Source organism: Cnephaeus nilssonii (genome assembly GCF_951640355.1).
Source record: "Cnephaeus nilssonii genome assembly, chromosome: 14".
NCBI lineage: Eukaryota > Metazoa > Chordata > Mammalia > Chiroptera > Vespertilionidae > Cnephaeus > Cnephaeus nilssonii.
The window spans coordinates 64,027,310-64,099,398 of record NC_137085.1 but is presented as its reverse complement, the minus strand read 5'-3'; the positions used below and the strand labels follow the sequence as shown (position 1 = coordinate 64,099,398).

Genomic DNA, 72,089 nt, shown 5'->3' with positions numbered 1-72,089 from the left:
GGGTTCCCTTGGGGCATGGGGTGGCCTGGGTGAGTGGCCTGTGGTGGTTTGCAGGCCAGCCACGCCCCCCGGTGATGCAAGTGGAGGCCCTGGTATCTGGGATTTATTTATCTTCTACAATTGAAACTTTGTAGCCTTGAGCGGAGGCCAATGCAGGTCAGGGCAGCCAGAAAGCTTGGCTTCCTCCATCGCCGGGGGCAACTCAAGCCTCCTGCTTTCTTTGTGGCCGCAGCCATCTTGGTTGGGTTAATTTGCATACTTGCTCCTGATTAGCTGGTGGGTGTGGCTTGTGTGTAGCAGAGGTATGGTCAATTTGCATATTACGCTTTTATTAGATAGGATTCCTAGTTTTCTAGAAGGGCTAGTTTAAAATAGTCAAAGTGCATGAAAGAAAGTATTTATAAGTACACTGACATGGGAAATATATCCTATATAATAAAGGGCTAATATACTAATTAGACTGGACAGCAGAACGACCTTCCAGAATGACCTTCCAGATGACCTTCTGGAACGACCAGTGGGCAGGGCCACGAGGCAGTCGGTGCTGTGAGGGCTGAGCCCCTTGCACGAATTTTGTGCATCGGGCCTCTAATATATATATATCCATATATGTTTCAAGTCAATTTTGGGTGAAATCCACCCAGTAATATAGCTTCTTCAGACACTAATGATATGGGTCTAGATAAAGTGGTAGCTACTAGCTAAATGATTTAATATTCAAGGTGCTGGTTTGGCAACCAGTATTAAGAAAGACACTAGAAAAATCTGTCAAAGCAAATGAAAATTTTCTGGTTCTCTTTGAAGAAAATCTTTGCTCCAAAGCCCTGATTATTTAATAAAATGTTATTTCCCTTTTACACTATGAGTGAAAGATAATAAAATTCTTTACTATAAAGAAAATCATCATCATAACAGTTAATATTTAAATTGAGTTTTCACTATGTGCTTGGCAAGGTACAACGCATTTTGCCTGCATTATATAATGTAATGCCCACAGCAATTCTTTGAAGGTAAATATTATTATTACTTCCATTTTGTACACAAGAAAACTGAAGACCAGAGCAGTGAAGTAGCTTGGCCAAATCACTCTATATTCACGCTCCCACCCCCCACTCCCATATTTAGTTCTTTCATTTATTCAACAAATATTTATTGACTATCCAGTACATACAGGATGTGGCAAAAGTAGGCTTTCAGTTGTGAGTACATCAAACACAGACTTACTAAAGCCATTGTAATCATCCGAACCTGAGAACCTGCATTTCTTTCTCCATAGGAACAACTGTAAACCTACCTTTGCCCTACCCTGTAGAAGGCCTTGCAGTGCTGTGGGTGTCCCTCACAGTTTTGTTTGTTTGTGTTTGTTTTTAAATATATTTCATTGATTTCAAAGAGGAGAGATAGATAGAAACATCAATGATGAGAGAGAATCATTGATGAGCTGCCTCCTGCACATCCCGCAGCAGGGATCGAGCCCACAACCAGGAAATGTGCCCTGACCGGGAATCGAACCATGACCTCCTGATTCATAGGCCCACCTTCAACCACTGAGCCACACCAGCCGGGCTCTAACAGATTTTTTAAGGAAGATTCTGTCTGAGCTAGAGAATTTGTTCTTCTGCAGACCACCTGCCTCTACTCCCATTTATAGTGATGGAAGGATAGGAATTTTTAAATTTTCAAAGAAATGGCATTCTCCCTCGCTGGAATTTTGTTCCCAAGTCAAACTGCTCACCAGTAAAACCATACCGCAGGAATAAATCTTTGAGAGATTCTGGGAATCTCTGACTCATGAAACAAATCCTCCTGACCTTGACATTGAGAAGACTTGAATGCCACCAAGTAATGAAGCATTCATTCTGAGTGTAGTTTATTAAATCTGGCCCCTAATTTCTTTCATATGAACTTCAATGTTTAAAAAATGTTCAAAATATTTTTAGATACACATTTGTCATCTAACTCTATCAGATATATGTTTAAACCAACATGAATTTCAACTTATATTTATTATTATTGATACAGAAGTTAATCTTGCATTTTTCCATAAATTTATCTTGTGTATGAAATAAGACATCTTAAAATATTTTTAGTGAAATAAGAATAATTTGGCATTTGCAAATATGCCCAGCAAATAATAGGAGAAAATACGTGTATAAATTTATTTCTTTGTTGCTACTAACAACTGTTGCAATGACCTTTTTATAACTGCAAATAATCAGCCTTCATTTTAAGTGAGCAATTTTGACACATAAAATATGTTGCCATTGATTTGAAATAGTTCTTAAAGTTGCTTTACTGTAATATAGTAATAAAAGCAAAATATTAGCTTAATCTGACAATTAGTATAAAATCAGGTTTAAAATTTTATTCTTGATGAGGTTGTAGAAAAAGAAACAGTGTAATAACTGTTGGTGGAATTGTGAATTGGTGCAATATCAAAGGAAAATAAGTTGGCAGTATCTACCAATAATTTTTTTTTTAAATTGAGTCTTAGAAAGAGAAGAAGGTAGAGGGAGAGCGAGCGAGAGAGAAATATAGATGGGCTCCTGCACACACCCCACCAGGGATTGAGCCTGCAACCAGGGCATGTGCCCTGACCAAGAATTGAAGGGGCAACCTTTCAGTGTATGGAATGACACCCAACCAACTGAGCCACACCAGCCACGGGTCTATCAACAATATTTAAATACCCATATGCTCTTAGAGATAGCAAATACATTTCTAGGAGCTTATCATATGCCTATACTCACAAATTTGTGCAATGATAAATAATCACAGATCGTATTGTTAATAATGATTACCTTAAGGAAGAAAACTTAATAGTGGGAGGGCTGGGTGAATGTTACTGAAGTAACTTTCACAGTATCTTTCAGTACTTACTGAATTTACTTCATGTGCATATATTTCCTATTTTAAAATATATTAGTATAAATAGAAACATTCATAGATACAGAGAAGAGACTGATGGTTGACAGAAGAGAGGAAAGTTGGGGGGCTGGGTGACAAAGGCAAAGAATTAAGAAATACAAATTGGTAGTTACAAAATAGTCACAGAGATGTAAGTTATATCATAGAGAATATAGTCAATAGTATCATGATAGCTATGTACAGGGTCTCAAAGTGTCTAGGGACCCCTCTGTAAAGAACTTGATTGTCTAACCCCTATGCTGTATATCTGAGACTGATACAGAATAATATTAAATGTAAACTATATCAAAATATAAAGAAGGATAAATAACAAAAAGTATGTATCTGTTTCAATAAAATATAAATGATCAATAAAACAAAAAAAGAAGGAAAGCATCATTATACTAAAAATAATTTATAAATTTGCCATCAACCCTTATCCACCTCTGTAATACATTCTCATCTGTAACTAATTACAAAATGGAAGCATCTGGATATATTTTTACACCATTCCTCATGACCATTGCCAATACACACTATTTAGTAATGTTAATGGCATTAGTATTAGTTAGTTTTGTATTATTTTGAGACAGGTCAAAATTTGTGCAATTGCTTATTTTTATGTGCCTATCTGTTCTGAATAGTATGCTTAGATTCACATCTAGAACTTAATACTCATGTTAATCTTATAAGGAAGGTAATATGACCTATGATCTTTGAATGACAAAATTGAGGTTCATGATTCTAGTAAGTGGAAGACCTGGGATTGAATCAAGGTTCCTCTGTGCACTGAGCTACGTTGTCTCTTCTGTGCACATTTTGTTTAGAATATATCCATGTGATTGTGCTCCCTGATTTCTATTGTAAACATCAACAATGGCCCACCAGTTTTTCAATGTCATGTAGCTCTCAGTTCTCTAGTATGATGTGGAAAGCAGCACATAAATGAGTAAAGTCCCCAAAGGTACTCACTAGAGCACTATTCTGCACTTCCAGAGTATAAAATGATTCTAAGTTTAACAATAATTTAGAATAGAGAAATTTTATATCCAGCCCAAACCTCACCCCTCAGCTCAAAATTGGTATATTCAACTACCTACTCTACATCTCAGCTTGGATGTAGAATACACATCTCAAATGAAACATGTCCAAAATTCATCATTTCTGCTCATGCCCACTCAAACCTGTTCCACTCACAGACACAAACTTCCTCACTTCCATTAAGGGCAGCTCAGGCATATATCTCTCTCCTCTCCTCTCCTCTCCTCTCCTCTCTTCTCCTCTCCTCTCCTGACCTCTCCTCTCCTCTCCTCTCCTCTCCTCTCCTGACCTCTCCTCTCCTGACCTCTCCTCTCCTCTCCTAACCTCTCTCCTCTCCTCTCCTGACCTCTCCTCTCCTCTCCTCTCCTCTCCTCTCCTCTCCTCTCCTGACCTCTCCTCTCCTCTCCTAACCTCTCTCCTCTCTTGACCTCTCCTCTCCTCTCCTCTCCTCTCCTCTCCTCTCCTCTCCTCTCCTCTCCTCTCTCCTCTCCTAACCTCTCTCCTCTCCTGACCTCTCTCCTCTCCTGACCTCTCCTCTCCGCCCCTCCCCTCCCCTCCTCTCCCCTCCCCTCCCCTCCTCTCCCCTCCCCTCCCCTCTTCTCCCCTCCCCTCCTCTCCTCTCCTCTCCTCTCCTCTCCTCTCTTCTCTCCTTTCTTCTCCTCTCCTCGCCCCTCTCCCTCCTTTCCTCTCCTCTCTTCTCACTATCCTACATCCAACCCATTGGCAAATGCTGTTTTCTCAGTTATCAAAATATACACCGAATCTGACCTTTTCTCGACAGTTCATTACTAGTTACTCCACTGATGCCAGTCACACCACTCTTACCTAAGTTTTAAAAATTCTTTAAAGGCTCCTCACTTATACTCATACCCCTACTGGTCTTTACTCAAGAGCCAGAATTATGCATCTTAAATATGTCAGATAATGCGTTACTCCCATATCCCCAAATCTTGACTAGCTCAGGAAAAAAAGCCAAAAGCTTTATAATAATCTACATAATTTGACTCCATTATCTCTTCATCTTCAGCTCTACAATTTTCCCTTCTCCTAACAGGATCCAGCTGTCCTAGCCTCCTTGCCAGTCTTAGAAACTCTCCAACCTCAGGGCCTCTGTACTTGCTCTTTCCTCTGCTGGAAACACTTCCCTGCACCCAAATATCTGCATGATTTTCTTCATTATATTATTTAAATCTCTGTTCAAGCATCACTCTTCTCATGAAATGTTCTAAGATCACCTATTTCAAACTATAGCCCTATTCTTGGCACTCCATCTTTTCCCCCTGGCTTGTTTCACATGTGGGAACAGAATTATTTTTTTGATCTTCAAAAATAGGATTATAGAAATAATCTCTCTCTTGCCACCATGGGTGGCCTTAAGTGTGTGCTACTGGGCTAGGGCTCATTTAACCAGGGTTTCAGGTGGCAGAGGGGAGCATTACTGTGCACATCCATATACCCCTTGTGAAGCAGTGGCAAGTAGCTACAGTGCTTGCAACCAGAGAGGCAATTGGTTGCCGAATGGAGATTTCTCAAGTTGCTCTCAGCTCTCAAGATAAAATTATGGGAGGGCTTTCTCCATTGTACCTTCTCAAGGAGGTGAAGTTGAGAGATTTAACCTAAATAATTGACATGAAAATAAAAAACATGTGGGGCTTGTCATTGTTTAATGTAGAAAGCCATCATTATTTTAAACAATTGGATATAGTTAGTACTTCACTTCTACCACAGAAACTCAAGAGGCATGTAGTTATATATTTATTCTCAGGAAAACTCTTGACTGCCAAGATGAAGTACAAAAGCTGAGAGGTCAGGAAAAGAGTTTTGGTTTTGAGGTGACTTCATTGGATTTCGGAATACTTAACCCCGATAGCACCTGCCCTCCTGCACAACAGTGCAGAGCAATGCTTGCGATACATTGGAATGATTTCCCAGAAGTCTTCCACAGTCCTCTGAGATTTGAAAGAAACCCAACTCTTGAATAAAATGAAACATCCTTTGCCAGAAAATTAGCATTTTCATCAGGGGTGGCATTATAGGAATGCAGTTCAGCACTAAGCTAAATTACCCACACAGTCCAACTGGAGATGAAGCTATATGCAGTTTCTCTACAATGAAAAACTTCCCTACAATATCCAGGACCCCTAGAAAATGCTACTACTAACCAGCTTTTTCTTTGGTCACAAGACAGTCTCCTAATCCACAATAATTGAAAGCTGATCTATATTATTAAAATAAAATTTAATTAGAATAAAATTCTTTGAATTTAGGTGCAAATTCTATGTCTGATTCATAAGAGGATTATATTTTTAACGAGATAGTAGAGTAGTCAGCAAACTCATTAGTCAACAAAGCCAAATATCAACAGTACAACGATTGAAATTTCTTTTGAGAGCCGAAAACCGACTTCTGCACATGGGCTACAAAGTTTCAATCGCACTGTACATGCGCGCCTGCATGTGGTATTTTGTTGAAGAGCCACACTCAAGGGGCCAAAGAGCCGCCTGTGGCTCACGAGCCGCGATTTGCCGACCACTGAGATAGTATAAGAGGATGCCTGAATTACTTACATGTATGTTAGCCCATCTCTGAAATCCCTCTCTGCTCCCGTAAGAGCCACAATTACTAGTATAGTCAGTGTCAGGAGGATTCTGTGGACCTCTCCTTGGAGCATGATGTGTTTCTGTCATGTCTATTACTGGACAATCCTGATGACCAGAAGACCATCAGGTGTTCTACGTGCTGAAAGAAAATCTGTCCCTGCCCCGCCTGAACATTCCATCCAACATCATGTACCTGCCTGGAGTGGTAGGAAACTCTACCCATCCTTCCTCCCCTCGGAGTGGAGGAAGATGGGGAGGTGGGAGCTGCCTGTTTTCTGTTTTGCTCTTATTGTGTGAATCTCTGTTCTTTCTCTCTTTGATTGGAGAAAAACACTTGTTCTTAGTTTTATCTTCAGACTTAATAAATTCTTCTTCGACCATGCCACAAGGATAGTTCCATAACAGAAGCAAGTACAAGGCAGGTACCTCTCTGCATCTGAGAAGCGGAAAACACTTCATGGAGTAGGCGACTCTTGGATTTCTTATCAAAGAATAACTAGATGTTCCTACAAGGGCAAAATAGCAACAGGACATTTGGCAAAGGAAACAGCATGTGTAAAGGCATAAGTGAAATGGCAAGATTTTCTTGGGTAACTACAAAAAATATTCATGAAGAATAATGTGAAAAATCAGGATGTGCCTAGTAGATAAGAACTCCTATTGTGAGCTGTGTGCAGTGCAAATAATACTGGATTTTATTCTCCAAAGCTGATGACTTTCAATGAAAGGTCCTAAGCAGGAAAAAGGCATGATCAGATTAGCATAATAGACTGACCATGAAGATTCTCTCAATCAGAAGGCTCAGGGAACAGCTTCTCAGAACCTGGGCCAAGTGTGTTAGACAACTCTTTGCCTTGCCTTGTACACCTATAAGTACAATAATTGTGTATCACTTATAATATCAAAAATAGTCTAGACTTACATATACATGCTCTTTGCTCTAACTTCAGCTGCTGGAGAAAGAAGCAATTTACATGAAATGCCAGCAAGCATATTTTCTTGGATGGAGAGGAGTGACATTTGTGTACAAGAAAATGCCAGGGTAAATAAATTAGCACCCTCTCAGCAGAAAATCACAGAATATATATTCTCTCTAAAGGGACTGAGAGTCGAGAGGTTTTAATTTAACACCAGTCATCATTCTCTTCTTAGTTAATAACTAATAATAGTACAGGCTTCTTAGATCTTTATAAATTACTTTCAAATTTAATATCTCACATAATCAATACAACATCTCTACTAGTATGAGGACCTAGGCTAGGCACAGCCCACTTTTGTATCATCCTAATATATAAAAAACCTGGATCCGTCAGGACCGGAGGCTCGACCAACCGGAAGTCAGTCCTGCAGTCAGTGCTGGGTTGCCATGGCGACCCAGCACTGACTGCTATGGCAGCAGGCATGGTGACCCAGCACTGACTGCTGAGGGGGCTGCGAATCAGGCCCGGAGAGAGGCCTGAAGAGAGAAGCAGGGTCTGATTCATAGCCTCTGTGGCAGCTGTTGATCAGCACTTGCCTCTTTCCTTCTCTCTGGGCCTGGCCAGCAGCTGTGCCTCCATTTCTCTCCAGGCCTCCACCAGGGCCCTGCCTTTCTGATCAGGCCCCATTGATAGGCCCAGAGATGCTGACTGGCATAGAAACCATCCAATCAGAACCAAGTCTGGATGAATTGCAAGGAGCCAATGGCTGCCTAGGAGGCAAAGCTTTTGATGCTGACTGGCATAAAAACCGACCAATCAGAACCAAATTGACTGACAGAAGAGGGTAGTTGGGGGCGAGATCAGGCCTGCAGGGGAGGGCAGTTGGGGGCCATCAGGCTGGCAGGGGAGGGCAGTTGGGGGGGACCAGGCTTGCAGGGGATGGCAGTTGGGGGAGACCAGGCCGGCAGGGGAGGGCAGTTGGGGGTGACCAGGCTGGCAGGGAAGGGTAGTTGGGGTCGAGATCAGGCCAGCAGGGGAGGGCAGTTGGGGGCAATCAGGCTGGCAGGGGAGCAGTTAGGGGCTGATCAGGTTGGCAGGCAGAAGAGGTTAGGGGCAATCAGGCAGGCAGGCAGGCAAGTGGTTTTAGGAGCCAGCAGTCCCAGATTGTGAGAGGGATATCTGACTCCCGGTTTAGGCCTGATCCTACAGGGGATCGGGCCTAAACCGGCAGTCAGACATCCCCTGAGGGGTCCAAGATTGGAGAGGGTGCAGGCTGGGTTGACGGACAACCCCCAGTGCACAAATTTTGTGCACTGGGCCTCTAGTCTATAATAATAAAAGCATAATATGCAAATTGACCAAACGGCTGAACAGCGGAACGACCGTCAGGACAACCGTCTGGACAACCTTCCGGATGAAGCTGGAGCTGCGAGGGCCAAGGCAGCTACTGAGGCTACTGCCTCAGCCCAAGGCAGCCAGGGCTGTGAGGACCAAGGCAGCCAGGGCTGCGAGGGCCTACTCTTGCATGAATATCGTGCATCAGGTCTCTAGTTATATATATCAAAGTCTGGGTCATGCAACTAGGAAAGAGCAGACTCCCAGTAGTAGCTCTAGAATCCAAATACTCCAACATCATGTTTATTGCTTGTTTCCTGCTGCTCAAGATCACATATGTTGAAAATACACTTGTGCACATCCTTTGCTATAATGACTAAGAGTTCCAGGAAGCCAAGCAAACTAATTTTCAATCGCTTGAGAAAACACATCTTAAGTTTTCCAATCTGTTCTTGCCCTCAACAACCGAGGAAGGTCAGGTAAAGTAGGAAATCTCAAAGACATCTGTGACCCTTCCTGTGATCTCAGTAGCACTTTTTCCCCAACCTGCCCCTTTCTAGCCCATCATCTCCTCCCATGAAGTCACCACCCTTTCAATAGGCTAATCATGTACTTCAGAATACCAGCATGGTAATAACAACAACCTTGGATTTACATAGTATTTTCTTTTCAGAAACTCAAAATAATTTTGTAATTGCTTAAGGAGGATGGTAGGGAGTTTTTGTAGTGAGCTCATATTTCCCTCTACACCAAGTTGTTTGACTCGATAGTATGTTCCCTTTCTGATTTCCTGCCTCTACCAAAGGTAGACAATGAAATTCAAGAAAAAAAAGATGGCATGCAATCAGCACATAATACAAATCCCCACTCTTTTCTTCTATCATAAGGGGTATATAAGGGAGGAAGGCCTTAAGAGCTGGATACTAATTCAAAAATTGAGTAAAAGAAAAACATTGGGTAGTTCAGTCCTCTGAGTTTGCCTATGGAGTGGTAACCATCAGTCTTCTGTCTGCCACTAACACCATTGTGTAGTATAAAAGAGTCATAATAAGCTAGCATTTGAATTACACAGTAGTCAAGCCAGGTAATTAAATGTCCTTTCCAGAAGGAGTATGTCCTTGCTGAGGAAACCTTATCGCATACTGCTGCTCATGGTTACCATTATTAAATTTGTAGGGCATGTCTTTGTATTACAACGACTCATTTAAAAGTTATCATTATACAGCCCAACAAGGTTAGAAAAGAAAGTAAAAAACCCAGCATACTTTGAAAATGGATCTGAAAATCCCCCACGGTTTACTTAACAAAGTGCATCCTAGATCTGCATCAATAGCAAAGAGAACAACTGCCCGAAGAGTTCTTGCTTTTGAGGAATAGTAAATGGAAACCTTTTACCACTTACCAACAGGAAAATTGCACCCAATCCCCTAGAAGCTTCTTCTCAGCAGCTCTTTGGGGATATTTCAGTGTATTGACTTGGCCTGGCATAGAAGGAAGATGTAATGGCAAACTACCAACATGGAAATCCATTTGTTTGTTTTTGTTTACTTTTATAGTTTATGGCATCATTTAACAAAGCCATATAGGTTTCAAGTGTACAAATCAACAGAACATCATCTGTGCCCATCACCCAAAGTGAAGTCTCCTTCCATCCCCATTTATCCTCCCTTTTCCCTCTTCCACCTTCTCCCCACCTCCACCCCCACCCCCTTTCCCTCTGGCTATCACCATACTGTTGTGTGTGTGTGTGTATGTGTGTGTGTGTGTTTATGTGTGTGTGTGTGTGTATATATATATATGTGTGTGTGTGTGTGTGTGTGTGTGTGTGTGTGTGTGTGTGTGTGTATATATATATATATATATATATATATATATATATAATTTTTTTGCTTACTGCCTTCACCTTCTCTTTTCACCCATCCCCCCAAATCTCATCCCCTATGACTGCTATCAGTCTGTATCTATATGTATGCTTCTATTTGGTTAGTTTGTTTTATTATTTAAATTCCACATATAAATGAAATTATATTGTATTTGTCTTTCTCTGACTGACTTCACTTAGCATAATATTTTCTAGGTTCATCCATGCTCTTGCAAAAGGTAAGATGTCCTTTTTTACAGCTGAGTAGTATTTCATTGTGTAAATGTACCACAGCTTTTTTATCCACTCATCTACTGATGGGCACTTGGGCTATTTCCACATCTTGGCTATTGTACATAATGCTGCAATGAAATAGGGGTGCGTATGTTCTTTCAAATTGGTGTTTCAGGTTTCTTCGGATATATTCTCAGAAGTGAAATTGCTGGGTCATAATGCAGTTCTATTTTTAATTTTCTGAGGAAACTTCATAATGTTTTTCACAGTGGCTGCATTTCTACCAACAGTGCACAGGATTCCCTTTTCTTTGCATCCTCACCAACACGTGTTGTTTGTTGATTTGTTGATGGTAACCATTCTGACAAGTGAGGTGATAGCTCATTATAGCTTTAATTTGCATCTATCTGATGGTTAGTGACACTGAGCACCCATTCATATGTATTTTGGCCATCTGTATGTCCTCTTTGGAAAAGTGTCTATTCAGATCCTTTTTCCATTTTTTAATTGGATTGTTTGTTTTATTGGTGTTCGGTTGTATAAGTTCTTTATATATTTTGGATATAACCCCTTATCAGAAGTATCATTTGCAAATATGTTCTCCCATTCAATGGGTTGATTTTTCATTTTGTTGATGGTTTCTTTTGCTGTGCAAAAGCTTTTTTATTTGATGTAGTCACATTTGTTTATTTTTTCCTTTGTTTTCCTTGCCCAAGGACATGCATTGGCAAAAGATATATGGGAAAAGTCTTAGATTTTACTGCTTATCTTTTCACTAGTATTTTTATTGTCCCGTGACTTAACATTTAAGTCTCTAATCCATTTTGAGTTTATTCTTGTGTATGGTGTAAGTTGTTATTCTAGTTTCTTTCTCTCTTTTTTTTGCATGCATCTGTCCAATTTTTCCAACACCATTTACTGAAGGGACTGTCTTTACCCATTGTATGTTCTTGCCTCCTTTGTCAAATATTAGTTGACCATCCGGGGATGGAATGGCTGGGGAGTCAGTCAATCGGGGAAAAAGGAGACATATACTGTATAAAACTATAGACAAAACAAACAAAAACAAAAATATTAGTTGACCATATAGGTGTGGGTTTATTTCTGGGCTCTCTATTCTGTTCCATTTATCTGTATGCCTGTTCTTATGTCAGTACCATGCGGTTTTGATTACTATGGCCTTATAGTATAGTTTGATATCAGATAGTCTGATACCTCCTACTTTGTTTTTCTTTCTCAAGATTGCTGAGGTTATTTGGGGCCTTTTGTGGTTCCATATAATTTTTTTGGAAAATTTATTTTAGATCTTTGAGATAGGCCATTGGTATTTTACTAGGAATTGCATTTAATCTATTGATTGCTTTGGGTAGTAGAGTTTTATTTATTTTCAAAGTAGTCCAATTCTTACACCAATTCTAATTTTGTGAATATTTTTGTGCATATATTATTGGGCATGTTTTTCTCAAATATTAAGTGAATGTGATGATATATTTAATGAAATTTAATAATACACTGCATAAGACACTAATACAATTTCCCTCATATTTTCCTTAGAGACAGAAAAAGAGAGACAGATGGTATATTATGCTATGTAAACTTCAAGTGCATATTGTCTCTCAGTTCTATTTGGTTTGAGTCACTGTAATACTTATGGAACAATGGCTATGTCTTATGCCCTTTTCAATTCCCCGTAGCACCTTCTTCAGAGTTAGTGCTCAAAAAATTGCAACCCCTGTCCAGGTAGGACAGTTGATTAGAGGTATCATCCAATACAATAAGGTTGCAGATTTGATCCCTGGTCAGGGCACATACAAGAGGCAACCAATGAATGTGTAAATAAGTGGAACAATAAGTCGATGTCTCTCTCTCTCTCTCTCTCTCTCTCTCTCTCTCTCTCTCTCTCTCCCTCCCTCCCTCCCTGCCTCCCTCCCTCCCTTCCTCTCCCTCCCTCCTTTCCTCTCTCTCTAAAATCAGTAAATTTTTAAAAATTGCAAAGAAAGTATTTGTCAATCACCAAGGAATTACTGAATAGCTTCTGTGTAATATGCATGATTCTTATCACTATGAAGGATTAACAAAACTATAAGAGCCTTGCCTTTAAGAATCTTATAACTTTCTTGGAAAGGTAACAATATCAATGCTCAGGTATTTTAATTGTATCATAAGATTTAATTCTAAACTATAAACTATAAATAGAATATAGTTTTTTAAGAGTCTTTACTTCTTCCTTTGAGCTTATCATATAAAACTTTTATTTCTCATTCATCCTTTCTCTATCCCTTCATGTCTTCTGAAAAGCAGATGTTTTCTTCATCAGTGAGATTAACTTTAAATAGATGTGGAATAAAGTGGAAGACAGAAAAGGTACTATTTGTTTAATTAATATATCTTCAAAATGTTGTTTTCTCAAATACTTATCCTAGTCTGTATTTAAAAATCCTTGGTAGAAGAAAGGATATCATATGATTAAGATGTTAATATATTTCACTAACAAATTTGGGGATGGGGTTTCAGATATTGGACTTCTAATCACTGAGGAAGCCTTAGAAGGCTACTTGAAACAGCTGCTTTCTGGTGGTATCATTATAATGTTTTAATCCAACCAGAAATGTATCATATCAGTCCCTCCTTAAAAACCTCACCTGCCTCACTGTCACATAGGACAGGATCCAAGCAATCTATCTTTGCAAAATAAGGCTTTTATAAATGAGCTCTTATCTAAATTTCCAGTCCCATTTTGGGCGGAGGTAGATGGCAATTTTTTAGGTTGACTTTGAGGAAGCAGCCAAAGATGGTCACTCCTATTTTGGCAGAAAATAGAATCCTAACATTTTCATTTTTAAAAAGCTTTTATTAGTACTTGATACAAAAGAGAGCATTTTAACAGCACAATAATAAGCAAGGAAGCTTAGATGTTATCAGGAAATCAAGAGCACAGAATTGAGCAAATTCTGCAGCTGATCGCTTTTCATTAGAATACAACATATATCAAAGGAGTCGAAATCCCAGACAGGTTATTATTAAACAGAAAGATGATTAAAAGCATACTGCATTTTATCTAAGTTATCCAGCTGATGGTCAATCAATTCAAATGAGACTTTCTATTAGAGGGGTGTCAGCCTAACTGGCATTCCAATTGCTGGTTGATAGTGGAGAGGAGAATTAATTTGGGGTCATAAGAAAAGAATAAAACCATTCCCATTTTTATTTATAAATCTCTTAAAGACAGATAGGTTCTTAGACAGTAAGATAAATAAGAAACATGTCTAGGACATTCTTTGCAAATATTCCAGACCAATGTTTGTGCTATTCAGGTAGTAACAAGCTATCATATAATTCTATTTCAATAAACTAAAAACAAATTAGATACTTACAATTCAACCCCAATCCTATGATTTATAATCCATGCTAGAAAAAAGTTTGAGTATCTGATACTCTCTACTTTTCCCCATCACAGATGATACTCACAAACCATGTTATGGTCTTTGGGTTCCCCATGGGTTTGGCTAGCTTTGTATTTCCTTATAAGTTCTCCTGCCCCTTTGACTAACTTGAAGGTCCCATGGATGTTATGTTACTCTTAAATGGGCAGTCTGAACTGTGCTGCAAGTGACAGATTATGGTCAGGGGCCAGCTGTTCACATATCTGATCAGCCAGCAGGAAATCTTTCAGCAGCTCTTAAATAAAAAATACAGGATGGTGTCAGTGTTTGGTGAAACTGTTTTTAATCTTCACATTTCTCACTGACAGGAGGTAACGGTTATCCGTGGGAGACCTGTCATATGACAACAGCTTCTTTACCACCAAGAGAGTCACAATATGCCTCCTAAACTACCTTAACAGACACAGCATTTGGGTCTATTCTTTCTGAAAAGGCTATTTCAGACCAGAGAGGTAAAAAGGAAATTTTTATATTAGTCCTAGAATTTGTTTTATATTTCTAAATAATCACAAAATACGTTACCTAATATTAACATCACTATAATCACACAAAAATAAAGTAGCATATAATGTTGCATTTCTATTCTAATATCCTTAAAATGACATCATAAAGCGAGCTGATTTATTGATGGGCCAAATTCATCAAAGAATTAGTAGCCTAAGACTGACATCCACCATACCAGTCACCACCCCTGGAAAGTAAACTTGTACTTTTGCTGCTGGATCAGCATGGAAGAATGGGTTTCATTAGAAGGCCTATTCCAGGCAATGTTTTATTTCCAACTTGGGAACTGTTCCAGAAATATTTATCACCAGTTTATACAAGGTTCAGAGATGGTGTCATTGTATTCTCTAGTCAATCACTAAAAATCAACATGTGTAATAATAACAAAAAGTCTGGAGGTACAATGCATATGCAAAGCCAAAACTTGATCAATACTTTAAAACAAAACAAAACACTTCACTTTGTTTATGTGATGTATCACATTTTTGATTTGCAGATATTGTACCAGCCTTGCATTCCTGGAATAAATCCCACTTGGTCATTGTGTATGATCTTTCTAATGTAATGCTGGATCTGGTTTGCTAGAATTTTGTTGAGGATTTTAGCATCTATGTTCATCAGGGATATTGGCCTGTAATTCTCTTTCTTTGTGGTGTCCTTGTCTGGTTTTGGGATTAGGGTAATGCTGGCTTCATAGAAAGAGTTTGGAAGTGTGCCTTCTTCTTGAATATTTTGGAATAGTCTGAGAAGGATAGGTTTTAGTTCTTCTTTGAATGTTCGGTAAAACTCCCCTATGAAGCCAAGTGGTCCAGGGCTTTCGTTTGCTAAAAGCTTTTTGATTACTGTTTTAATTTCAGTAGTTATCTGCCTATTCAGGTTTTTTGAATCTTCCTGATTGAGTTTTGGAAGCTTGTATTTTTCTAGGAATGTGTCCATTTCGTCCAGGTTGTCCAGTTTGTTGGAATAGAATTGCCCATAGTATTTTTTTACAATCCTTTGTATATCTGTGGGGTCAGTTGTTACTTCACCTCTTTCATTTCTGATTTTGTTTATTTGGGCCCTCTCTCTTTGTTTCTGGTGAGCCTGGCTAGAGGTTCATCAATCTTGTTTATCCTTTCAAAGAACCAGCTCTTGGTTTCCTTGATCTTATGTTTTTTTGTGTGTTTGTTTTTTGGTCTCTATGTCATTTATTTCTGCTCTGATCTTTACTATCTCCTTCCTTCTGGTTACTTTGGGCTTTTTGTGTTGCTCTCTTTCCAATTTTTTAAGATGCAAGGTTAGATAATTTATTACCATTTTTTCTTGTTTTTTGAGGAAGGCCTGTAGAGCTATGAACTTCCCTCTCAGGATTGCTTTCATTGTGTCCCATAGATTTTTGGATTGTTGTATTTTCATTGTCATTTGTTTCCAGGATGCTTTTAATTTCTTCTTTGGTCTCTTTGGTAATGCAATCATTATTTAATAGCATGTTATTTAGCAAATCAATAAATGTGATACATCACATAAACGAAGTGAGAGACAAAAATCACATAATCATATCAATTTATGCAGAAAAGGCATTTAACAAAATCCAACACCGTTTTCTGATAAAAACGCTCAGCACAGTGGGAATAGAGGGATCATAGCTCAACATAATAAAAGCCTTATATGACAAACCCACAGCCAACATCATACTCAATGAGCAAAAACTAAAACCATTTCCACTAAGAACAGGAACAAGACAGGGATGCCCGCTTTCACCACTCCTATTCAACATAGTACTGGAAGTGCTAGCCACAGCAACCAGACAAGAAGAAGAAATAAAATGCATCCAAATTGGAAAAGAAGAAGTAAAATTGTCATTATTCCAAGATGACATGATACTGTACATAGAAAACCCTAAAGACTCCATCAAAAAATTATTAGACTTAATAAATGAATTTGGCAATGTAGCAGGATACAAAATTAATGCCAAGAAATCTATGGCATTTCTATACACCAACAGTGAACTTACAGAAAGAAAGACTAAGAAAACAATCCCATTTACCATCACACCCAAAAAATTAAGATACCTAGGAATAAACTAAACTAAGGAGGTAAAAGACCTCTACTCAGAAAACTACAGGACGCTGAAAAAAGAGATAGATAGAGGAAGATCATACCGTGTTCATGGATTGGTAGAATCAACATCATTAAAATGTCCATACTACCTCAAGCAATCTATAGATTCAATGCACTCCCCATTAAAATACCAACGGCATATTTCACAGACCTAGAACGAACACTCCAAAAATTCATCTGGAATAAAAAAAGTCCTCAAATAGCTGCAGCAATCCTGAGAAAGAAGAGCAATGTAGGAGGGATCTCAATACCAGATATCAAGCTGTATTACAAAGCCACTGTTCTCAAAACTGCCTGGTACTGGCACAAGAACAGACATATAGACCCATGGATAGAACAGAGAACCCAGAAATCAACCCAAACCATTATGCTCAATTAATATTAGACAAAGGAGGCATGAATATACAATGGAGTCAAGACAGTCTCTTCAATAAATGGTGTTGGGAAAATTGGATAGATACATGCAAAAAAATGAAACTAGAACACCAACTTACACCAAACACAAAAATAAACTCAAAATGGATAAAGCACTTAAATGTAAGACAGGAAACTATAAAAATATTAGAGGAATCCACAGGCAGCAAAATCTCAGAAATATGCCAAAGCAAGATCTTCACCGATACAGCTCCTAGGGCAATAGAAACTAAAGAGAAAATAAATAAATGGGACTACATCAAAATAAAAAGCTTCTGCACAGCAAAAGAAACCATCAATAAAACAAAAAGAAAGCCCACTACATGGGAGAACATATTTGCCAATGTTATCTCTGATAAGGGTTTAATCTCCAACATTTACAGGGAACTCATACAACTTAATAAAAGGAAGATAAACAACCCAATCAAAAAAATGGGCAACGAACCTAAATAGATACTTTTTGAAAGAGGACATAAGGAAGGCCAAGAGACATATGAAAACATGCTCAAAGTCACTAATCATCCGAGAGATGCAAATCAAAATGACAATGAGGTACCATCTCACACCTGTCAGAATGGTTATCATAAACAAATCAACAAAGGACAAGTGCTGGTGAGGATGAGAAGAAAAAGGAACCCTCGTGCACTGCTGGTGGGAATGCAGACTGGTGCAGCCACTGTGGAGAACAGTATGGAGTTTCCTCAAAAAACTAAAAATGGAATTCCCATTTGACCCAGTGATCCCACTTCCAGGAATATATCCCAAGAAACTAGAAACACCAATCAGAAAGGATATATGCACCCCTATGTTCACAGCAGCACAATTCACCATAGCTAAGATTTGGAAACAGCCTAAATGCCCATCAACAGATGAGTGAATTAGAAAACTGTGGTACATCTACACAATGCAATACGACGCTGCTGTAAAAAGGAAGGAACTCCTACCATTTGCAACAGCATGGATGGAACTGGAGAGCATTATGCTAAGTGAAATAAGATATCAGTCAGAGAAAGATAAATATCACATGATCTCACTCATTTGTGGATTATAATGAACAACATAAACTGATGAACAAAAACAGATCCAGAGACAGAGAAGCATCGATCAGATGCTCAAACCTCAGAGGGAAGGTAGGGGAGGGTGGGGGTAAGGGGGGAGATCAACCAAAAGACTTGTATGCATTCATATAAGCATAACCAATGGACAGAGACAGCAGGGGGGTGAGGGCATGTACGGGAGTGGGGTGGGTGGGCAAGGAGGGGATATGGACACATATGTAATACCTTAATCAATAAAAAATGTGAAAAGAAAAAAAATTACATATAAAATGTATATATGCATACATATGCTATAAAAGTACCTGGTAAACTGTAAAATACTAAAAACAAACAAACAAACAAACAAAAAAACTTCAAAGCAAAGTAAAGCATTAACTTCCGACAAGAGCATAAGGAAAGATAGTCCTGCTCTTTGTGACCACAAGCTTAACTTAAGCGTTGCTGATTTCTTTCCATGTAGTGATGAAGGACTATGACATATGGCACAATATATGCAGCTCGTTGCCATTCTGATGACAGAGGAGATAACACAGGAAAGCTTATTTCTGGGACGTGTGTGCCGCGCGCATGCCGACATATTCAGGTGCTTTACTTTGTGATTGGAACATGCAGAGTAAAATATATTTCTTTTATATTTTGACTTCAGGCTTTCCCATGTCCAACATAGTAATCTCCTCAAAATACCTAAAATTCAGGATTTCTCAACCTCAGCGCTACTGACATTTTGGATCAGATTAGCTTTAGCTGTGAAGGACTACACTGTGCATTGTAGACTGTTTAGCAACATCCCTAGTCTCTACCCACTAGACACCAGTGACCCTCCTTTCTCTCATCGTAAGTTGTGACACCCAAAAATGTCTCGAGTTTTTGCCAAATGGCCTCTGGATGACAAAATCACTCCCAGTCAAGAATCACTGGTCTAAAGGGTTAAAAATTGGTTCCTTCCATTCTTTTACTAGGTGCAGGACAAGCATTTTCCTTAATTCTCCACAAAAACAACTAAAACTAAGATATAATTTTAAAGAAACATCATTGAAAGTTTACATTTTAAAAAAAGGAAGTTTAAAGGTATTTTTTAAATGTTTCTCAAGAATAACTTAGGACTGTTATGTGTAGCAGTTCGCGGTCCTCTGATTCCTTCACTGATCATCATTCTGCCAAAATCCTGTGTTTCTCACATAGCAATTACCTAATTCCCACCACTGACAACGTACTAAATGCATTTGCCCTCACAAACCAGTCTTTCAAATGCTCAAAGACCCACCCTTCCCTCCCACAGCATCCAGAGCTGCCCTTTTTCTTCGGGGCAACCAACTGCCATGAGGGAGTAACAGGAATGGCTGCTGAAGGCAGGAGTCCTGGCTGGCAAACCCCAAGCTCACTAACTATGAATTGAGTCCTGAGTTTGGACACTAGGATATGAGTTGTCTGACTTCCTATAAGCACATGATTTAAGAGAAATATACTATACACTATTTTTTTCACCTTCTACCCACTCAGTTATGGCCTAACTCCATGGACAATAATATCCAAACCAATAGTCCATCATCCCTCTGTTCTGGATCATCAATTCTTTAGTAATACAATGTGTAGGGTATTAATATACCAGTTCCTTTTTTAAAATAATTTTTAATTCATCTTGAGTGAGTTCAATGTATACTCATCATTTTACATTAAATTGGGGCAAATGTAAAACATCCAAAACTTTGTTTGGTTTGCATATAACATAGTAAATTCTAAATACATAGAAGGCCAACAAACTATTTTTCTCTCCACAAAAAGCAAAAGAAATTCTGAGATATTTGAGTCACAAAGAGCACATGAAACGCTTAGTCTGAAATGGAGGTATTAGCAGTGAGACTTTTTATTCAGAATAAATTTAAGGTTTCAGTCTGAAAGATCAAAACTTCTTGCAGTTTGAATAGGTGTCTTTTAGACCTCTAACTTCTTAAGATTTCAAAAATCTTAGAGGCCAATCTTAGCAAATGTGCCCATTCCATGTGTGTTTCAGAAGGATACCAGTTAAGCTTCACTCAAAGTACTTATCAACTATTTGTGCATACTCTGTAGTCAGCAAACAAAACTTTTAGCGTTTCCATTATTGCACAAATACTAGTGTTTTGGAGCAATATAAAACATAAAAAAATAAATGCAACCAAGAAAAGAAAGGCACTGAAAGTTTCAGAATATTGTAATAAAATTGGTTAATCTATTTTTAAAACATAAAATATGAACATCTGCCCATATAAGTGGTTGATCAACAGCTCTAAGTGCAGCTCTATTTGGGCTATTTTTGCCCATATATTTCTAATTATTTACATCTATTGGAATTCTGAATTCTATGCTTTTAATATACTTAGAGTACTTAGAAATAGAACAATATAATTGAAGCTGAAATTACTGGAAAAGTAGGACAAATATATCTAATGAATAAACATCTTTTATGTCTTTTAAACAGCATTATTTTGTTCGTGGCTAAACTTTTTCATTTATAGTGATCCAGAAGTCCCATGTAAATGAGATAAATAAGTAAGTAGGTATGTAGGTAGATAGATGATAGATAGATTTCAAAACTTGATGTTCGCCTTTTGAATTACCAGGACACATTTTCCCTTTTGAATTACCAGATACTACTTGCCCTAGGAAAAGGATATTAAAATACGGAAATGGATCTGACCAATAGCCCCCCCAAAAAATCACAGACAACAATTTCAGCAGATGATTTTTTTTTTAAAAAAGATGACCCATTACCAGTATTAAATTCCATGTAAAGAATTTGGAAGTTGTGACTTTCATCTTTTTAATAAGTAAAAGTTGAACAAACTGAAAATAAGTGAATGATAGCAATATCATAATGAATAGGAGAGAGGATACCAAAGCCGTAATATTCCTAAAAGAAAACATAGGGAGAAAACCCCTTGACATCCCTCTCAGTGATATCTTTAAAAAGATGTCTCCTTGGACAAGGGACACAAAAGAAAAACTAAACAAATGAGATTACATCAAACTAAAGAGTTTTTTAACAGAAAAGGAAACCATCAACAAAACAAACAGATAACGTATTGAATGGGGAAAATATCCACAATGATATATTTAATAAGGAGTTAATATCCAAAATTTATAAAGAACTCATCCAACCTAACATTAAAAAAATATGATTAAAAAGTGGGCAGAGGACCTGAATAGACTTTTTGCCAAAGAGGACATACAAATGGCAAGGGATATACTAAAAGATGCTCAACATCACTAATCATCAGGGGAATGCAAATTAAAACCACAATGAGATATCACCTCACACCTGTCAGAAATGGCTATCATCAATAAATCAACAAATGACAAGTGTTGGTGAGGATGTGGAGAAAAGAGAATCCTCATGCACTGTTGGTAGGATGTAAACTAGTGCAGTCGCCATGGAAAACAGTGTGGAACTTCCTTGATAAATTAAAAATATAACTACCATCTGACCCAGCATCTGAAGATATCCAAACCATTTATTCAAAAAGATATATGCAACCCTATGTTCATTACATCATTATTAATAATAGCCAAGATATCGAAGCAACCTAAGTGTCCACTGATAGATGAATTGATAAATAAAAGGCAGTACATATATGTCATGGAATATTACCAATCCATAAAAAAGAAGGGAATCTTATCATTTGCAAAAGCATGGATGGTCTTAGAAGGTATCATATCATGTTAAGTGAAATAAGTCAGACAGTGAAAGACAAATGCCCTATGATTTTACTTACATGTGGAATCTAAAAAACAAAATAAATGAACAAATGAAACAGATTCAGAGAAACAGAGAACATTTTGATTGTTGCCAGATGGGAGGGAGGTTGGGTGAAAAAGGGGAAGGGATTAAAATGGACAGATAGCCAGTTATAGAAATAGTCATGGGGATGTAAATTACTGCATAGGGAATATATTCAATAATATTGTAATAACTGTGTATGGTGTCAGGTGGGTATTAGAATCATTAGGGTGATCATTTCATAAGCTATGTAAATGTCTAATCACTAAGTTGTACACCTGAAACTAATATAATATTGTATGTCAACTGTAATTGAAAAACAGCCCTAGCCGGTTTGGCTTAGTGGATAGAGTGTCAGCCTGCAGACTGAAGGATCCCAGGTTTGATTCCAGTCAAGGGCACATGCCCAGGTTGTAGGCTCGATCCCCAGTAGGGGCCATACAGGAGGCAGCCAATCAATGATTCTCTCTCATCATTGATGTTTCTCTCTCTCTCCTTCTCCCTTCCTCTCTCTGAAATAAATAAAAATATATTTTAAAATATACATACATACATATATATACACATATATGTATATGTATATATATATACATATATATATATTCAGAGGAAATAAAATAAGAATAATACAAAATATAGTACTCAATTAAAATGAGTGAATGCATAAAAAAGGAAAATTAAAGAAACAAAAAACAAATACAATAAATGGATGCAGTTTCAAATGTAAGGTATATTATCTAACTATTATCAATAATCACTTTAAATGTGAATGATCTAAATACACCAATTAAAAGACAGAGATTGTCAAAGTGCTTAAAAATAAAAAATTTCTTAAAAAGCTTCCAATTATATGCTATGTACAAGAAACCTAGTTTAAATATAAAGATGCAGATAGGTTAAAAGTAATGGGATAGAGAAAGTATAGCATGGTAACATTAAATAAAAAGGAAAGCTGGAGTAATGATAATTATAGACAAAGCATAGTTCAAAAAATGTTATCAGGGATAAAGAGTGGAAATGCATATGATAAAGGGGTCAATTGTCTACAAAAAGATAACAATCCTTAATGTGTATGCACCTAACAGTACAACATCAAAATATCTCAGGCAAAAACTGATAGAACTGCAATGAGAAATAGATAAATCCACTATTACTGTTTATGACTTCAACTCCTTTTTTATTTCAAGATATTGATATATTGAGCAGGCATTAAATCAGTAAGGACATAATTGACTTGAACAGCACTATCAATTAATTTTATCTAATTGACATTCATAGGATAGTCAATCCAACAATAGCAGAATACACATTTATCTCACATTGAACATTCACCAACATTTTGGAGCATAAAGCACACCTTAACAAATTTAAAATAATAGAAATTATACAAAATATATTCATAGATCACCATGGAATTTTACTAAAATTAGGAAAGATTGCTGGAAAATTCAAAACATTTGTAGATTAAAAAGAATATTTCTAAAAATGCATAGTCAAAGAAGAAGAGTCAAGAGAAAAATTTTAAAAATTGAACTAAATACAACATCAAAATTTATGGGATACAAAAGTAGTGCTTAGAGGGAAATTTATAGCATCAAGTGCATATGTTAGAGAAGAAGAATGATCTAAAATTGATAATCTAAATTTCCATCTGGTAAAATTAGAGAAAGAAGAGTAATTAAACCTAAAGCTAGCAGAATAAAAGAAATATTAAAAATTTAGAACACAAATAAATAAAATAAAAACAGAAAATAATAAAGAATATCAACAAAATCAAAAGAGTATTATTTCAAATTATCAATAAAAATGCTCAACCTCTATTCAGGCTAACCAAGAGAAAAAAAGAGAAGACACAAAGTTATCAATATCAGAAACAAAAAAGGGTTCATCACCTCTCATCACATTAACACTAAAAGAATAATAAAGAAAAACAGTAAACAATACTATAGCCACAGATTTTATAACATAGATGCTTTTTTTATGAACCAATTCCTTGAAGGATACAGTCTACCAAAACTCATACAAAGAAAAATAGATAACATGGATGAACCTATATCAGTTTTAAAAATTGAACCAATAATTAATAGTCTTCCAAGAAAGGGTAAAGTCTAGTTTCCCTTGTAAGTTCTATCAAATATTTGAAGAAGAAATGATGCCAATTCTCCACAATCTCTTCCAGGAAACAGAAGCAGAAGATATGCTTTCTATCTCTTTCTATGAGTTACTTTACTACAGCCACGTTGGCCTATGGTATTACTTAAATAAACAGGGTACATTTAAACCTCAGGACCTTCACACTTTCTGTCCCTTCTACCTGGACACTCTTCCTCAAAATGCCCCTATGGTCTATATTTGTACCCCTTTCAAATTTGTGTTCCATGGGATCTGACTTCTATTTAAAATAGTAACACCCTTGTACCTTCTACATCACTAATTACTCCCTTTCTCTGCTTATTTCTTTTCCTAAGCACTTAGCTCTATCTGACATATTATATATTTGATTAGTCATTTTCTGTCTCCTCTCATGGCTAACTCTGTAAGAATGTAATTTCTTACATATTTTTACACTGTTCCATCTTCATAAGAATAGCACCTAATCATAGTGGTTGCTCATTATATTACCATAATTGCTGCGTAAATAAATAGATAAATGGAGCAAAAGAACATCTGACTTTTTCCTAAATCTGGCTTATGTTAAAAAGAGATATAAATGACTCCTTTTCTCTAAAAGGGAAGACAACAAATCCTATAATAGAATTGATTCCAAATTTTCACCTGGATGAATTGGTGATATGGGTATACATATATCTTTGGGGTGAAAAGGGAGCAGTTCATCATACTACTAAGATCTTTCTTATTTTATAAAAATCTTAATACTTTTTAAATTTAAATCATCCATGTGCTATTTTATTGTATTTTTTATATCACATATTATCATCTTGTGATTATATTGTCATTTAAATTCCAGTGAGTTGTAGTGTGTTAATAAATGTGATATTATATATAAATGCTTAGCACAGGTGCCAGGCACATAATAATTTCTCAATAAATGTTAGCTCTTACAAGTTTGTCCTCAAGGAACATGTGCCTGCTATTTGTGTAAATAGTCACCAAGTGACACTCTGGTTCCCTTGGGGTGAACACCGCTCCTGAATTCTGGTTCTAGAAAATTAAGAAATTCTGGTTATCATCTTTTGCTAACCAAGCTCTTTACTATCAAACACTAAACATCAAAATGGACATAACTAATTGTTTATATATACTTAAACAGAAATCCATGGCCATCATAACCATATCAAATGGGTACACAAAAATCCTACACTGTTCAATAATAAAATACTGTTCAATATTTTAAATGTTATTTAAAATTTTAACTCAGTGAACTTTTCTAATTCTGCAAGCCAAATATCTAGAAATCATACTTGACACCTGTACCTCTCTTATTCACTAGAGAGATTTTGTCACCAAATTCCACTTACTGTTTCCTAAATAGTTCTCAACCCCATCCATTTCTCTCCCCACTGTATTGTTCTCACCATAACAAATTAACATCATCTCTTCCCTAGACTAAACCTGACCATAAATCTGATGAAAAGCCTTCAGCTAAATGTCACTGTCCTTACAATAAAGACAAAAATCTCTAACGGAGCAATCAAGTCCTTCCCCAGTTCTCAGTGCCCAGGCCGGTGGCATGCTGTGCCCTGCTCCCTTCTTGTACCCTAATTCTCTGACAGACTGTTTTCTCTCCTTAAAACAGTGGTTCTCAGCCTTTCTAATGCCGCGACCCTTTAATACAGTTCCTCATGTTGTGGTGACCCCAACCATAAAATTATTTTCGTTGCTACTTCATAACTGTAATTTTGCTACTGTTATGAATCATAATGTAAATATCTGTGTTTTCCGACGGTCTTAGGCGACCCTGCTAGCGGTTCTCAACCTGTGCGTCACATTCAGAGATCATAATAATCTAGCCACTCAGTGTATATGCTGAGTGAATGAATGAAGGAAACTTCTGTTGGTTGCCATTAATAGGACTCAACTGCAACAATTCCCAGTCTCTCTCTGCCGCACATTTCCAGCTCCTGGAAGATAAAGTCTGACGACTGCTGCTTGAATTATATTCAAACCCTAGATCACCAACTATGGTCAGAGGTTCAGGGCCAAGAATGGATATGTGATCACTGATGGCTCATATATTTTTCCCAGGAGAGTACTTTGAGCCAGCAGCTTACCTAAGAAGTATCTATTACACACTCCAGTCACTAGATTGTTACAGGAGTATATTAGCTGTCATAGCATGGTGTTCTTCACGGTGTGGAGTGTATGTCATGGCATGGTGCTCTGTATGGTGTGGAGTGTGGCATGGCATGGTGCTCTGTATGGTGTGGAGTGTATATCATGGCATGGTACTCTGTATGGTGTGGAGTGTGTCATGGCATGGTGCTCTGTATGGTGTGGAGTGTATGTCATGGCATGGTGCTCTGTATGGTGTGGAGTGTATGTCATGGCATGGTGTTCTGCACGGTTTGAAGTGTGTGTCATAGCATGGTGTTGTGCACGGTTTGAAGTGTGTGTCATAGCATGGTGTTGTGCCCAGTGTGGAGTGTATGTTTGACATTTCAAAGATCTGCTTTTATTTTCAGTCACCTTTTCAAGTGTTTTACACACAGAGATTATAAGCCTGCCCTCAGATATTTCAAAATAGATTTTGTCACTTATAACTTATTTTAAGATTATAAAATCTAGCAGGCAAATGACTTACAGAATGTATTCATAATAATTATCTGGCATAGATTACAAAATGCTGACCATTAATTAAGTATCATATATTGAAAACTAATCACCCACAAAGCACTGACTTAATAATAAATAGTAGATAAGTAAGGTCCAACCTTAGCCAGGGTGGTAGACTGTATGCAATGTGGCGCAATGACAAGTTTTATGAGAGCCATACAGCAAATACCCAGGTACATGATGGAGAAAATGCCACCAAGCATGGGCAAGCAGATTTTGCAAGGACATCTGTGTACATGTGAAACATTCTCCCACATATGTTGCTATTGGGTGTTTTCTTACTTCACAGAATAAGTGTGGAGATATTTCTCCTTTTCTTTTTTTTATTATTTTTTTAAATTTTATTTTATTGCTTAAAGTATTACATAGAGTAGTACATATGTCTCCTTTTTTTCCCCATTGACCTTCCCCCGGCCTCCCCTACCCCCCAGTATCTTGCGTCCATTGGTTATGCCTATATGCATGCATACAAGTCCTTCGATTGATCTCTTACCTCCCCCACCCCAATCCTCCCCAGCCTTCCCACTGTAGTTTGACAGTCTGTTCGATGCTGCTCTGCCTCTTTATCTATTTTTGTTCATCAGTTTATAATGTTCTTTATTATCCATAAATGACTGTCCTCCTTTTCACTTAAAGAGCCTTCTGTAGGGCCATCAAATCCATACGTGCTGGGTGTCTTTTGGTCATGGGATACCGAGACTCCCATGAACATCTCTCTCTCCCTTACAAAAACCCATTTTCCTACTGTTTAAAGGTGAAAGAGTTTTCCTGCTGGTTTAAATCGTGTAATCTAGAATTAGGAGGCAAATCCTGACAAGTGGGGAATACACTATCTATGTTTCATGACCTTCAAGTAACTCCTCTCTTTCAAACTCCTTGATTCCCAAGACGCCACACTGAAATGGAATTTTTCCTCTAAGTGACTAATATTCTAATTTTCTCATTTTGGAAGAATCAAGCTAACAAAACAGTTCAAATACCAACTTAAAAGCAATCGAAAATCATGGAATTGAGGAAGAATGTGAATTTCATCATGGACTCATTCCAAATTAGTTAATTGGGCATAATTTATTTTATACATTTATCGAATTTCAAGAGTTAGATTGTGTATACATTCTCTTTTCTTTTAAAATGGATGGGTCAGATGCAAACCTTGGAAACTCTGTAGCTAACGCGACTGAAGGAGTACCCACAACTTCTGAACAAAGGGCTTTCCTCCTATCTCTTAGTTTCCTAAGTTCCCCCACATGCTCTGAGTTATTTTAAATCCTTTGCGAATCAATTATAAACATAGCTACTTCTGAGAAGCTAATAATATTTGTACCCATCCTCAAGAAAATTCTAATTTTTATTATCTGCACGTCTCCATTATTATGATTATTAAAATTATTATTATTAGGTTAAACACTGTTTAGTAAGCTTTCTTTTTCAGACAAGCAATTAATTTTATAATAAATTTGTTTTGCTTTGCTTTGTTAATCCATCACCCAAGAGTAGGAAAGATAAAGTATATTTTCCTTCAAAATTTTGTTAACCATAGAAATACACTAACTTTGAACTGTAAAAAGAGAACTCCCATCTTGAAGAATATGATATTAAAATGGATGTGAAGAGCATGTAGTAAAAATCAGGCTCTAATAAATGAACATGCCATCCTCACATGATAAAAGCACATGCCAGCCATAGCTCAGGTCTCTGACTGATGCACACACATGTTCAGGTCAAACACTCAAATTTGCATTCACTTCTGCTGCACCATCGATCTGGCTTCTGCAAATGCTTGCCTTACAAAGCAACTTAACCGTAATCAGAATCAGCAAAAAAGAACTAAATGAACCACAGTTATGTATCCTTGGAAGAAAAAGGATATAATTAAAACAATGAAGTGGACAAACACGTATACATAGAAAGACCCAGAATAACACATAAGACAAACTCCAAATATACAAGTGACACCACTAATGGGAGCAAAGGAGATGTTCTGACAACTACAACTGTTACTAAAATAGATACCGTGACAAATAAAAATAGCAAGAACAAGCCCTAAAAAGGAATTAAGACACGGCGTAGGAAACTAATGACTGAGGATGAAGACAAACGTGGTGACAATGGCAGGTAGTGTGACAAATGAAATGCTTGGATAAGCAAAATTCCGGAAAGCAGACAGCTGAAAGGTCCAAGACCAAGACTGAGACGAATCTGTCAGCAATACGGATAGCATCACACTGTGCCAGAAGACAGTGCTAAATTATAAATGTTAATGATAGATGGACTCAGGAAAGCCACCAGCAGAACAAAAGAAACCGGAAACACCCTTTCTGCAGTGTTTGATGTAGGTCCTCATGTTAAGGAAGATAAACACTGGTCCCCTTTTTTCTGAGGGGGATTTATTCCAAGACCCCGAATGGATGTCTGAAACCACAGATAGTAGCAAACCCTATAGACAGGGTGTCCCATAAATGTGTATACATACTTTAAGAGCTGAAAGCTCAATTTTGAAAATAAAATGTATTTTAATACACACTGCCTTTATAATTATTCAAAGTGTGTGTATACATTTTTGGGACACCTATGTATTATGCTTTTTTTCCTACACATACCTACCTATGATAAAATTTAATTTATAGCCTAGGCACAGTAAGATATTAATAACAATAATTAATAATAGAAAAATTATAACAATACAAGGGGCCCAGTGTACAAATTCATGCACCTTGAAAGGAACTGTGGGCCGCAAGGCTGTGGTGGGCACAGGGGCGGGTCTCGGCCCATTCTCTGCACCCCCGCCTGGCCCCTCCCGCTATGGCCCCCCCCCCCCCGGTCCCCTGTGCCAGCAGCCCCACTCCCTCCACCGCCGCTCCCTCCACTGCCACTCCCACACACTGATGGCACCGGCCCTGCTCATGCTGACCCTGCTTGCACTTGCTGACGGCACACAGAGCAATTGGGGCCGGTGCCAGCAGCAGGTGCGAGTGGAAGCTGCTGCCCCAATTGCCCCTCATGAGCAGGGGGAGGTGGAGAAGCCCTCAGGGTTGATCGGAGCCGGCAGCCACCGCTCGCACCTGCTGACAGCGCCGAGTGACTGGGGCCAGTGCTGGGCACCAGCAGTGGGTGCAAGCGGCGGCTCCAGCACTGGCAGCAGGTGTGCGCGCTGGCTGGGACCGCGGTGCATAGGAGCAAAGAATTTTCAGTAACCATCAGAGGCTCGACCCAATGACAGCGACTAGCGCCCCGCTTTGGTCTGGTGCCCCCGCTCACCTGCTCCACCATCCCGCTGTGACCAACACCCACCATGCTCCGCGCACGCCCCCTGGTGGTCAGCACACATCATAGCAACTGGTTGTTCAGTTGTTCGGTTGTTCGGCCGTTTTGTCTATTTGCATATTAAGATTTTATCTATATAGAATATTGTAATAAAAGCTGAAATGTGGTCTCTCAAAATATCTTATTGTACTCACCTTTTCACTTAAAGAAAGCATTTTATGGCATATGCTCTTTGGCATATCTGAATTACCAGCATCACTACTCTTGTGATTTGGGGTCATTAGTAAGGAACATAAGGGTGACTTGAACACCAGCACTGAGATACCAGGCCAGTGGGCCTGATAACCAAGATGGTGACGAAGTGATTGACAGGTGAGGTGCATGTACAGTGTGGAGACACTGGACAAAGGGACAGAGCACAACAGCATGAGCTTTCATTACACTACTCAGAATGGTGTGCAAATCAAAACATGAATTTTTTATTTCTGGAATTTTCATTTTAATATTTTCAGACTTCAGTTGACTGCAAGTAACCAAAACTGTGGAAAGAGTCCTGGCCAGTGTTGCTCAGTAGTTAAAGCATTGGCTCACGCACAGAAGGGTCACTGGTTTGATTCCTGGTCAAGGGCACCTACATGGGTTGCAGGTTTGATCTCCAGGCCCCGTCGGGCGCATGCAGGAGACAACCAATCAATATGTCTCTCTCACATCATCAGTCAATGTTTCTCTGATTCTTTCTCTTTCTCTGTCTCTCTCTCCCCTTCCCTTCCTCCCTTCCACTCACTCAAAAAAAAAAAAAAAATCAATGGGGAAAATAGCCTCTGGTGAAGATGAACAAACACTGCAGGAAGAGAAACTGCGGATAAGGGGGACTGCTGCAGTGGTCATGTCCTCTCTGAAGGGGCGTCTCTGACTTCAGCTGGAACGGCAGCATGCTATTAATGCCGCCCGCCTTTTCTACCAATGCCCTTCAGTTATTAGGAAATGTTCATTTGCATACAGAATCTTGAACTCAGAAGTAAAAGAGTCTTCAGAAAGTAAAATGACAGAAGGAAAAAATGGAGAATAAAGAAAGAGCGCAAAGGTAAAAAGAAAGAAAGGGGACTGAAAAAAGAGAAGAAAAACAAAAGATGAAAGAAAAAATGGTGGGGGGGAAATAACTGTTCAAATACTTGCTGAGCAACTACTGTGCAACAGATGCTGCGCCAGGCAAGAGAGATAACGTAGTGGGGACAACAGTCATGGTTTCTGGCCTCATGGAGTATAATTTAGTAGCAGAAAAAAGACATTAATTAAACAACCACACAAAGAAATGCAAAGCTGAAATTCTGATAAGTGTTTTGAAGAAGGGGTACATGATACTCTGAGTGCATATAACAGAAATGATACTGGGAAGTCTTCTGTAAGGAATTGATAATGAAGCTGAATTTCAAGGATCAAAGGTTTGAGGATGGAGACACCTCCAGGCAGTGGGACTGGCATATACAAAGGCCCTGTGGCAAGAAGAATGGTGAGAGAGTAGGAGCAAAAGAAGGTGGGAGGTATCTGGAACAGAGAGAATTTGGGAGAGTACAGCATGCCTAATGAGCCTAGAGGAGTAAGCTTTCATTCAAGCATTTGCATCTTCTTCCTAAGAGCAATACAACCCATCAAAAGTTTTAACCATAGGAGTAACATGATCTCCATTTACTGAGCAGCTAACACACACACCATTATGGGCCATCCCCTCTGTCCACACTCCTCCACACTTGCCTCACTCACTCCATCTGCCATGTAAGCTTTACCTTTCATCCAGCCTGCAAGACTGACTCTCAATTTAGCGTTTTGCATTTGGGGCTCCCCCTGCCTAGAACCCTCTTTCCCACATGTCTGACCCCTCACTTCACTTTAGGTCTCTATTCAAATGTCTTCTCAGACAAACCTTTTCTAAAAATGCAAACTTAGGCCTATACGATCCCACTGCTCTTTATTCTCTTAACTTGCTTGATCTAGTTTCACTATTCTCATCACTCGTAGAAACTATGTTCTACATTTATTTGTTAGCTTTATAAAACATACATGTGCATAGGCCCACACAAACCGAAGTTGGCTGCAGGAAGGCAGAGCCTGGACTGCGCACACTGCCTGTTACATGGCAGTGCTCCCTAAGCGCTCAGTGAATGTTTCCAAAGAATGAGTGCTGATTGTCCCTTAGATTACAATCACGCAAAAGACCTGTCCTCTGGCCTGGTAATTTTATTATCTGCATTCTCTCCATGGCTTCACCAAACAAGAGAACCTCGAATTTTAGAAAGAATTATCAATCAGAAATCTCTCCTTACCTTTCCTAGTTGCATCAGAATTCAACGAAACACGGAGAAAAGCATGAATATAAGATTATTCTACATCAGGCACATGAAAGAGGAGATATTTGCAAGTATGCAGGTAGGACTGGTAGGATTAGAGATACTATTTGCAAAAACAGTGTGGCTGTCCTAATTGAAAAATACACAATGAAAAAAATAATTAACTCTATCACCAGAGTCTAGAAAAGGGAAAAAGTCGACAAATATTGTCCTTATGTCACTGAAAAGCAGCATGGAGAAGAGTTATCTCAAAGAACTAAGGCCATTAAATACAGTGAACATTTATGAAGTGTGTATGTATTCCTTCAGACTTTATTGCACATATTAATATACAAAGCACCATAATAGATGTTGGGGCAAATGTAAGCCATACTAACAGACACATTCTATAATATTGAGAAATGGAGAAAATTTTAAACTCTGGTTTTGAAAAGGCAATTAAGGGGAAAAGGGGAAGAGCATAAGATAGCCTTAGAGAAATAGATTGCCACGGGGACAGGAGAGAGAAGGAGAAATAAAAGTAATCTTCTCCCAGGTTAACATTCGGACCCAATACTCCTATAAACTAAGAAATAACATTTAATAAACATATCTGTTTGTTAGTTTTTTAAGGCAGATAAAACAAAACCAGCATCTTGTTCATAGGAATCTCTTAAATTGTCTTCGTGAGGGTGGGAGGAAGAGGGGAAGGAATGCAAGAGGAAGAAGTCTTCTGCTTATGGTTGAAATTTGTGAGCAGTAAATACTTTGCTAGATCTTCTAATCTTTCTTTGCATACAATGAGCTCAAAAGGGCTTACCAGAATGGACCTGATACAGAGTCAGTGACCACCAGACTCTATGTTCTGACAGAAGAATTGTAAAACTCAGACCCTGAAATTCCCATGTTGAGTCACTTTTTTAAAAAGTATTTTTTTATTGGTGTGTGTGTATGTGTGTGTGTGTGTGTGAGAGAGAGAGAGAGAGAGAGAGAGAGAGAGAGAGAGAGAGAGAAGCATTGATAGATTGCCTTCCACACACCCCTACTGGGGATTGAGCCAGCAAACCAGGCATGTGCCCTGACTGGGAATTAAACCTATGAACCCCTGGTGCATGGGTCAATGCTCAACCACTGAGCCACACTGACTGGACGAATCATGATTTAGGTGAAAATATTGAGGTCTTCTATTAAAATGCAAACACTTTAGCTATTATAACAATTGCTTTGTTAAGAGTGTGGCCAATGGTCCAGAAGCATCAGCTTCATCTCCAAGTCAACTTACAGATACAGAAAACCAGGCCTCATCCAGACCTGCTACATCAAATTCTGCATTTACTAAGGTCTCTGGGTAAACTTACATGAACAATAAAACACCTGCCTGTGTGTGTATATATAATATATACATATATAAATATATTTTCCAAGAAATTAATACAGTGAAATACTGTCTTTAATACCTAGAACATTTTCACACTATCCTAAGAAGAGCACAGAATTCTGGAATAAGTTAGAACAAACAAATACAGTATTTGTGAATTAAGAGTGACAGAAAAGTGATGCATCTTGGGACACACCCAAAACAGTACACCTGAGTCTCAGACAAGAGTCAGATTTATTTACAGAACCAGGGTCTGAGAGTGAGCAGGAGCTCCCGCACATGGGATTGGGATGAACTAGGAAAGGAGTGAAGGAGGAGGAATGAAAGAATATTACTTTCTAATTTTCTTTATGGATTGCCCTGGGTTTTATGCAATTTACCAACAGATTTGCTTCGGGGGATCATTTTACAATAAATGAACTTCTCCCTAATATGCCCACACATTTTAGAGAGGGTAGGCAAGGCATAAATTGCCATAGCTTATGGGTTATCTGGCTTCTACTTCTCTCTGGGCTACTAACTAGCTCAGTTCTCCAAAAGAGGGCATTTTGCCTTGAGGTTTGTACTATAAGCACTATACCATGGTTTCCAGCTTCACATGATTCCAAGTGGCAGCTTACCAATACATGCCAAATGAAAAAAAAATGGCATGAAGGGCTTGAACTGAAGTAGTGGAGGAGATATTAAGCATGGATGTATACATCAACAAACTCCACATATATTCATACATGTGTAAACACATGTATTAGCTGTACACACTTTTCTAAAGTCACCTCTAAAATTTCATTAACTTTTCACTTACATTTTAACCTATTGCCACTATCTGTGAAAGAAATCAATGTAAACTGTCTATGCCTCTACGTGTGGAAAACATACTAGTGCAAAAGAAACCTTTCCTCCAGAAATTACACGAGGAGGCTTGGAGAAGAGAATTGGCTCATGAGTGGAGTGAAGCATCATCCCAACAACAAACTTGTAGACAAGCATAAGCATCCTCCAACAAGTCCCCCAAATCCTGGGAAGTTATCCCATAAAAACTATACCTCATCTAACAGCACATGGTGGAGACTTGGATCCGTTGAACTGATAGGGTGAATTATACAATGCTTTGGGGATTTGTCATTTTCAAATACTCTGATGAAAATTTTTTTGTTAACTTCATGTTTTTATGAGAGTAGGATTGGCAACAATCATCTAAATTGTTGTCAACACTGATACAATGCAATGACATAGGATTAGGCATGAAGGAACAGAGCCCCCATTATACTTGGATTGGCTGAACGGCGACGCATGTTTCAGGAATGATGTCCCTGGTTATGCTTGGCAGTGGATACAGAGATTGAACCCAAAGCCTCCGCTCTCTCTGCAAGTAGCCATCGTGCTGGAAAGAGTGAATGGACCAAAGTTGTTTCCACAAGACAACCAACCACAGGAATTCTCTCTTGAGAAATGGTCTTAGTTTCTGACCATTGCAAGATCTAACGTTCCCAGCTACGGCTTCCGAAAAACCTCTCTCGCCCTGTCACTTGACCATCTGGAGAAAACCTGACCGAGTAAATATTCCACCGCATTTTTTCTACACTTCCATTCTTTCATTGGTGAATCTATTAAAATGACCACCGATCTTCGCCTTTTATTCATGAGGGCAGAAGCACCAAGCTCCTGATCCATATATTTGCAGCTGCTGAACCATGCCATTTGGTAAGCTATGCTCGTTTTCCTTTGCCGCTCAGCCCAGTTCTACAATAGCGAAAACTTGAGCAGCAGCATGACCTGCTGGTCTAAACTCAAGCCTGGGCATCGGCAGCTCGGAGTTTAAATTCTGTCTCTGAGACACGCTTGTTCTGAAGATGTGAGCTGCCTGCCCTACGGAGGCACTCACCGTGGCCATCAAACAAGCCAGCCCGGAACTACAGTGGCTGTGCTAACACGAGCAAAACTTCCCCGCGGCTGAGCTCATGGCCCTGTTCAATGATCTTCTAGTGCAGGTCTGGGCTGACAAGAAAAGCGCAGCGAAAGGCCAAGAGCAATTGGCCCAGCTTGCCCTTGCGTCAGAATGACTTTGCTCCGAGTTCAGTAGGCGCAGGCGGCGAAAGGAAGAGGTCAAGGTCAATTTCCTCACCTTCCACACCTGTGACTTTTTATTAGAAGATCAGGTTGTCAGTCTTCCTGTGTCGACCAATTCTCTCTGGGGAGGTCAATGTCACCTCTGAGCGTAATAAAGGCCCCAAAGTTAGGAAAGCACTGTGAACATCCTGAGTGCGAAGAGGAAGTCAAAACAAACAAGGGTGATAAAAGCAAACGGTGCCTGAAATTCTTCACAGCGCGTACAGGCCGCGAAAGAAGGGAGGACTCATGTTCCAGTGGAGAGAGAGGGGGGAGCAGGGAGCGGGGCGGTTGGGGGGACCCGCGGGGCTGTCGTCACCGCTGCCCGCAGCTACCCCCACTCTGTGCCCGTGGCGTGGGAAAGGGGTGTGAGTCCCAGGCGCGAGCCACTTCCGGAGGGAGGGCGGGCGGTGGAAGGCGATGGCGGATATAGATAACATCAACGTGGACAGCATCATCCAACGGCTGCTGGAAGTGAGAGGTAAGAATGTCCAGCTCCAGGAGAATGAAATCCGAGGACTGTGCTTAAAATCTCAACAGATCTTTCTGCGCCAGCCCATCCTACTGGAGCTTGAAGCACCACTCAAAATATGTGGCGATATCAATGGGCAATACTATGATTTGCTTCGACTCTTTGATTTCGGTGGTTTCCCGCCAGAAAGCAACTACCTGTTTCTTGGGGACTATGTGGACAGGGGGAAGCAGTCGCTGGAGACTATCTGCCTCTTACTGGCCTACAAAGTCAAATATCCTGAGAATTTCTTCCTTCTCAGAGGAAACCACGAATGTGCCAGCATCAATAGAACTTACGGATTTTACGATGAATGTAAAAGAAGATACAACATTAAACTATGGAAAACTTTCACAGACTGCTTTAACTGTTTACCGATAGCAGCCATCGTGGATGAGAAAATATTTTGCTGTCATGGAGGTTTATCACCAGATCTTCAATCTATGGAGCAGATTCGACGAATTATGCGACCAACTGATGTACCAGATCAAGGTCTTCTGTGTGATCTTTTGTGGTCTGACCCCAATAAAGATGTTTTAGGCTGGGGTAAAAATGACAGAGGGGTGTCCTTCACATTTGGTACCGAAGTGGTTGCAAAATTTCTGCAGAAACATGATTTGGGTCTTATATGTAGAGCTCATCAGGTGGTGGAAGATGGATATGAATTTTTTGCAAAGAGGCAGTTGGTCACTCTGTTTTCTGCACCCAATTACTGTAGAGAGTTTGACAATGCAGGTGCCATGATGAGTGTGGACAAAACATTAATGTGCTCTTTTCAGATTTTAAAGTCGGCAGAGAAAAAGAAGTGGAGTGCCAGGAGACCTGTAACACCTCCAAGGGGTATGATCACAAAGCAAGCAAAGAAATAGATATAATTTTGACACTGCCTAGTTGGGACTTGTAACATATAGTATATAACCTTCATTTTTAAAACTGTAATGTGTATTGGTCAGCTGGCTCAAAGAGTGTGTTTGTGGGGCCCTTCCTTCCATTTTTCAGTTAATGAATGGCATTTGCTGGTTATAACAGCAAATGAAAGACTTCACTCCCAAGAAAAAAAGTTTTGTTTTTTAATTCTCTCTTCCTTTTGCAAACAAGTTTAATGGTGCCGTTAAAGCTGTGCACCCCCAGGTAGTTTATCCTGTCTAAGGGTAAGTGCAACTGACCTTCTTTTTTCAATTCAGTACAACCCATGAATGATGTAAATGCTCATTTTTAAAGAGAGCCCTAGGGTGCTCAGTCTGTACATGTTGTTGTCATAAAATGCATATTGTTGATACAAATCACTGTGAATATTTTTTAAAGAATTTGTTTCAAAGGAATTGCTTATTTCTCTCATTGTCTTGTCAGGTACAAACTAGTTTTATAGCTATCAACAATAGGAGTAACTTTCATCCTTCCCAGCATCACTGGTATAATGTATGTTTAATTAAACACACTTTCCGCTGCCGTATACTTAAAATGGCAATTAAAGTCACTTTTTAAATGTTTGTGACTCTTTCCTAAAGCCAAAGTGTCTGTTGAAATATGTATTGACACACCCCCAAGTACAAGGAGGTATGGTTGTGTACCCATGCCACCTTCTTGAGGATTCAAAACTAGGTTTTTTAGTTTGAATAGCAATTAGTATCATAGTGCTGTTTAAGCTATTAATGATTACAGTTAATAACATTTTGCACATTTTCCATATAGTCTATTCATTAAGTAATCTTTTTACAGCTTCATCAGGCCTGAACTGAACTCGTCCATTCAGAAAGCTCCAAATTATAGAAACAATACTGTTCTATACGACTGAGCGATTATGTTTTCTTTGGCCTACAGTCTTTATTCTGCTGTGAAGTCAAAACAAAAGAACTAACTTACCTATGCACCAGTTTATACAGAACTTATATTATCTATGACTTTTTTAAACCAAGATTTGTTCAAAAGAAATCTGTTCCAACAGATGACCGTGTACAACACCATGTGATGAAAGTGAATTCAGACTTATTAAATGACAAACTTGTTAAATCTTCTTGGTGTCACTTTATCAGCACAATACACAGGAGTACTATTGATGGCATATTGACTAGATGTTAATGAATAAATTGCTCTGGAAACAAACAAAACAAAACAAGAAAAGAAGGCATGAAAGCTGAGCTAGGGTCAAATTTGTGTATGAAAGGAAAAGAACTGAATTAAAAATGCAGATGTATCATGCTCATGCTACAAAATCCAATACACCATGTCCATGCTAGGAAACGAACAATTTCCTGTCCAGTGTTCAACAACATATAACCCAACACAAATCTTCTGAAAATGACTTAAGTAGCAAATGAAATTTACAGAATTAATATAAAGTCCCAGCATTTTCTTCCATAAAATTAGTATACCATCATCTCCCTCACAAGATGTTAAAGAACTGGAGTAAACTGTAAATCACTCTAATCATCAGATTTGGCCCCTGATCTTGAAAACTTGTCAAGAGTTATTTGTTCAGTTATTCTAAGTTATCATGATTTTTTGCTTTTCTCTAGTGCAATGGCCCTCAACCTGGCTGCACATTAAAATCACCTAAGGAGCTTTTAAAAAATTTTCCAATTCTTAATCCCATCCTAGACCAATTAAACTAGAAGATCTAGGGGTGAAACTGAGAGATTACTATTCTCAAAGGTGCCTCGGTGTGTGGTTAGGGTAGAGAACAACTAATGGAGTACAATCTACTTATATGATGATAAACTAGAAAGCCGGGAGCTAACAAATGAAAGCTAGGCATGCTCCAGGGTGTGGGCAAACATCTTCTGAACCTTTACTCCTCTTCCTGTGCACAGTTTCCCACTAAACTTCTAATTATTATCTCACCTACTACAGCTTGGAAGACCAAAGGATTAGTGAAGAGAGAAAAACTTCCACAACTTGGGTTAATTGGTAAAGCCTGTCTAAATTAATGGAAATTACGCATATTAGAATATTTCAAAAGAAATGTAGTTTTCTGTCTCAGAATAACATTTTTATCCAAACAAAGGCTTTCAAGTTCAACCAAAGCCTCTTTCCTTCATTGAGTGAGACTTGCAGAGGTCCTTACAAGATTTCTTTTGATGAATAGATTTTTCAAATATGTATAATTAGCAAGTTGTATCCGTATATTATATGCATAGAAGATGTGAACACGTTGTTATTAATGATTAGATGATAGTGACCTTATAATAGAGGACAAATATTACATTTGCAGTAGCCCCTATTTTCTAATTCTTACCAAGTACAATGTACAGTTTATGATATTTTCTTCTATCTGTGCCATACTCCCATATTTCTTTTCTCATCCCAGCTTCCTCTCTCAATCTCTCTCTCTCTCTCTCTCTCTCTCTCTCTCTCTCTCTCTCTCTCTCTCTCTCCCTCTCTCTCTCTCTCTCTCCCTCTCTCTCTCTCTCTCTCATGCACACACGTGCATGCACACACACAATCTTGAAGAGGCAGATGTGTCATCAGCTCAACTCCCTAATTAGCAGAGCCCAGAATTAGGCTTATTCCCAAATACCTGGTACCCACCAGGCTAGGAACGAGAGCTGGCATCTTAAATCATCACTGAGACTGTACTGCCTCATCATCACGGATTAAACTCTGAGCGAGACTGAGGGAGACAAAACTCTGAGCAGTCAAAGACAATAAAATACTATAAGAATCATAATTATTACTGAAAATGTAATGAGAAAACTGATTCATCAGAACTCTCGAGAATTATATTCCATTGGTAGGACTAAGCCACCTTAGAACAAAGGAGGAACGAAACCATCAAGAAAGTTAAACTGCCTTCCAAAGAGTAAGGGTCTAGCTAACTGCAGGGCTTTTGAGGAGGATACCTTTGGGACTATGATTGACTGCTCAGCACCAGATTAGGGAGGCTGACATTACCATCACTTCTCAGTCTCCACCTTCCCAGCCTGGCCTTTGACTTCCCTTTCCATCAGTGGTTCTCAAAGTGGGATTTCTGGACCTGCAGTAGCAGTGTCTCCTGAAATCTTGTTAGACACACACATTTTCAGGTCTTTCCCCAGACCTACTAAGTAAAATGCTCCCTGAGGGACCCAGCAATCTCTTCTTTAACAAGTCCTCCGGCGATGCTGATGTGCTCTCCTACCTCAGAAGCATTGCTCTAAGGGTCGGATAAAAACTGAAGAGTGACAAACAAATCAATGGGTGTTAAAGTAGTAGTCTTCCCAAGACACCATGAGACAGGTAGTGCCCCATTCCTGATAAATCATCTGCACAATGTCCCTATCTAGACTTCCAGTTCTTTCTTAGGAATGGAACCCTGTTTTCATCTCTAACCCACTGTGGCTGAGATCCTGCCTGTCACTATTTAGCCCTTATCACTCTTCCATTTTCAAGGATGTAGATCTTACACCTTTATTCATTCAATCACCAGCTAGAACAAAGTCATGAATGTACTAACTGCCTCTGGTAACAACTACAAATCCTTCTGCTTCCCTTTCACAATACAGATTCTCCTGGTTTCTTACTCCTTACATAAGTGATCTCCTTAATCATAATGAACTAAATGAAATCTTTGAGTTTTATATAGCAAAGGATGGCTGAATGGGTAAGGAATCCCCTCACCCTTCCACACATTATCCAATAATGAGGGGTATGCTAAAATATTTTAACAATCCAGTCTCTGAGGAAAAGAAGTTTTTGCCAACATCTGAGATGTAAATACTGTCCCACCATGGCCATCGACCTGAGGTCACCAAACGTGCAATGGCAAAGAGATATGTATAACAAATATATTTGTTAACCAATTACAATATACTGTAGACTAAAACCATATGTTACTTTACTTTTTGTTTATATTCTATGCAATATGTATGCAGAACAGTGCATAGAACATAGTTAGTATACAATCATCACACAGGTTAAGAATAGGGCATTGCCAGCACTCCAAAAAGTAGAGAACTGCTGAGTGATGGAGGAAGGAAGGAAGGAAGGAAGGAAGGAAGGAAGGAAGGAAGGAAGGAAGGAAGGAAGGAAGGAAGGAAGGAAGGAAGGAAGGAAGGAAAAGGAGGGAGGGAGGGAGGGAGGGAGGGAGGGAGGGAGGGGGGGAGGGAGGGAGGGAGGGGGGAGGGAGGGAGGTAATTAATGTAAGTAGTTAATTTAGTCCATCAAAATCAACTATGTTTTGGTACTAAAGTATAAGAGAAAAACATAAAATTAACCCATTTAAATAAAAACATAACTGAGCAAATGTTAACACAAAAATGAATTTTATATTTTATAGATCTAGAACCAATAATAATTCATGGATAACATAAGTATATTTCTTAAAAAGTATTATAATTCTGTATATCATCTAATAAAAGAATGTTGCTAGAGTGTCATGGAAGATGAGTTCAAGTTTCATATTGTGAAGGTATATTCAATGTACCAAGGTATGAGGAAAAATCTGAGACCATTCAAAAATTGCAATGTCAACAAATTAAAAAAACAATATTAAAGAGGATTCATCATGAGACACAATTTATCTTTGGCTCAGCATATAATCAGTCTGAAATTCCAAATTTTTGTGTGTGTAAGCATGCACAGTTATAATAGATCAAATGGAAAACATACAGGCACACTGTACTGGTTTAAGTGTGGGAGACAGGATTCAAGTCTTGGTCTGAACTTGTTATAGGACCTTTGGTAAATCACTTACCCTCAAATGACTCAAATGATATGTATTTATTTACTAACCCCCTTAGACATTCATTAAAAAATATTTATTGAAAACCTATTGTATGCCTAGCAATCTTTTAGACACTGAGAATGCAACAGTAAACATGTCTTAGCTTCCTGTGTATACCCAGAGTGGATGGGGAAAAAACATAAACAAGCAATCAAATAAGAAGAGAGAAAAAAAGTGAGTGGTACTCTGAACACAATCCACCAGGTAATTCAATTTCTGAGTAACTGGATTTTTTTTCCTTAAAGGTTTCAGAGTTTTATGCTAAGGAGGGAAGGTTCATACTTGTTTCTAACCATATTCACATTTGTCTAAGGCAGTGATGGCGAACCTATGACACGCGTGCAGCACCAAATATTTAGTTTTTGGTTTATTAAATACAATTATATATAACAATTATACATTTATGTTATTTAAACTATAAATATCGCGAAATAATGTTTTTTCCTCAAAGTGACACACTACCCGAGTTATGCTCAGGTTTTTGGCGAAGTTTGATATACCAGGCTCAAAAGGTTGCCCATCACTGGTCTAAGGTGATGTTCACACATTCCCGGGGAGATCTGATATCTCACACAAGACATTTCATTCACTCACCAAGATCCACATAACTACCAGAAATCAGCACAGGGGGACGGGGAAATACCTCCTCCCAGATATACAAGAGTAGGAAGTGAGGAGCTAACCTTTCCTTTGTGTAGAAGACAATATATAGCCAAGTTCTCCAGGGGGAAGAGCCCACCCTCCTGGAACATGAACAGAAAAGGTCAATAGCCCAGTTCGGGAGGGGTGCTTCCAGAGCTGTTGCATTCTTTTCTCTGAATTTAGAAAATTCAGCTCTCTCCTTTTCCCTTTTGTGCCCTCCTTAGCACTTGATATCAGGACATTTGTCAATAATTCTCAACGTACAATTTCCATATAAATTGGGTATGTATGATGTACACATGTTTTGGAAACCAGCCAGTTTTCAGACACATCAATCTGCATTCAGTAGCTTCACAGGCCTTGTCCACATGCAAAGAGACATCTAGATAAATTAAAACAGTAAAGGGAGGAAAGCATGTGAGTAAGATAATGGCACGACTTGGAAAAATAAGCAATCAAATAAATAAACAGACCTCTGCTACCAAGATCACAGTAAGTAAGGCCTTGGGCAAAGAAGAGACCTGTCAGCAAATTACTAGCTCTATACAAACGGGCAATGGCACTAGGTAATCCCATTGGTGTCCCGGAGGTGGATCACTGATGCACAAAGATAACTATATACAGGAGAATAAAAGCAGGAAACACATAGAAAGCGTATATAGAAGTGAGAGAGGCAGAGAGAAAAGAGCAGAGAGATCTCATCTGAGAACTAGTGCTATAACTATAGCTGTTTCCTCATCTTCAATTTCCCCTTTATGATGACGAACAGTCAGTCTCTCTACAGCTAGTCCTTCCTGACAAGCTTCACATTTACATTTGCAACTATATTTTAAATTAGTCTGCATCTCAAACCAAATATCCCTAAAACCCTTCAAAATGTATTCATTTTTAGCCTTCAACTTTTCATGAATATTCAATTAGGAAAATATACTCTTGCTTTTAAGTCTTCTTTATTTTATTCAAAACAGGAAATCAATTTTCCCTCCTTTTTCTGATATTAATTGCATGAGTCCTAGTATCCAATAAGTGGACCCTGTTTTAGAAATATATACAGGCTTTCATCAAAATCTTCAGGCCTTTTTCTTAAAATTCAAGTCAAACCCAGATTCCCATTCAGAAAAGAGGGGCTCAGTCCAAGCCAGACTCACTTATTAACCAAAAGCAGATCTTATTTTTCTTAAAACTGGAAAGCAACACTCAACAGAGTGAAGAAAAAAAGTATAAATTTCAAAACCAAACATACTAGCATATATATTGTGACCTTGAGTCTGCTCACCTTTCTTTTTTTTAAATATATTTTATTGATTTTTTTTACAGAGAAGAAGGGAAAGGGATAGAGAGTCAGAAACATCGATGAGAGAGCAACATCGATCAGCTGCCTCCTGCACACTCCCTACTGGGGATGTGCCCGCAACCAACCAAGGTACATGCCCTTGACCAGAATCGAACCTGGGACCCTTGAGTCCTCAGGCCAATGCTCTATACACTGAGCCAAACCAGTCAGGGCTGCTCACCTTTCTTTATCCCACTTTTCTCCTCTACCAAAGGTAATGATCCCAATCTCATAAAGTGGGGAAACTGAGTCAGTGATTTGATCCAGGAAAAGACAGAGGGCTAAACTAAACGTGACCAGTAGAGCTACGAGGACAGACAGCGGGAACCGCAAAGTGCCTACAGACGTGTTGGCTAGCCTCATAATAAGGTCAATAAGATCTTTGTCAAATTAAATGGCTAAAACATTGTTTCCCAAAGTCTGCCCCCTTGGGACCCAAGTCCCCAAAGAGACTGTCTCTTAGAAAAACAACTGTAGTCAAGTGAATGCTGAAAACACTGTGTAATAGATGCACATCAGAATGATTCACAATACACATTAGTATATTAAAGCCCCAGAAATCTTAGGAGTACAATCATCTCAGTTATTGATGCAATTTCTCTGAACTCCTTTGACCATAGAAGCCTTTTTGTCAGAAACGATCTAAAGCAGTTTCTGGCCTAATTTAAGTTAGTATTACAATATATCTTTTATTTCCACAAGGCTATGAAGTATTCTCTTTCTTATCTTTGCTTTTGCCCTATAGAATCCACAGTTCATTCAACTTAAAGTAACTCTAGAGTTTTGAGGTTTTCTCCTCATTATTAAATGAAGATTTACTTTGACATTTTATCACTCTCTATTTAAATCTTTTGAGAAGTGCTTTTTTACTTTATTTTCTTTTCAATCTCATATTTTCATCCCGACTTCATACCTGAAATACCTTCTCAAGGACTTCTATAGGATTCTATTTTATAACACTGGAGTATTTAGAAGAACTATTTCCTTCTCCCTATGAGCTTATTTCGCTTTGCTAACAGAACTTTGCCTTTGCTCTTTCAAGGTGTGTTGACATGTCAGTTGATGGTCGAGCAACTCTATTAAAGATCTGTAGCTGTTAAAGTGCTGCTTTTCTAAAATGTATACACCACTTGAAAAATCAATCCAGAGAGTTCTAATGTTCAACCCTCACACCTATGCTGTAATATCAGTTTCAATGTCAAAAATGAAGTAACTGGAAACATGTTTGACCAGAACATATCATTCCCTAACTAGTCTGGGATACCAAGGTGTCCAAAGCTGTCAGTTTTCTGTTCTACCCAGACCTTAAGCTCTCAGCTGTTTTATACTCTCTCACACCCTCATCTGATATTATTTGAAATATCAAAAAGAAGTAAATGATACAACTAAAAGCAAATTTAAATAATTGTAATGTTAGGTATGCCTTGAAATTTCAAACAACACTTTTTGTGCTTCTCCTGAAAATTCTGAAAAAAAAACCCTTTGGAACCAAGTAAGAGGGAAGAATAGAGGTAGGGAAGGGAATGCTGATTAATAATAGCAGGCCTAGATTATTTACAGCAGCTTTTAATTGGGGTTAGTGCCTTCCTTTCTGGTCCGACCTGCTACAACTTCTCTTCACATTTACCATTCACTTATTCTTTAGAGTTCTAAAGATCATTATTTGTGTTTTTGAATACTTCATAAATTGGAAGATTTTGTATAAAAATGAAAGGGAAAGCCCTGGCTGGTTTTGCTCAGTGGACAGAGCGTCCGCCTGCAGATTGAAGGGTCCCAGGTTCGATTCTGGTCAGGGGCACATGCCTAGGTTGTGGGCTCGGTCCCCGGTAGTGGGAGTGCGGAAGGCAGCCAGTCAATGCTTCTCTCTCATCGTTGATATTTCTGTCTCTCCCTCTCCTTTCTCTCTGAAATCAATACGAATATATTTTTTTTTAAATGAAGGGAAAAATATGAAGCAAGCTCTTTGAATATCTAATTACTACTCCATCTAGATCAATCCACACTTTTTAAAGCAGCAATGTAAAGCACTGAATATTAAAAGATGTGTTCCATATAGTGTCCTGAGACCAATGACCTGGGTTAAATAGAGTCAGAGATTTTCTTTTCTTATGACCTCTCTGATTATTCTGTATGCTAATGTTCACTATGACTCTAAGAAAAGTATATAGTGTACAATATTTCCCAATTTTTTGACCATATAAGATGTTTATTTTGTTATATATGTTGACGGGTGCCAGAAATGAATCCAGTGGAAAAGTGACCCAAGCTAGGAACAATAAAATCTGGTCTGAGGCCTTCAGAGTGGTTACTCCAGTACAGTAAAAGTAGAAAGCAGCACTCTATGGACACTTACATTTACCCCCAAAAAAAGGTGGGAGCTAAAAACAACATTGAGATTTGTTCCAAATGTGCTCAAAAGACAGTGAAACAAGCCACTAAATTTATCATTTAGTGATTTCAAACTTTCAAATGGTAGAGAAAGTAAAGCAAATTGAGACTTCCAGATTAAATTAAATCCTATATAATAAAAGGCTAATATGCAAATCAACCAAATGACGGAATAACCAGTTGCTATGACATGCACTGACCACCAGGGGGCAGATGTTCAATGCAAGAGCTGTCCTCTGATAGTCAGTGCACTCCCACAGGTGGAGCGCTGCTCAGCCAGAAGCTGGGCTCACGGCTGGTGAGTGCAGCGGCAGTGGTGGGAGCCTCTCCCACCTCCACAGGAGCTCTAAGAATATCCAACTGATGGCTTAGGCCTGAGGAGTGGGCCTAAGCTGTCAGTCAGACATCCCCCGAGGGCTCCCAGACTGTGAAAGGGCACAGGCTGGCTGAGGGACCCCCGCAAGTGCACAAATTTTGTGCACTAGGCCTCTAGTTTATAATGATATTACTTATAAAAGAAAAAAATACACAATCATTTGGTTATAATTTTTTAAATAATATATAACCTTCAGTCTACAAAATTTGATCTTAAAATACTTATTCCAGTTACCCTTCTTGCATTAAAAAAAAATCACTCCATAGCCTAGTGGCATAAAACAAGCATTTTTATTATGCGCACAGAGACTGTGGGTCAGGAATTCATCCGAGTACAGCTTGTTCTGCTCTTTGATGTTTTGGGCCTCTGCTTGCAGTGACTCGAACAGTTGGAGCTAGAACAGCTGGGGCTGGGGACCCACTTTCAGGATGGCTTCTTCACATATATGCCTGGAACCTTGGAAAGGATGGCTGGCATGCTGGCCTCAGGTGAGATGATTATCTGACCACATTTACACATGGCCTCGCCAGTTTTAGGGCCACAGCATAGTCAGGCTCCTCATGTCACAGCTCATTGTTCCAACAAACTAGTCAGAACAACCATAGCCTTTTTAAAAAAATATGTTTATTGATTTTAGAGAGGAAGGGAGAGGGAGAGAGAGAAACGTCAATGACGAGAGGGAATCATTGATCGGCTAAGTCATACATGCCCCCCACTGGGGATTGAGCCCACAACAAGGGCATGTGCCCTTGACTGGAATTGAACCCAGGAAATTTCAGGACTGAAATGTCTATCCACTGTGCCAAACCAGCTAGGGCTAACCACAGCCTTTTAAGATCTGGTCTCAGAAGTTACAATGTGTCACTCTGCCCTATTTTCTTGGTTTCTGCCCTCACAAGCTCACCCAGATACAAGGAGAGTGGGCATAGACCCAGTATCTCAATGAAAGAATTGGCAAGGATTTAATTTTAACTACTATGGAAATACTTTACAAGAAGTTCCTAACATTTTCTCCACCAAAAGAACCTCTGGATCTCACCTCTCAGAATCACATGAGATAAAATGCAGTGGCATGATCTGAGGCAACTAGAAATCTAAACATATATATATATCCTATCTAATAAAAGAGTAATATGCAAATTGACTGTCACTCCAACACACAAGATGGCTGCCCCCATGTGGTCAAAGATGGCTGCCCCCATGTGGACACAAGATGACCACCACAAGATGGCCAGCAGGGGAGGGCAGTTGTGGGTGATCAGGCCTGCAGGGGAGGGCTGTTAGGGGTGACCAGGCCTGCAGGGGAGGACAGCTGGGGGGGACCCAGGCCTGCAGGGGAGGGCATTTGGGGGTGACTGGCCCTGCAGGGGAGGACAGTTGTGGGGTACCCAGGCCTGCAGGGGAGGGCAGTTGGGGGGGACCTGGCCTGTTGGGGAGGGCAGTTGGGGGGACCAGGCCTGCAGGGGAGGGCAACTAAGGGCGACCAGGCTGGCAAGGGAGGGCAGTTAAGGACAATCGGGCTGGCAGGGGAGCATTTAGGTGTTGATCAGGCTGGCAGGGGAATGGTTACGGGTGATCAGGCTGGCAGACAGAAGTGGTTAGGGACAATCAGGCAGGCCGGCAAGCGAGCAGTTGGGAGCCAGCAGTCCTGGATTGTGAGAGGGATGTCCCAGATTGGAGAGGGTGCAGGCTGGGCTGAGGGACACACACAACCCCGTGCAGTGCACGAATTTCGTGCACCGGGCCTCTAGTATATATATATGACAGTTTGAGAGAAATTAGAGTATTAGTGAGGGGATTGCTATCTTCATTTTTTTTGTAGCAAAAAAGAAAAATAAACAAACACAAAATGTGGAACTTGGTTGAAAAATTAAGAGACTTTATGGTTTGTGAGATATAATCAAAATTTCCTCTATTATTGACATTTTTCAGGTTGGTTGCCTCAATATGTTAGTAAAACCCATGTTGTGCTGGATTAGAAATTCATTTCTGAGTGTAACAAACTAATCCTTCATGAGATATTAATGAGTCAAATCTTCCATTGGGTATATGCATTTGTGCCCTCATGCTGTATTAGTCCATTCATCTATTCATGGGGTCCTTCAGCAAGCAAGAGCTCTTAAGTACCTATACTGTACTGCTTGCTGCAAATTCATGGATAAAATAGAATTGTGAGTTCCTGCCTTTAGACAACTCAGTCTAAAGCACTATTTATACAGTCACTTGTTCAACTTCTTTTTTTAGACAATTCCCATCAGAGTAGAAGCTAAAAATCTAGATATGTTAGTAGAATGTGAGTTAAGTAATGAGACAACCAAACAAAAAACTGTCACAAAGCAGCTTATTAATAATTCATGAAATAAATGGTATAAGTAGTTGAATAATTGAAGTTCAGAGGAGGAAGGAATCACTATGGAATTGGGCAAACTAAGAAGACTTCATGGATGTGTTTTAGAGGTTTATTCTCTAAAGTGAGTTAATTTACTAATAATCAAATATTAAGATTCATTTGTACCAATTATACATTTCCAAAGGTATGTGACAATTAAAATTGGGCCAAATAACACATAAAGTATAGGATATGTTATCTCTTTAATTTATTTAAACCAAATTATATTTAGTTCTCAGTCTCCACTGGCCTAATTTGGTGAAAAGACCAACATCAATAATTTTGTTTGTTTCACTACTACATTTCACTCCCCTTCAATTCTCTCTCTCTCTCTCTCTCTCTCTCTCTCTCTCTCTCTCTCTCTCTCTCTCCCCTGAATCTGTCTCATTCTTCTCACTCACTAATTAATTTTATATTGTGCCAAGACACCAAAAATTACAAAGTCCAAGAAAAATAGGGAAAGTTCTCAACCAGGAGTCACTCGTGGCCATTAGTAGTCATTGTCCTTGTAAACATCATTCATTCAGACATGGCCTGTACTGATACTGGCTCAATTCAATGTTGTCAAAATTGTCTCTATGGACTTTGACCTAGTCTATCAGTTCAATGTTGGGGCTTTGCCCAACCTCTTGGGGAACTTCCACATAAAAAGGCTGGTGTAAATTTCCCGTGGGGTAAGGAGGACTAGAACACAAAAACACAAAGGACCAGCTAAACTTTCTGTCCAGAAAATGGATAAAAATTTTTTATTCTGTTGTTGGCAAATCTATTTCACCAAAAAACCTATGCACAAGGTAATAAAATTATGACTATATCTCCCTGCCACAAGTGATAACTGTACTTCCAAGAAAAAACTACTTTGTTAAAAGGGGAGATTAAAGCACATGAATCTTGAATACCAATTAGCTGCACAAATATGAAAGAAAATATGTAAATGGCCTTGGTAATAAGAAAATGAAAAGGGATTTCTGTTTAGATATATATCGAACATACCTCTAATATCAATCATTTTGCTCTAACTGTGCTATCATTTTAACCTATTGGGTACTCACTGAAACAATAGTTTTTCATAATCAATAAAAATCACATACAGTAATCCTGGGTGGCCTTTTCTTTTTTTCTTTTTGATAGAGGTTCTTTTAAAGAAGCATCTCAGTATGAGATTGCCACTGCTATCAACATGTAGCTTCAATCTGTCTTGGGGTAGTAACCATATTTTACATTTCAGTACTCAATCTGCCTTTTCTGTTTATTTTGTGAATAAAATATTTAGTTGTGATTCTTGGCTGATCACATTAACAAATGGTGTCATTACTGGTAGAAAAATAATAACATGGCATTTAAATATGATTTTTCAGTTGAGAGCTTCATTTTGCAGAAAGTTAAAATCGTTCCCATTATGAATAAAACAAAGTTATGTGTTTTGCCCACTCTGAGCTATTAGAATAATCAAGAAACTTTTTTTCCTAATTTCCGATCTTTATGTCCACCGTTATCCCTCCTCCTGAGTACTATCTATAAATAAAAAGATTTTGCACATTTCAACTGCATCCACCAAAACAAGCTGCAGAGACCCACGGACCTGTGGAACGTTATTGCTCAAAAATTCTTTGGAGGTTTTGAAACTTGATTGCACATTGGAATCACCTGGGGAGCTTTAAAAAATGCTGTTGCCTGGGTCACACCCCAGAGATTCTAATTTAATTGGTACAGAGTGAAGCCTAAGCATCGGGATTTTAAAGGCTCCCCAGGTGATTCTAATCCGCAGCCAAAATTGAGAAGCACTGTTCTAAAGCCTGGCTTTACAGATGAGACAATTAGCCCTCTCAGTGACACATACAGATTTGATGTTAGAACTAAAGCTAAAACTTAAGTCTTCAGAATTCCAGTTAATAACTCATTCACTAACCCCAGAGTTGTCACAGGTATTTCCCCAGGCCCGGGGCTCCCTTGAGGTTTCCCAGAGATCTAGATCCACTCACCCTTCAACAAGAGCAGCTTTAAAGTATGTACTGCCTTTCCGGATGTTGTCAAGGGTGTGAAAAACAACAGAGGGAAGAAATGTGTATGTGACTAAACTAAAGAAGTTTATAGTATTGCTAATAGACCATACACATAGCAAGGGATCCCCTTCTTAAAAACAAACAAACAAACAAACAAACAAACAAAAGAGTACTTGCCTCAGCAGCACATACACTAAAATTGAAATGCAACAAAGAAGATAAGCATGGCCTCTATGCAAAGATGAGATGCAAATTTGTGAATACCAATCAGAAAGGATATATGCACCCCTATGTTCATAGCAGCACAGTTTACCATAGCTAAGATTTGGAAACAGCCTAAGTGCCTATCAGTAGATGAGTGGATTAGAAAACGGTGGTACATCTACACAATGGAATACTATGCTGCGGTAAAAAAAGAAGGAATTCCTACCATTTGCAACAGCATGGATGGAACTGGAGAGCATTTTGCTAAGCAAAATAAGATATCAGTCAGAGAAAGATAAATATCACATGATCTCACTGATTTGTGGATATAATGAACAACATAAACTGATGAACAAAAACAGATCCAGAGACAGAGAAGCATCGATCAGACTGTCAAACCTCAGAGGGAAGGTAGAGGAGGGCGGGGGTAAGGGGAAGAGATCAACCAAAGGACATGTATGCATGCATATAAGCCTAACCAATGGACACAGACACCAGGGGGGTGAGGGCATGAGTGGGTGGTGGGTGGGAGGGCAATGGGGGGATAAGGACACATATGTAATACCTTAATCAATAAAGAAAAGAAAAAAGAAAGAAAAAACAAATTATGACTTTTTAAGGATAATCCCAGGCCAGTGGATAAGTAACATATGTTAAAATATAAATCTGGAGATTTGATTCATTTAAATCTAAGACAATGAAGAGTCTTTAGGGCCAGAAAGTAACGGCTTTTAACAACCCAATGTGTGATTAATTATTAAGGAGAGCCGTGTCCTTCTGAGCGTGAGTGGCTTGAGAATGCCCCTGAGGGACGTAGTTTTGAGAAAGAGGGCTTGTCTTTGAACAAACAAGAAAGGTTGGGAGAGGAGGGCAGAAAAGACTGCAGGAACAAGGGCAGTAAAGTTGGACAGAGGATCTTAAGACAGGAACTTGGTTCCTGGAAGAAACTAGACTTATGCTTACTTTATATGCTAAATAAGAAAAGCGTACAGTCTCAGAAGAAGAGAAAGTAGCAAACAGGTGTTTCATCATCACAATCTCTGTCTGGAAAACCTCCATCCATTTTACCTTTGGAGGAGGCCAGAGCAATGAAAAAGTTAAGGCACAGTGCGAAAGTGGTTAATCATTAGCTATGAGGTGAGCTGGGACTCAATAAGCATCTACACAAATCTTGCATGTTGCCTCTTAACATTTGTCTCTAGAGTTTTATCTTCCTTAGTATTTCCAGCAGGCATCCATTCATTTATTTTCATTTTGATGGGTTTATAAGATTTCCCTTACTACATGAAATCTGAAATAGAATCCTCATGATATATTTTATTATTAATAACTGGAGATAATATTGTAACGTGGGGCTCAGGAAGCAGATTCTCCCTGTGGGTTCTTGCCTCACGAAGTTTGAAGAATAAACTCGCAGACTAAAAAGACTGTTAGTAAAAGTGTGGAAATTTATTGGAAACAAATACAAACTCCCACATAAGGAAGGGTTCCCAAGGGGGTAACCAACTAAGCCCCTTTTTATAAGGTTTTAAAGGCTGGAAGCTGTCTCTTCGTGCTCCCTTCTAATTGGACTCTTTCTCCATCTTATGACCCTGTGCTCTGCTAATTGGTCACTCTTTTGCAGGTTATCAGTTTCAAAGCCCAAAGCCCAAGTGGTACCCCTCTCCTCATCTCCCCGTATCTGGTGACAATTCTCTATCCTCTGTGAATGCGTGCCTTCCTCCTGTAACATTTCTCTATCCTCTGCAAAAGTAAGATAAGCATTCTGGCATCTGGGAGCTATCTCCTTCCCTTTGCATATGCATTCCTCTCCTGTGGACCCCCCCCTCCCCCGACTTATTCCATAAAACTGCCTGTCGTGTCTCTAAAATTCCTTTCAATATTTATTTATAATGAGACTAGCTGCCATACACTGATCACCTACCATATGCCAAAAACATGAATGTCACCTGTAAATACTGTCTTTAATCTTCACACAAACACTATGGAATTAATGTTGTTATCTTCTTTCTACTCATAGGAAACCTAGGACTCAACAAGGTTATTTTGCCCAAGGCCACACAGATTTAATCTATTTTTCTTAAGATTCCCAAAGCCTGTATTCTTTCCTCTATTACACCATGCTGTTTCACTCTCTCTACAGAACCCTGAATCAAGTAGAAAGGAGCCCCTCCCGATTTTCCTGAAATACTTAGCAGTCTTAGGCATATTTGAAGCTACTTTTTTTCCAATAAAGGGAATCCATTTTCCTTTGAACCCAAAGACCCACGGGAAACTACTAATTTAACCTCAATTGTAGCTTAAAGTAAAAAAGAAAGTGTAATTATGAAAGTCATTTCAAGACATAGGACATTTATTCCTGAATGAGACTTTACAAAATTTCATCAAATTTTATGAGCTTTAAACAATGTATATTAATGAATCCAGAAGTCCATCTCCATTTAGATACATAAAACTTAATCTGCCACATATCTACCATACAGCAGGTAATTATTCATACTTATTTTGGAAAATCTATTTTCTTCCTTTTCTTCTGCAGAATATCTAGCAAAAATCCAACATTGTCATTATAACTCCAAGTTTAAAATGCCAAACTGTTTATTAAATTTCTTAAAAATGTAATATACAAGGACTTTCTCCTATTTACCAAGGATGTATGTCTTAACTCATCTCCTCTAAAATAAATTTATCATTATATAAATCTAACCCATTTTACACTGAAGTGAGATGTTTCTGGATTTTTTTGTATTTTAAACTATATGTGGGGTTTTGTTGATAGCTGATACTGACTTGCAATACAATAAATATTCAGCTTCCAAGGGTGACTTCTGTGGACGAAAGGGACCACATGCTGACCTGACAAGCTCAGGGGAGGCCTGCATGGAGGTCTTGCAAACTCAGAGACCTAAAGTAACCACAAATGATGGTCTGAAGTTAAACTTTAACTAAATGCAGTTATAGTGGGCAGTTATGCCCTAGGCCGGTATCTTCACTGACAAGGTCAACCTTTACCTTAACTGAGCCTATCTGTCCTTTTGCATCTATGATAACATACCCTTGAAATGTCTGGGTAACTTGTAACTTCCCTTTTTCTGGAGCCCCTGGGGCACAACCAAATGTGGTGGGTGCCAGGACAGATACCACAAATTCCTTCATTATCATGTTAATTGTTCCTGCACCCACCTAAGTATGTGTCCATCATTTTACTTTTTATCCAATCCCAGGGGTTTCCCACCACTTTGCTTTATCCCACCTCCTTAATCTACCACCAATGAATTTCATGTAACCCACCTATGTCCCTCCTTTGATTGCAATGTATAAATACAAATGTAACCCGCCATTCTCCGGAGCATTATCTCAATTCCTTGAGGTTCTGCTTCCTGGCATATGTCGACAGTTTGGTTCAAATAAACTCACAAAAATTCTTTACAGGTTTCAATGTTTTTTTTTACGTTAACAGTAGTCCCAAGTAAAAAGCAGAGTCTATTGAATGAAACAACCAATATCCAAATTATGATCACCTATTATAATAATGATGATCACTTATTTGTAGCAAATTGACTGCTTGGGACTATCTATCCATCATTTCTCATGATTCCCTTGTTTACTTGCTTCTTAGTGACAGATTCTAAATGCAATTGTCTAAGTAAAATATATTTTAAAAAGAAATATAAACACAGAATACACTTCAAATTCTATCTTCTTCAATATCTAAACCATGTTCCAACTATCTCTGCCTCTCCTATTCCTTTTATTACATTATTATCTCCAAAGATAAGGCCTTGCACAAAACTTACCCAGCAACTTGAACTAAATTATTAAATTGAATTGAACTAATTAATCATTTATTCATTCCATAAATATTTACGAAGCGCATCTCTGTGACAGTCACTGTAATGTATGATAGAGGTAAAATGGTGAACAATATAGGAAAGTCTCTTCCTTGCCCTCCTAAAATGAGTATTTTAATTTGGTGACATTATATTAAAAAAAAAACTCTAGGTAGTCAGCGGTTTGGTTGGTACACTTTCAGTTGTCAGTGAAAGTGACTCAACCAAAACTAGTTTAAATTAAAAGGTTACTTCATGGATTACATTTCTGAGAAGCCTAAGAGGTGACTGACTTCAGACAATTAGATCTAGGGCTTCAAAAATGCCCTTAGGAAATCCCCTCTCCCTGTTGGTTCTGCTTTCCTCATTCAGTTTTGTCCTTGAGCTGAGACCTCTCCATGTGACATGTGCTGGCAACAAGAGCTCCCACAGCTCCAACTTGTACAATCACTAGCAACTAACGGGTGGGGTAGTAATTTTGTTAGAAAATTTCAGTAAATCTTTTTGGCAGAGCTCTCATTGACCATGCTTGGGTTATACAACCATCTCTAAGACAACCAAAATGTTCAAACTAACTGGCCATTCTTTGGTAATGTCCTCATAGCTCTTCTCTGCAAGTAGGGGAGGGGAGGTGTTTCCTAGAACATTAAGGAAGGGGTAGCTTGCCAATGAACTTCATACCTCTTTCTGTCAAGAAAATAAAAGTGTTAGATACTCTATAAACTAACCGGGCAACAAACAGGTCTCTATCCATATCCCTTAAAAAAAATTTCCCCTCAGAAATGATCACTACAACCAGGGAAAATTTTTAAAATCTTAGTTTAGATCATTTTGTTGCACTGATAACTCTGCTGAACTCACCCATTACATTTAACCCATTTTTTTTTTTAAAGAGGCAATCCCACTGGCAAAAACAGCAGACAGCCAGGCTCTCTAAACTTATATGCTCATTAAAATGGCTGCATTTGAATGATATTTTTATATTACAAAATCCAAATTTAAATGTTTTATCACTTCTCCTAGATTATTGGAATTATGACCTCTTTAACCCATACCATGTCCAGAGAAATTCTTTTCTGAGCTCTGTTTAAACAATTTTTATTTGCACAGCATTGGCTGACTCCAAAAATTCTTGATAAAGAGTAGCACAAAATAGCCCATAAATGGCGAATTCAAAAGTCAGTCTGATTTATAAATGTATAAAACGCACTGGGAAACTGAAATTAATGGGAAGGTTAGGGAATGAGGAACAAATGGAAGTAGGTAAAGCACTCATTAATTCCTTTCATTCTGGGGACTGAATATACTGGTAGTGAAAAACAACCATCCAGTTAATTATGGGAACATGGGGAGCAATCCAAATTAAAAACAAAAAAAGGAACAAGAAATCAAGGTAGCTAAAGAGAGTAACTTGGAAGCAGGTAAGAAATAAACATAACAAAAGGAGCTGACAAACTGAAAAAGGAGCATCCTTAGGGGACAATGAAGGAGAGTGGGCTTTCAGATTTTCAGCTCAGTCAAAGAGCTCAAGAGGCATTAACATCTAGCCCCCTATTAGTTAAAATCAGAACAAAATGCAGCTGGAATTATTTCAGAGTCCAGAGATAACTTTAATCCATAAGAAAAAATCTCTAGAGTATCATTAGTGAAAAATTTAAAGATACCAAATTATATATGCACACTGCATGAACTAGCCTAAATAAATATACTAGTATAAGCAGTAAAAAGGCCAGTTTAAGACACTTAAATAAACAGACAATAAAACAAAGGAACAAAATTAATGGAAGCCTCTTTCTAAGGAATGTGGAATTATCAGACAAGAAGAATTTGGTAACAGCAACTTCTGTATTCATTCTGTGAAGACAGCATTATCCTAAAAACAAAACTAGATAAAGACATTACCAAAGGGGGAAAAACTACAGACCAATGACTCTCATGAACATAGATGCACAACTCCTCAACAAAATATTAGCAAATCAAATCCAACAATGTATAAAAGTAATTGTAAGCATTCAAAGTTGTATTCAAGAGTGGTTTAACATTCAAAAATAAATTTATGTAATGGTTTTCACATGCAAAAAAAAAATAGAAATTGAACCCCTATCTTACATAAATCATAAAAACTAATCATCAGGGAAATGCAAGTCAAATAACCTTGAGCTATCACCTCTCATCTGTTAGAATGTCTACTCTCAAAAGACAAGAGATGACAAATTCTGGCAAGGATGTGGAGAAAAGAGAACTTAGTACACTGTTGAAGGGAATGTAAACTCGTACAACCTCTACAGTATTAAGGTCCTCAGAACTATTAAAAATAGAACTACCACCTTAGCTGGTTTGGCTCAGTGGATAGCGTGTTGGCCTTCGGACTGAAGGGTCCCAGGTTCGATTCCAGTTAAGGGCACCTGCCCGGTTGAGGGCTTGATCCCCTGTAGGGGGTGTGCAGGAGGCAGCTGATCCATGATTCTCTCTCATCATTGATGTTTCTATCACTCTCTTCTTTTCCCTTCCTCTCTGAAATCAATACAAATATATTTTAAAAAATAGAACTAACATATGATCCTGCAATCTCACTTCCAAACACAATGATTATCTTAAACTGTATTTGTATTCACATGTTCATTATAGCATTATTTACAATAGCCAAGATATGGAAAAAACATTCATCAACATTTTCTTGATGACTGAATCAAGAAAATGTGGTATATGTGTGCAAAATAGAATATTATTTAGCCTTGAATAAAGAGGAAATCCTGACATTTGTGACAACATGGATACACCTCGGGGGAAAAGTATACTTACAGAGACAGAGATTAGAAAAGTGGTTGCCAGGAGCTGGGGGACAGGGAAATAGGGAGAGGTTGCTAAAATGGCACACTTTCAGTTATAAAATGAACAAGGTCTGAGGATCTAATATATAACACTAAAGGCCCGGCGCATGAAATTCATGCACTGGGGGGTGGGGAGGGCCTCAACCCAGCCTGCCCCCTCTCACAGTCCGGGACCCCTCGGTGGACATCCCTCTCACAGTCCTGGACCCCTCGCTCCTTACCACCCACCTGCTCGCTGCTCCTTACTGCTTGGCTTTCTGCTCCTTAGCGCTGCCACAGAGGCGGGAGAGGCTCCTGCCACCTCTGCTGTGCTCGCCAGCTGTGAGCCTGGCTTCTGGCTGAGCAGCGTTCCCCCTGTGGGAGCGCACTGACCACCAGGGGGCAGCTCCTGCATTGAGCATCTGCCCCCTGGTGGTCAGTGCGCATCATATCGACCGGTCGTTCTGGTCGTTCCGCCCTAACGGTCACTTAGGCTTTTATTATATAGTCAGTAACACCATATTGCATCACTGAAATTTGCTAAAAGAGTAGAACTTACCAGTAACTGTTCTCACCAGAAAGGGGGAGGGGTGTAAAAGATGTTGCATTTGCATTCATTGTAAAAAATATAGAAAGAACACAAAAATCCAAGAACTGAAAATATTGAAAACCAATAATCCCAACACTCAGAGAACCACTACTATCATTTTCATAATCCTAATATACTGTTAATAGCTGGTATTACCTTCCATATTCCTGTTTCTTACTACTTAACATTTTATCATCAGCCTCTCCCTAAGTCCTGAAAACCTCTTTGCAAATGTATTTTAAGATGACTATGCCAGACATGTAAATACTATAAGTTATATAACCATTCCCTTAAATGGGAACATTTCAGTTATTCTAATTTGGTTAATTTTAATTAATATTGCAATAATAAAAATTACACATATATGTTTTTTTCTATTCACAGAAGATGAATCCATAAATCATGGTGAATCATATAAACTAAAGATAAAATAAATGTTGAATTAGAGAACTTGAGCTACTTTTTGGAGATTTATTCTTCTAGCTGTAATTACAACACTCTCCATGAAGCTACATAAATACTGCTAAAATTAGCAATGAGCTGAAGGTATTGACATATTGCAAATTAGTAGTATATTCAGGAAAATTGAAGCTATATTTTGAATTTTATGGTAAGAGCATAAAGGTTGATTATTTACCCAGTGGAATTGATTTTTGGCTCCTGTATTAGTTGGAATATTCTATTTTAAATACCTGGCATAACACACAACCACACCCCCCCCCCCCCCGCCACACACACACACACACACACACACACACACACACACACACACAAAAGTTTGGCATATTATTCCAAATGCCTAAAATGGTACAGCCACTAGGTTTTTCTAATTGAAATAAAAGATAATATTTCTCAATCCAAAGATATACTAAAAAGATGCCTCAGTGAAAGATAAAGAACAAGGCTATATGTTTTCCCTAAACTCCTGTTCTGCCTCCTTATAATAACAACCAGTTTTACACAGGAAGTTGTCTATCCATGAGTTTTCCTTCTACGTGAAATCCAGCTGCATTACAGCTTGCTAATAATTAAAAGATCAATTCTATCATAGGCTGGACTAAATGTCATTTCAAAGTGGCACATTTCCAAGATGGCAAAAACTATAATATTGACCAAAACAAAGAAACTGCTGAAGTTGTTGGAATAAAGGATGATAGATCTATGGGTGATCTTTCCAGCAAAACACCACTGTTACATTTGCTTTTAGGCTGTATTCTGAGAACAAAGAAATGGGATTTAAATAACCATATTTTAAAATACACAATATAACAACATAATTTTAGAACTATGGTACTCTCAGAAAAATATAGAAACTTGAAACAAAATAGAAGTCAAGAAATAAGTATACATACATACAAAAATTTAGTATATGATAAAGATGAGGAAATGACTGATAATTGCATAAATGATGTTGTAAAACTGAATAGCCATCTAGTGGGAATTTAATTTTATTGATAATCCATACTTTATTCCAGTTAAGTATTCTAAAATATCAGTATTTAAATGAAACCATCATTATTCAGAAGAAAACATGGGAAAAAAATTCATAACCTAGGATTGGAAGCCTTTCTGAGTATTACAAAACAGATAAGCTATAAAAGAAAAGATGACTAAGTTGTACCTGATTTTTAAAAATGAAACTTATATAACCAAAAAAAACCCACAAAAAATTATGTCAAAATATTATCAGAAAAATAACAGTAAGAAAGTATTTGTAATTCATATTAGAGACAATGGACTAATGGTCCAATATTTCTCTAATACTAGAGGCCCAATGCACAAAATTCGTGCATGGGGGGGGGGGTATGTGTCTCTCAGCCCAGCCAATCTGGGACCCCTCGAGGGATGTCCGACTGCCCGTTTAGGCCCAATGTTGGTGGGCAGTTGGACATCCCTCTCACAATCCAGGACTGCTGGCTCCCAACCACTCACCTACCTGCCTGCCTGATTGCCCCCAACCGTTTCTGCCTGCCAGCCTGATCACCCACTAACTACTCCCCTGCCAGCCTGGTCAACACCTAACTGCTCCCCTGCCAGCCCAATTGCCCCTAACTGCCCTCCCCTGCTGACCTGGTCACCCCTAACTGCCATCCCCTGCCGGCCTGGTCCCCCCCAAGTGCCCTTCCCTGCAGGCCTAGTTTCCCCCAACTGCCCTCCTCTGCCAGCCCGGTCACCCCCAACTGCACTCCCCTGCAGGCCTGGTCTCTCCCAACTGCCCTCCTCTGCTAGCCTGATTGCCCACAACTGCCCTCCCCTGCAGGCCATCTTGTGGTGACCATCTTGTGTCCACATGGGGGCGGCCATCTTTTTTTTTTAATATATTTTATTGATTTTTTACAGAGAGGAAGGGAGAGGGATAGAGAGTTAGAAACATCGATCAGCTGCCTCCTGCACACTCCCCACTGGGGATGTGCCCACAACCAAGGTACATGCCCTTGACCAGAATTGAACCTGGGACCCTTCAGTCCGCAGGCCAATGCTCTATCCACTGAGCCAAACTGGTTAGGGCGGGGGCAGCCATCTGTGACCACATGGGGGCTGCCATCTTGTATGTTGGAATGATGGTCAATTTTCATATTACTTCTTTATTAGATAGGATACCAAGAGGATCTTCATCTTGACAAGAATAATGTCCAAAAATAGAAAAACAGGCTAAGAATATTAACATATATTTCACAGACTTGTAAATAAAGATAGCTCCCAAAAATGTGAAAAGATGCTGGTGAAGGAAAAGGAATTACAATTGTTGGCCTTAACTTCAGGACTTACAATTATTCACAAATATTTAAAAGGTGAGTATTTAGGGATGACAATGTCACCAATAACATTTGCAACTTGCAATTTGATATGTTTGATTGGTCTTCAGGTGAATTTTTCTTCCATCACTGTTTAGTGCACAGAGTGAGACTGTTAGATCACTTGTATAAAATAGCTGGAAAGAAAAAATTAAAAAACATTGCCAGAATTGAGGAAGAAAAAACAATATGGCTTGGTTTGTTTTTACTTTGTACTTTTTTTTTATAGTTGGATTTTGGTGGGTTTAGGGGAGGAGGAAAGTGTCAACTTTTTAAAAACACATTACCAAATTCTGAAATGGACAAAAACCATAATAATACCAATCACTCATAATCACACCTTAGGATGGTCCCATTGAGCATTTTAATTTTCCTCTCCATATGAATATACATTCCTTTAGTACACATGCGTGGACATGCGTGCGCGCGCGCACACACACACACACACCATACATACAATACATAGGGTGTACCAAAAAATGTATACCTACTTTGAATAATTATTCATTCCAATGGGTTAAATCTGGAAAGAAAGAAACAGTAATTGAGCTACCAGCTGTTAAAGTGTGTATACATTATTGGGACACCCTGTATATTATGTATACTGAATATATTATTCACTTTAATATACCTGGTAGCAGAATTTTTTAATTTGCATTTCTCACTGAACATATTCTAGGCTGGGAAAGAGTTTTAAACAGCTTTGAAGGATATATAGGGGGATTTCAGTGGATGAGATAGCAGTTCCAGGGCCTTAAGAATGAAAGGTTGGGGAAGGCAGATGAATTTTAATTTCTTCACAGCCATGTGTATGTCTATTAGAGAAACCTATATTTTCTGTCCTTATGTGTTCTTTCCTGGCAGAACGTCTTCCAAAAATAGCACTTCCAGCTTCTTTCCCATGTGAGGTGGAGTGACGTATCTGACTGGTGAGTTTGAACACAGAATTGTCCATGTGCAGCTCTGCCCCTTCAGGGTTCCCTGCCTCCTGGCAGGAAGCGTGCACTCCTTTTCATCTGCCTCGCGGTATGTTTCCTGTCCCGATGTGTAAGATTGTGTCTGCCCACGTCCTCCTGTACCCAAGTAGGTAATTCTGGAGAAAAGCACTGAGAAACACATCAACACTGCAATCTCCAATGCAGCTTTAATCTGTAACAAAGATGCTCCTTTAATCTTGAGATGTCTGCCTCTTCTCCTTTCACTTGAACTTGCAAGTGAAGGAGAGATAGTAACTGTTGACTCTGTAAAACTCCAACTTTGTCTATAACTACATGTTTCCAAAACAAGGAGCATTTTCATGTCCATCATCTTATTTGATTTTCACAGTAACACTCAGATGTAGAAGGCAAGTCGTTAACATTTCTTGAATGAATGTCAACTGTTAGTAAAAAATGTGCCAAGAGATTTACATTTTCTAAATCTTAATTAATCCTCACAACTTTGAAAAATAGAATTTACCCCTATTTTAAAGATCAGAAAATGGAGTCTCAGAGAGAAGAAATTCCTATGATTTGCCTCAGATAGACAACTGGTAAGTGGTAAGACTAGAAATTCAAACAGACTGCAAACGACAGAGTATGTTCTCATTCACTTCAACATTCCCAGTCCTAGTCACATGCTTGGCACAGAGAAAGCATTCAATAAATATGCATGAATAAATGTCGGCAAATACGTGCTCTTTCCACTGCATCATGGAGGCAGAAGAGAGATCTTTTTAAACACCAAACTCAGGAGAAGTTCAAGCTACAATCCTATTACCATGGGAGTTTGGGGTGCACGGGTAGCAGGGAAAACCTCAGGCTAATTTCTGGAGATGTTTATGGAAATCCCATTGGTGTTTTATGTGACACAGCCAAAAACAGAAGAACTCTGAAATGCAACATCTAGTATTTCATAGGGGCCTTGTTGCTTCTGAAGCAGTGAGATCCTTGATTCACTCATTTACTCTCTCATCCACAATTCTCATTTGTCAAAATGGGAGTGTTAAACAAATTATCTTAAAAGATGTTGTAACCCTAATATTCTACCAAAGGCTATATTTATTGTGTAGTTATATAGAAGAATTAGAATTGATCATATGGATAAAGTGCCTGTAGTTTTTTATATAACATAGTTCTCACATGTCCACAAGTCTGCTAGCCCAGAAACTCCTGATGACATACGGAAGACGTTGGTCCATAAAATCAGATCATTCTAACGGGAAGTCAGAGCACAGATTCTGTGAAAATGTATTGCTCCAAAAGTCATGATTTAGAACGTGTTGTTAACACTGAGCAGAACTATGACCAAAGAGGGAAAATGTTTGCCTAAGGAAAGCAAAAAATAAATAAATCTACCTTCCAGCTTCTCTCTCCTTGTGCCTATTAAACACACACACACACACACATACACGCACGCGCGCACACACACACACGCACACGCACACAGCCCAGACAGGTATCAGGGTATCTTATTTTAAAAGCTGGGGAAAGGAAAGGAAAAGCAGCAGTCGTTTTCTTTTTCACACCTGACAATGCCCCAGCAACAAGTGACAATAGAGGAGATCTGCAATGATATGTACCTTTGCTGACCTGAATCTTACAGCCAAAAGAAAGCGGGTAATGTCTTCCATTAACAGAAGAAAAGCTTTAAAACTTGTTCGGGTTTACCAGCATCATATTATGCTATCTGATTTTTTAATATGCAGGTGTAAGATTCAAAGTGTACAGACTGTACACGTCAAAAAATATGCTTTTTAGTGGCCTGACTTTGGAGGATATAAAGGAGCCTGAAAATTAACTTAATCTACTTGCAACAGATTTAAACCATAATGTTCTAGATAAAAATAACCATAAAATGCATTATTTAAGATTATTATTGCCTACATCCAGAGGCATATAAATAATTAATTGTCTATTGGATACCAATTTTAGACAACTCATTCCTACAAAGTAGCAGCAAATGAGTATTTCCTGTTAGATGAGAACCAAGTATCAGCTTGCTGATATTCAAAAGCAACGGGGTGTGGGGAAAAGACCCAATGTCTTATTGTCAGATAAGTTTGCTATATTTATTTTAGAAACATTAAGCAGGAACTTTAAAAACACACTGGATGGGAGTGCTCTATCTAATAGTGATATGTAAATGATTATTATTTAGTTCAACAGAATTTTATAGTTCTTACTCTGGCTTTCGGTTCCCTATTGAAATATTTACACCTGCCACCTATTATCTAGCATTAATATCAATAAATGCCTCTTACTTCTGCTTTAGCAGTTTCATAGTAATAATCAAGCCAAAATTCAAAAAATATTTCCTTACAAATGTGCTCTTTACCCTTCAAAGTATTTACCTACCCATTGTCAAGAATTTTGCACAAGCAAAGAGACCTCAAGTATAACCTCCTAAAATCCTCTTATCTGACAAAGCATCAAATTCAATAAATACCACTGCATATTTACTAAGTAAGTGCTATGCTGGGAACAGGGAGGAAAACAAATATATGCAGATGCTGCCATTGGGGTTTTTATACTTGTCCAAGTTCATCTAATTTGTAAGAGCCTGATCTAGGACTTTGTATTATTATTTATTAATTATTGTATTATTTTCCATATGAACAACTATAAAGCTACTTTTGCCCTACCTTGTATATAAAGAACTTACAACAACAAAGTAAACAATAATCCAATTAAAAAATGAGTAGGAACCTGAACAGACACTTTCCCCAAGAATATATACAAATGGCCAACAGATATATGAAAAGATGCTCAACTTAATTAGCTATAGGAGAAATGCAAACCAAAACCACAATGAGGTTCCCCTCACACTTATCTGAATAGCTATTATCAGCAAGACAAGAAATAACAAGTGTTGGACAAGATATGGCACTTTTCACAGAACTTGAAAAAGGAATCCTAAAATTTTCTGGAACCACAAAAGACCCCAAATAGCCAAAGCAATCTTAAAAAAGTGCAAAGTTGGAGGTATCATGCTTCTTGATTTCAAACTCTACTACAAAGCTAAGTCATCAAAACAGGCTGGTACTGGCATAAAAACAGACACATAGCTCAATGGAACAGAATACACAGCCCAGAAATAAACCCATGTTTATATGGTAAATCTTTGACAAAGGAGTTAAGAATATACAATGGGAAAAATAGTCTCTTGCATAAATGGTGTTGGGAAAACTGGACAAATAATGCAAGATATGAAACTGGACCACTTGTGTGCATCCTATACAAAAATAAACTCAAAATAGATTAGAGACTTAAATGTAAATCCTAAAATCATAAGAATCCTAAAAGAAAACATAGGCAGTATACTCTTTAACATCACCTTAGCAATATATTTTTTTTGTATATGTCTCCTCAAACAAGGGCAACAAAAGGAAAAATAACGAAATGGGACTACATCAAAGATTTTTCACAGTGAAGGAAACTAGCAACAAAATGAAACAGCCATGTAAATTATATAACTGATAAATCCAAATTATATATAAATTTGGATTTATATATAATATCCAAATTATATATAAAACTCACATAAGTCAACACCCTATCTAATAAAAGGGTAATATGCAAATTAATCATCACTCCATCACAAAGATGGTGGCACCCATAGCAACCGGGATGCTGGATGCTGGCAGCGTCGCCCCGGTGACGAGCCCCAGTGTCCCGCACGCCCTGGCCCGCGGAGGGAGGGAGGGCGGGTGGGTGGGCCTCTGGCCAGAGGCCAGCCGGGGCGCGCAGGATGCTGGCATCGTTGCAGGCTGGGCTGAGGGACCCCGCCCCCCCATGCACAAATTTCATGCACCAGACCTCTAGTCAAAAAAATAAACAATCTGATTTTAAAATGTGCAGAGGACATAAATAGACATTTCTCAAAAGACCTATAAATGTCCAAAGACAGATGAATAGATGCTCAACATCACCAATTATCAGGGAAATGCAAATTAAGCTACAATGAAATATCACCTCACACATGCCAGAATGACTATTATCAAAAGGACAACAAATAACAAGTGTTGGTGAGGATGTGGATGGAATTGTAAATTAGTGCAGTTACTATAGTATGGAGGTTTCTTAGATATTAAAAATAGAACTACCATACAACCCAGCATTTCCACTTCGGGTATTTATCTGAATAAATTGAAAACACTGATTTGAAAAGATACATGCACTGCTATGTTCATTTCAGCACTATTTACAATATATAGGCTAGGCATATATAGCCTAGATATAGTATATGCAATGGAATATTACTCAGCCATAAAAAGAATGAAATCTTGCCATTGTGACAACTGGGCTGGACCTAGAAGGTATTATGCTAAGTGAAATCAGTCAGATAGAGAAAGACAAATACCATATGACTGAATTATATGTGGACTCTAAAAATCAAAACAAATGAAAAAAAAAAGCAAAACAAAAACAGACTCATAGACACAGAGAACAAACTGATGGTTGCCAGAGCAGAGGGGTGTAGAGTTAATGGGTGAAAATGATGAAAGGAAACTCAATGTACAAAATTCCAGTCATAAAATAAATACAACATAGAGAATATAATCAATAACATGGTAATACGTTTGTACAGTGACAGATGGTTACCAGATTTATCATGATGATCACATCAAGGTATGTAAATGTTGAAATACACCTGAAATAATATTGCATGTCCACTATGTATAGTAAAAAAAAGTATTAATTGGGACAATTTTTATAAGCATATTAGAAAGCTTTGAAAGCAAAGACCTGATGAATTAAAATTCCAAAGGAAGAAATAGTCTTCCTAGGTTTTATGGGTTAAATTGTGTCCCTCAAAAAGATATGTTGAAATCCTAACCCCAGTACCTGTGTATGTGTCCTTATTTGGAACGGGGACTTCGGAGATGTAATCAAGGTAAGATGTGATCACTAGGGTGGGCCAGTCTCCAGAGCTGTGAGAAAATACATTTCCAGTATTGTCAACTGATGGTCACTGGCACCAATTCAGTGCCAACAGAAACCCCTAATTTTGGGTGTGATAAATAAGAAAACTTTATTCAGTGAAAACAGCTCAATTGTGATGCAGGATGGCTATGAGAACAGCACTGCTGTGGGAGGCTCCACAGTGTTACAGCTCAATTATGAAGCAGCCCATCTGTAAAACAGCATGGCTGAGCGGAGGCCTGAGGTGGCCCTTGGGAAAGGTGGCCCTCGGGCCAGGTCCCACTCTGACAAGTCCATTTCTCCCTTCTCTGCTCTGCCTACTCTTCTCTGCTCCGGCAAGATGTCTTTGGTGTTTCCTCTTCAGTGCTTCAGCTGCAGCCAGGAAAATACAGTGCACTCTTGGAGCCAGAGGGGGGCTGTCATATAAACCGAAGTCCCTGCCCCTCGTCCCCCATTGGTCCCTCATGCAACTAAGATTCCCAATCATTAGTTTGGTACAAAAGGCACAGTCCTGATTGGTCAGAATAGAGTCACTCTGATTGGTGAGTGAAGATGCTAATGGGGATATAGCTGTGCAGCTCCAATTGAACCGAGAAAGCCTCAGTCCTATTAGCTGAAATACATTTCTGGACAGTATTTAGGGGCGGGCTCAGATGGCAGAAGCACCACACAGGCAGGCAGTTCAGTGCAGGAGGCAGGCAGTTCAGTGCAGGCCTCTTCCTGAAGTGTTCTTTGAGTGAGAGGCCCCTGTTTAGAAACAACTACGAGGTTCTGTTTTTAAATTTGAGACCAATTATCCACCAGGAGCCCTTCTTGGTAGGTATCTTCTTTCTCAAGGTCCAGTGTTTAGCCACCTAGTTCATGGTAATTTGTTAAAGCAACCACAGGAAGCAAATACACTATGTGAGAAAACATCTCTGACCATTTTCTTTCCTGGGGGAATTTCCTGATTCTGGTCATGGCCGAGGATCAATCAGGCTTTCCTAGGTAGAAGGACTACAGCAGGGCTTTTGGCAGCCCCATGGGGTTGCCGTGGCAGATTAGAAACTTGTGAAGCACAACTCTTAAGCCCAATTTTCCCCATGAGAGATCTCCTGAGTGCTGAGGCAGAATGGGAAACTGGGAAGCTATATCAAGAGGCTTTTAGATGCACAGAGAAATCCCTAAAAGTCTTATGAAAAAGTAGATAAGTGTAATGAATAATCAATAGGGAAAAAACAAACATAACCAGATACATAGGTTATCCCCATATCAGGGTGGATAGAGGACTCTAAAATACTATGATTAATAAACCTCTACAGGACTGTTCAAGAGAAAGAAAAAGAGAGAGAGATTATCCAAATAGGGATAAAAGGTCAACATTACTGAAAATATTAGCATAAATAGGGAGAAGGGATATAATAAAAAATTGTATGTTGATACAATTTTTAGATAAAATGAATTTAGATAAAATGTAAGAACTCCTTAAAAATCGTAAAATAGCAAAGCTGAAACAAGAAAAACATCTGAGTAGTCATTTATTCATTAAAGAAATTTAACTTGTAATTAAAAACTTTCTCACAGATGACCACTACTGCTTACCTTCCAGTGAAATCAACCAATAAAAGAACAAAATATATAAAACAGTTTTCAAGATACTTGATATCAGCCATAAGAAGTTGATTACTGGGAAATATAAAAACTGGAAGAAGCCCTACTACTACCCGGTTTACAGCCTTTAGAGAGTCTCTAAGCATCGACCCGGGAAGGGGAACCCAGGCAGTGCCCACTGGACTCCCTGGAATGCAGACGAGGTGGTGAGAATCTGGAGACACCCAGGCAGCACGAGTTTGCAGGAAAGAGGAACAGAGAGGAGAGAGCAATTAAAAGGAATAATTTCAGAGAAGTGTAGAATCTCCTAAAATTATTCAACTAACTTTGATCAGCACAAGCCTGTGAAGAAACTGCCTGAGGCCAAGGAAAGAAATAGGAGACTAGAGATAACAATGTCTGATGCTTACACAGGCCCAGGAATAGTGCCTCTCCCCACTAACAATATGGAAAAAATCATGACTCACGGTCCTGTAAGTAGAATACACAGAAGAGCATTATCTCAGTTGCAAAAATTAAGCCTATACTGACCATGGCTCCAGTCCCACCTCACAAATCTTAAAAACAACGCCTAAAAGGATCAAACTGTTTCTAAGTAATTTAATTGCATCCCAGACAAAAGATCAAGAATATTTATAGGAGGAGAAAAATATCCAGAAATAAAAAGGTAAAATTCACAATATCTAAACAAAGATTATTCTTTATGCAAAGAAGCTGGATAATATTACCCATAATGATAAGTAAAACAATCCATTAAAATAAAAAATAATCAACTAAAACCAAACCAGAACTCCACAGATGTTAGAATTAACAGACAACATTAAGACAGTAATGATAGCTATATCCCACATGTTCAAAGACTTAAGTGAAAATATAGAAGATTTTTGAAATAGCATTAGATAATGCCCAAATTGAAAGATAAAAATAGAAAATTTAAATAAACAGAGCTTCAGAGAGCTCCATTACAACTTCTTGCAGCCCAGTATGTGCATATTGAAAATAAAAGTTACAGACTAGCATAACAAATATTGTAAATTACATACATGACAATGGACCTGTATCCAGAATATATAAATAAGTCTAAAAACCCAATAAGAAAACAATTCAATTTTTACAAAATTAGCAAAATATCTGAATACGCAGGGGTGGGAAGAAGTAGGTTTAAAGTTGTTTGTATGGAAAATAATATAATAATCAATAAATAATAATCTTACCTTATAATAGACAAATATGCAAATTGACCGCACCTTCGCTATGCCCAAGCCACGCCCACCAACCAAGCCACGCCCACCAACCACACCCACCAGGAAACCGTTGCAGGGACGTTGAGGTGCGGCGGAACCCAAGGCCAGGAAAGCCTCTGGGTGGAGGCTTTCCCGGCCTTGGGCACCAGCAGGGAGCCTGCACGGATCGCAGGCAACGACCAGGGGGTTGGCTCCTACGATCCGTAGCAGGGACGCTGGGTGCGGCCGAGCCCAAGGCCAGGAAAGCCTGGGGCGGAGGCTTTCCGGGCCTTGGGCACCAGCGGGGAGCCTGCACCGATCGCAGGAAAGCACTGGGGGTCGGCTCCTGTGATCCGTAGCAGGGACGCTGGGTGCGGCCGAGCCCAAGGCCGGGAAAGCCGCCCAAGGCTTTCCCGGCCTTGGGCACCAGCGGAGAGCCTGCAAGGATGGCAGGAAACCACTGGGGGTCGGCTCCTTAGATCCTTAGCAGGGATGTTGGGTGTGGCCGAGCCCAAGGCCACTGCCCCGGGCCAAGCCCCGACCCTGAAAAAGGCAGAAGGCGGTGGCCACAGCCAAGGCCTGGGTCCCTGGTGCCGGCAGAAAACTGGTGCAGGCAGCCAGGTGAATGAAGGTCTATTGCACGAATCTTCATGCAAACGGGCTACTAGTACAAGAATAAACTGTTTTGCATACTCACAACTGTAAACTTACTTTTGCCCACCCCTGTACATTTCATCAAAGAAAACATACAGATGGTAAATGAACATATGACAAGGTACTTAACCTTATTAGACATTAAAGAAATACAAATTAAAATCAGAATAAGATACTACTACACACCTATTACAATGACTAAAATTAGCAAGACAGACTGTACCAAGTGTTGATAAGGATGTAGAACTCTCATACAGTGCTGATAGCGATGTAAATGACACAACACTGTTGGAAAACAGTTAATCACTTTCTAAAATACATACATACATATATATATATATATATATATAGTTTTGATATATATATAAATGATATATATTCATTTATCATTTGGTCTAGTCATTTCACTCCTTGGTATCTACCCAAAAAAAATGAAAGCAAATGACCATACAAAGACTTGCACGTGAAAGTTCATAGCAAGTTTCTTTGTAATAAACAAAAACTGGAAGCAGCCCAACATGGAGGTAAATGGGTAAATGTGGTATGTCTGTGAAATGGAATAGTACTCAGAAATAAAACATTAAAAAAAGGAACAAACCACTACAACATGAATGAACATCTAAATGATTATTTTGAATTAAATAAGCCAGGCAAAATATATATATATATTTATGAGTCTACTTACATAGAAAATATGAACTAATATATACCTATAGAAAGCATATTAATAGTTGCCTAGGATCATGCAGGTGGAGTCATGAGGGATGGATTTCAAAGAAACATGAGGAAACTTTTGTAGGTGATAATTTTTTCCTATCTAGATTGCAGAGATGGTTTCACTGTTGTGTGCATATGTCAAAATATCAAACTGATTTTGCAATTTCTGTAACTTGTTGTATGTCAATTATATCTCAAGGAAGCTGAGAAAAATTCCCACAAAGAATACTCCAGGTCCAGATGGCTTCAGCAGTGAATTCTACCAAACATTTTTTAAAATTTAAATATTATGCAAACTCTTTCAAAGGATACAATAAGAGAAAAAATTTCCCATTGTTCCTGGTAACAATATATCACTGATATCAAAACCTGGCATGGACATTAAGTAAAA

At 38.7% G+C, this 72,089-nt stretch overlaps 1 protein-coding gene across 1 annotated transcript; it reads left to right on the top strand.

Annotated features, from left to right (window-relative positions):
• Nucleotides 1-36,460: 36,460 nt before the first annotated feature.
• LOC307111229 (serine/threonine-protein phosphatase PP1-gamma catalytic subunit-like) lies at nucleotides 36,461-38,290 on the top strand (the record flags this gene model as incomplete). The annotated part of the gene is made up of 2 exons (XM_079790967.1): nucleotides 36,461-37,391; nucleotides 38,271-38,290. 2 exons carry the CDS (start codon nucleotides 36,461-36,463, stop codon nucleotides 38,288-38,290), a joined length of 951 nt encoding a protein of 316 aa, XP_079647093.1.
• Between the last annotated feature and the right edge of the window lie 33,799 nt (nucleotides 38,291-72,089).